Here is a 72,089-nt window from a genome sequence, read left to right on the forward strand (position 1 = left end):
TTGGAAGATGTGAGGGTACCCATGCTGATCTGCCAACTGACTTAAGTTCGGTTGTAGCCCATGCATACTTCTGAGAAGACAGAGGTGGAGGAAGTTTAAGAAACCAGACCCATTATTTAAACTGTCTCGCTGCGATGGTGATTCGGTGATTTTTGAATTGCAATTCCAGTGCGCTATGACATCACGGTAGCATCCTAAATCTCGCAAAGTGGCACCAAAATTGCTGCTCTTAGTAGCTCAAAAAGCATGTGGTTCTTTGGTACATATTATATTTCCATTTTGTCAGACGTATTGTGGTTATCCAAGCCCACTCTGCCATTACTGATAACACTGTGTAACCACTTTATTTGTTCCTGGGTAGTAAGTGTTATTTCGTAATTGCTTTTTCCTAAAAAGTATAGAAAATGACTATTATTCCCCACAAACTTTGCTTTTGTGACCACGACAGTGATATTTTGAAATGTACATATTTTCAATGAGAAAACGGGCGAATTTGTATCTTTTCGTTCACATAAAGTCAGAAAACAACATATGAATCGAAATTAACATGTATTTACTGTATACTAAAGTAATACAAAAATGACTACCCAGGAACAAAAATTGTGTTACATAGTGTGATTATTTAAAACATCTCCAAAGCATGAGTTTCATCTATTTACTTCCAAAGTAACCATTACGGCCTGACTTTCATCGACTCGCTTGGCTCACAAACTTTCTTTGAGATTCGTTTCATCTTTTTTTTCCTCAAATATGCGATCGATATCACGTCATTTTCGATATGTCCATTCGGATTTCCCGCAGAGCACGGCATTAACCCATGCCAGGGAGTTGTCCACAAAATAACATATCGCTGAACTACTAAGATCCCACAAAGTTACCTATTGCCCACACTCGGGAGATTGAACTCTCCCATCTACCCTGCTGTAGAGGTATGCATCATGGTGAGGCGGCGACACTTTGTATTTGTAATAAAGCTCGTTGAGACGACTTCTGGAATCCGTCTTTTATTCAACTTATGTTACAGTTACTTCACGCTGCTGATAGGCAGCGTGAGAGGGACAGATAGAGAGAGAGACGCACTGCCACGTGGCAACTCGGAGCCCCGCTCCCGCGTGGCCCCCTTCCTCCGTTCGTTCCCGTTCTGACCACGTGTCCTTCGTCTCCACCCCGATTTAATACCCGGGTCACGTGGTACGTTTCCGCCAATCCTCGTTAGCCTGCATCGAACCTTCCAGGCTCCCTCCTCAGCTCCCGGGACCATGCCCCTGACTCATCTCCCCATTGGCTGAGGCCAAAGCCAGCAGAACCAATCCCTATAGCTGTCACCTTTCCATCACGTCAAGGCCATGCCCCTATGCTTCCCCCCATTGGCTGTAAACCAGGACCGGCAGAGCCAATCACCATGACGAGTTGTGATACGTCAGTGAGCTGGATATATCCTCATATTACATATCTATTTTAGCAAGCATTTGAATTGGCAGTTAAGCGTGCCAAATAAGTGTAAAGCAACACTGCGTGTGATGTTGGCTACATCGACTGGTATCCTGGAGATCGTCGGTTCGATCTCGACCCTGATGCCTGTACAATTTGAGTTTGCGTGTCTCTCTCCCCGTGGTCGCATGGATCGTTCTCCGCGTCCTCCGGTTTTTCCCTCCACATTGTAAACATGCGTTTAGAGTAATTGGCTGCTATACAGTTCGACATGATAAGCCACTTCGTTGGGCTATGATTTACGGTCCATGTCTCTTCTGAAAAAATAGCTATATAGCTCAGTGGGCCTTACCTGGTATTATAAATAGTAGTTTTAATCACTGGTGTCTGGCGACATCGCTGCCACTTAGTGGTGAATGGCAGTCAGTGTTGTTATGGATAATTTGGTCTAAAAAGCCCAGGTGTTGTTAAACAGTGTTGTTGTATGCAGCGAGCACAGGTTCAACCCCCACACAGTGAACTCGCTAAGGCCGGCGCAGTGCCCGCTCACGTCTTGCATTGACATCTGCTATGTGGCGCCGTGCCATCCCTAGGTCGACTCGGCCTTAAATGGGGTGCCTGCTTTGGTCGGCATTGAAACGGGTTGATACATGTAAGCCGTCACTTTGAAGGCACGGGTGACACAGCAGTTCACGCAACTCCTGCACCGGCTAGGCAACGAGATAGGCCAGTTTACGACAGTGCAGTCAGCGGATTCGTGAAACGGCGCACGTGTGTGTGTGCGCCCGCGCTGTTCGCGTTGCTAGCATTCACATTCACCGATTTTCGTTGCTGCTCCAGTTTCCTGCCACAGTGGGCGAGATGTTCAACTGCCTCGCTCGGTACGCAGGGAGGTCGTCGGTTCGATCCCGACCATGCCGCCTGCTGTGTATTTGGAGTTTGCATGTTTTCTCTCCCCTTGGTCGCGTGGATTTTTCTCCGGGTCCCCCGGTTTTCCCCTCCGTATTAAGAATCAACATCATGCGTTTAGAGTATTTGGCTGCTACAAATTTCCACACGATAAGCCACTTCGTTGGGCTATCATTTGTGGCCAGGTCGCTTCTGAAAGAGAGCTATACAGCTCAGTGGGCCTTACCTGATAAAATAAAAATAGCTTATCGTTTTTTTTGTTTAGTTGTTTTGACTATAGTAGCACCCCTCTTGTCTATTCCTGGCCATACTGCAACGGTCAGTGCATGCTGGTGAAGGTGGGTCGCGTGGATTTTTCTATGTGTCCTCTGTTTTTTATCCCTCCACATTTCCAATCAACGTGCATTTAGAGTATTTGGCTGCTATACATTTCCATGTGATAGGCCACTTCGTTGAGGTATTATTTGTGGCCAGGCTACTTCCGAGAAACAGCCTGAAATCTCAGTGGGCCTTACCTGGGAAAAAAAGCAGCTTTTTTTAGTCTCTTAACAGCGTGCCATATGCCTCAGTGAGGCCTTTCTTTCTAGGAAACATTACCCCTTCTGAATCGCCATCATCGTTGTAATCATCATCATCAGCAGCAGCTGCACCAGAAGCGACATCATCATTGAACTGCTAGGAGATTTGAGCGGTGCCCTCTGGAAGCGTAGATTTTCCCGGTGTACTCAAGGTTCTCCTGCATGCAAAGAGATTCATGGAATGAAAGTCTCCGTAGTCGTGAGGGTGTGTTGCGATCACAATCTCTGCTGGATGTTCATTTTCCACATCGCCATCAGTATTATGCGTAACACCAGTAAGAACATTATCATCGTCGTCAACATCGTCATTAGCATGCTTATCAACATCTTCATGAAAACAATCATTATCCGCGCATCCACAGCTCTATCAGCCTCCCACTTCCCCCTGTCCAGCTTCATGTCCCTTTCCTCGCGTCCACGCAACGCTCCCCTCCCCCTCTCTTACCTATATAATCTCTTACCACGGCATCTCTCTCCCACTTCAGCAAAAATAAATCTTGCTGTGGTTTTCCCACCTGATGATGATTGCTTGTGTTGCAATCGAAACGTCGTGATTTAATTTGTTTTATACCTACGTGACTTTACCGAAAGAACCAAAGAGTACAATCATCACCCTTAGCTTCAATTTCCATCAAGAGCCCCGTGTTCTCGCGCTGCTTGCGTGCTTCCATTTGTGCACCTTTTTTGTTGTTGCTCCGTTTAAGAGTTCATAGGAGCTGGAAATGTCGTGTGAGCTCTTCAGTGCAATTTTTGGCAAAGCTGGGTTTAGACGCTCGATCGCCCCACTAGAATCATAAGTGTGTAATTGCAATTTTTTAAACGTTCCCCCAGTGTTATCCTGATCGTGTTATCAACGCAGTGCCATAAGACGTACAATCATTTCCGATGTCTCGCATGGCGGTGCAACCCTACATGCTGTGGAACAGCGGTCGGGAACCTACTGGCTCGCGAGCCATATATGGCTCTTCTGGTGACGGCATATGGCTACCAGACAATTTTGAGTTGAAAAAATAATACAAAAATCAGTTTGGAACTGATTTTAAAATACTTGTGATATTGCTTAATAATACTGTGTCATTTTAAAGTAAACAGAAATTAGTTTTGAAGATAAATTTCACGGGTCACGCCTGCATGAAGCTCAACCTCACCACGTACGAACCAGACTACAAGGCCATCAGCAAAACCACGCAGCACCAGAAGTCGCATTAAAAGTTATACATATTTAATGTATTATACGTTAAAAATACTATATGGCTCTCAATGCAATATATTTAGAAATATTTGGCTTTTATGGCTCTCCCAGTCAAAAAGGTTCCCGACCCCTGGTGTGGAAGCAGCCCCACGGAAGCGGCTATCACAGAGCTACCGCTGAGATCCCTTCAAGTCACCTCTGGGTCCACACAGTCGAAGGCACCACTTTCCCACCCGCCCTTCCGACAAATAGCAATGATTGTCGTGCGACAGTCAAAACAATACTTGAATCCCCAGAGTTTGAATGCAGACATAGAGTGAGGGAAAAAAGCATTTGATCCCCTGCTGATTTTGTACGTTTGCCCACTGACAAAGAAATGATCAGTCTATAATTTTAATGGTAGGTTTATTTGAACAGTGAGAGACAGAATAACAGCAACAACATCCAGAAAAACGCATGTCACAATTGTTATAAATTGATTTGCATTTTAATGAGGGAAATAAGTATTTGACCCCCTCTCAATCAGAAAGATTTCTGGCTCCCAGGTGTATTTTATACAGGTAAAGAGTTGAGATTAGGAGCACAGTCTTAAAGGGATTGCTCCTAATCTCAGCTTGTTACCGTATAAAAGACACCTGTTCACAGAAGTAACCAAAGATACATAAAGAAGATACACCTCTTCGTCCCATTGTCTCTACTATCAACTCCCCCACTTACAAACTGGCTCGTTTTTTGTCCGAAATCCTACGGCCTTTCACTGGAAAAACCACCTCTGCAGTACTAAACTCTACTGACCTGGTATCGACAATCAAGGGGATTGCCCTGTCCCCAGACGACCTGCTTGTCAGTTTTGATGTGGTTTCCTTGTTCACCAAGGTACCTGTGCCTGACACCATCGCAATCATTGAAGACTTGGTTCATCAAGGACTGAATGCTGGGGTACCCCCCCTGGTGAAACACTGCTTAACCAATACATACTTCACCTGGAATGGAACCTTCTACAAGCAAATTGAGGGCACCCCAATGGGCTCCCCCCTATCTCCGGTTGTAGCCAACATCTTCATGGAGAAATTTGAGACGGACGCTATCCAGACTGCCACTCTACGCCCGACCTTATGGAAGAGGTACGTAGACGACACTTTTGTCATCTGGCCACATGGCCGGCCTGCTCTAGACCAATTTCTCGACCACATCAATTCCATACACCCAGCCATCAGATTCACCATGGAAGTCGAAAATGATGGCAAGCTACCCTTTTTGGATGTCCTAATCAAAAGGAGACCTGATGGTTCAATGAGCCACTCTGTCTACAGGAAAGCCACCCACACGGATGCTTATCTAAAACCGGATTCCCACCACCATCCATCCCAGAAGAATTCCCTCATCAAGACTCTATATCATAGAGCCCAATGCATCTCCGACCATGAACACATTTCCAGTGAACTCAAACACGTACGCCAAGCTCTTAAGGCAAATGGTTACTCCGACTATACAATCCGCAAAGCCATCACTCCAACCATCAAGAAGGATCCTGTTGAGGAGCCTTTCAAGACCATCACCTTACCCTACATTGCTGGGGTCACAAAAAAGATCGCCAAAATCCTGATTAAACACAAGATCCAGGTCCGATTCAACACAGTACATAAAATCCGTGATCTGGTACCGTCTGTAAAAGATGTGGTTCCAGACATACAGTACCCTGGCGTCTACAAACTAAGTTGCCTCTGTGGTAGCAGTTACATTGGGGAAACCAAACGACATGTCTCGGACCGCATCCGTGAACATAAAGCTGACCTGAAACACGGTAGGACAAACACCTCAGCCGTGGCAGATCACTGTTACAACTCAGTGGGCTCACATGATATCGACTTCTCCAAGACAGAGGTTCTCTGCAAGCCATCTGGCTATCATGAGAGATTCGTTCATGAGGCGATCCACATATACAAACACAGAGACAATTTTAACCGAGAAGATGGATTCTGGCTCAGCAATCATTGGAAGGACGTAATAAACCATTTCGATACACATTAGGGTGTGTAGAATAATACATAGTGTTATATTAAATGTATAAGATATAGGTTGGTTTACAGCAATACAGTATATAATTTAATGTTGGGTTTATCTATGGCAGTATATAGTACGGTATATGCTCGTGTGATATAAGAGAATAAGGTTTAGATGGAAGCATATTATAGAATTTTTACGAGGTAGAATTGTAATGTATTACTTGCTGTTAGTAACTCAGCTTATTATAGAGTATAGTAAGTATACTGATGGTGCGATGCAGTTTATACTTTAGTTTTCTTGTTTCTTTCGGTAAAGTCACGTAGAAGGGAAGTAATAAAATAATAAAAATAAAACATAATAAAACAATTCTCACGACGTTTCGGCTACAACGCAAGCAGCCGTCTTCAGGTGAAGAATGAGACACTACCAAACTAGGAGCTTATATATAAGCTGCATTGGGGGTTGAAGAGCGCCTTAACAAAAAGAATGTGCATGTGAAGAGGGATTTAGCATATTCATGGAAAATGCGTAGGCGTTGGGCGGGGGGGTGTCAAAGTCATATTATGCCCATGCATTATGCAGGATCAGCAGCAACCAAGGGGGGTGCAAGGATTAGCAGTAACAAAGGAAAGGAATGTTAATGATATGTAGCTGCAGTTACTCAACAACCACGTAGAAAACTAAAGTATAAACTACATAAAAAACTAAAGTATAAACTGCATCGCACCATCAGTATACTTACTATACTCTATAATAAGCTGAGTTACTAACAGCAAGTAATACATTACAATTTTACCTCGTAAAAATTCTATAATATGCTTCCATCTAAACCTTATTCTCTTACATCACACGAGCATATACCGTACTATATACTGCCATAGATAAACCCAACATTAAATTATATACTGTATTGCTGTAAACCAACCTATATCTTATACATTTAATATCACACTATGTATTATTCTACACACCCTAATGTGTATCGAAATGGTTTATTACGTCCTTCCAATGATTGCTGAGCCAGAATCCATCTTCTCGGTTAAAGTTGTCTCTGTGTTTGTATATGTGGATCGCCTCATGAACGAATCTCTCATGATAGCCAGATGGCTTGCAGAGAACCTCTGTCTTGGAGAAGTCAATATCATGTGAGCCCACTGAGTTGTAACAGTGATCTGCCACGGCTGAGGTGTTAGTCCTACCGTGTTTCAGGTCAGCTTTATGTTCACGGATGCGGTCCGAGACATGTCGTTTGGTTTCCCCAATGTAACTGCTACCACAGAGGCAACTTAGTTTGTAGACGCCAGGGTACTGTATGTCTGGAACCACATCTTTTACAGACGGTACCAGATCACGGATTTTATGTACTGTGTTGAATCGGACCTGGATCTTGTGTTTAATCAGGATTTTGGAGATATTTTTTGTGACCCCAGCAATGTAGGGTAAGGTGATGGTCTTGAAAGGCTCCTCAACAGGATCCTTCTTGATGGTTGGAGTGATGGCTTTGCGGATTGTATAGTCGGAGTAACCATTTGCCTTAAGAGCTTGGCGTACGTGTTTGAGTTCACTGGAAATGTGTTCATGGTCGGAGATGCATTGGGCTCTATGATATAGAGTCTTGATGAGGGAATTCTTCTGAGATGGATGGTGGTGGGAATCCGGTTTTAGATAAGCATCCGTGTGGGTGGCTTTCCTGTAGACAGAGTGGCTCATTGAACCATCAGGTCTCCTTTTGATTAGGACATCCAAAAAGGGTAGCTTGCCATCATTTTCGACTTCCATGGTGAATCTGATGGCTGGGTGTATGGAATTGATGTGGTCGAGAAATTGGTCTAGAGCAGGCCGGCCATGTGGCCAGATGACAAAAGTGTCGTCTACGTACCTCTTCCATAAGGTCGGGCGTAGAGTGGCAGTCTGGATGGCGTCCGTCTCAAATTTCTCCATGAAGATGTTGGCTACAACCGGAGATAGGGGGGAGCCCATTGGGGTGCCCTCAATTTGCTTGTAGAAGGTTCCATTCCAGGTGAAGTATGTATTGGTTAAGCAGTGTCTCACCAGGGGGGGTACCCCAGCATTCAGTCCTTGATGAACCAAGTCTTCAATGATTGCGATGGTGTCAGGCACAGGTACCTTGGTGAACAAGGAAACCACATCAAAACTGACAAGCAGGTCGTCTGGGGACAGGGCAATCCCCTTGATTGTCGATACCAGGTCAGTAGAGTTTAGTACTGCAGATGTGGTTTTTCCAGTGAAAGGCCGTAGGATTTCGGACAAAAAACGAGCCAGTTTGTAAGTGGGGGAGTTGATAGTAGAGACAATGGGACGAAGAGGTGTATCTTCTTTATGTATCTTTGGCAAGCCGTACAATCTTGGTGGTCTGGCTGCAGAAGGTTTCAACGAGAACTGTTTGGTCTGATCAATTAATGCGGTTGAAGCAGAAATGATGTTGTTGGTTTTGGAGACGAGGCTGTTGGTGGGGTCTCTTTTTATTTTTGTATAGCTGCCATCGTTTAGTAGTTCTTGAATTTTGTTGTTGTATTCTATTTTGTCCATGATGACAGTGGCATTGCCTTTGTCGGCTGAGAGGATGACAATGTCATCCCTCTTTTTTAATTGAGCTAATTCAAAACGCTCCTCTTTGCTGATGTTGCTAGCTGGCATCTTAGCGTTTTTGAGGGTTACAGAGATTTCGGATCTTGCTACGTCTGCAGCGATGTGACTCAAGCCCTTGAGAGCTACATCTACTCGAGCAATTATATCATTAACTGGTATGTGTCTAGGTGTGACTGCAAAGTTTAGTCCTTTAGCTAAAACGGATTTCAAACCTTCAGAAATAGGACTGTTACTGCGATTAATTACGACTTTGTTAATATCTAGCTTTTCAATGTTTGGGTCCGGTTTCTTGTTTGAGAGGCGATTGAATTTGGAAATCAAGTTGTCCTTACATTTAGTCGACATAGCGGCAGCTGAAGAGGCAGTCATTTTTTCCACATGTTCCCAATCCGATGTGGACATTGTTACACTCAAAGATAAGTGTGATTTGTAGAGTGTCTTGTCTAACTGATCTAGTTCGGTGCGCGTAAGTCTGATTTTCTCTGAGATAAGAGCTAAGCTAGTTCTAGACAGAATTCGTTTCGCATTAGAAGAAGTTACAGCAGCAGATGTTAGTGTAAATGCGTTTGGTATTACCTTAGAGTCGCGGCATCTCTTCAGAAAGGTGAGAGACTCGATTAGCTGAGCCTTCTTATCCCGGAGCTTGTTGAAGGATCTCAAAGTTATGTGGAAACCCTCCCCGTAGAGGCGGTTAAATTTCGATTTAAAGCTTTCGTGACTGCAGGGATTCATCTTCTTGTTTCTTTCGGTAAAGTCACGTAGAAGGGAAGTAATAAAATAATAAAAATAAAACATAATAAAACAATTCTCACGACGTTTCGGCTACAACGCAAGCAGCCGTCTTCAGGTGAAGAATGAGACACTACCAAACTAGGAGCTTATATATAAGCTGCATTGGGGGTTGAAGAGCGCCTTAACAAAAAGAATGTGCATGTGAAGAGGGATTTAGCATATTCATGGAAAATGCGTAGGCGTTGGGCGGGGGGGTGTCAAAGTCATATTATGCCCATGCATTATGCAGGATCAGCAGCAACCAAGGGGGGTGCAAGGATTAGCAGTAACAAAGGAAAGGAATGTTAATGATATGTAGCTGCAGTTACTCAACAACCACGTAGAAAACTAAAGTATAAACTACATAAAAAACTAAAGTATAAACTGCATCGCACCATCAGTATACTTACTATACTCTATAATAAGCTGAGTTACTAACAGCAAGTAATACATTACAATTTTACCTCGTAAAAATTCTATAATATGCTTCCATCTAAACCTTATTCTCTTACATCACACGAGCATATACCGTACTATATACTGCCATAGATAAACCCAACATTAAATTATATACTGTATTGCTGTAAACCAACCTATATCTTATACATTTAATATCACACTATGTATTATTCTACACACCCTAATGTGTATCGAAATGGTTTATTACGTCCTTCCAATGATTGCTGAGCCAGAATCCATCTTCTCGGTTAAAGTTGTCTCTGTGTTTGTATATGTGGATCGCCTCATGAACGAATCTCTCATGATAGCCAGATGGCTTGCAGAGAACCTCTGTCTTGGAGAAGTCAATATCATGTGAGCCCACTGAGTTGTAACAGTGATCTGCCACGGCTGAGGTGTTAGTCCTACCGTGTTTCAGGTCAGCTTTATGTTCACGGATGCGGTCCGAGACATGTCGTTTGGTTTCCCCAATGTAACTGCTACCACAGAGGCAACTTAGTTTGTAGACGCCAGGGTACTGTATGTCTGGAACCACATCTTTTACAGACGGTACCAGATCACGGATTTTATGTACTGTGTTGAATCGGACCTGGATCTTGTGTTTAATCAGGATTTTGGAGATCTTTTTTGTGACCCCAGCAATGTAGGGTAAGGTGATGGTCTTGAAAGGCTCCTCAACAGGATCCTTCTTGATGGTTGGAGTGATGGCTTTGCGGATTGTATAGTCGGAGTAACCATTTGCCTTAAGAGCTTGGCGTACGTGTTTGAGTTCACTGGAAATGTGTTCATGGTCGGAGATGCATTGGGCTCTATGATATAGAGTCTTGATGAGGGAATTCTTCTGAGATGGATGGTGGTGGGAATCCGGTTTTAGATAAGCATCCGTGTGGGTGGCTTTCCTGTAGACAGAGTGGCTCATTGAACCATCAGGTCTCCTTTTGATTAGGACATCCAAAAAGGGTAGCTTGCCATCATTTTCGACTTCCATGGTGAATCTGATGGCTGGGTGTATGGAATTGATGTGGTCGAGAAATTGGTCTAGAGCAGGCCGGCCATGTGGCCAGATGACAAAAGTGTCGTCTACGTACCTCTTCCATAAGGTCGGGCGTAGAGTGGCAGTCTGGATGGCGTCCGTCTCAAATTTCTCCATGAAGATGTTGGCTACAACCGGAGATAGGGGGGAGCCCATTGGGGTGCCCTCAATTTGCTTGTAGAAGGTTCCATTCCAGGTGAAGTATGTATTGGTTAAGCAGTGTCTCACCAGGGGGGGTACCCCAGCATTCAGTCCTTGATGAACCAAGTCTTCAATGATTGCGATGGTGTCAGGCACAGGTACCTTGGTGAACAAGGAAACCACATCAAAACTGACAAGCAGGTCGTCTGGGGACAGGGCAATCCCCTTGATTGTCGATACCAGGTCAGTAGAGTTTAGTACTGCAGATGTGGTTTTTCCAGTGAAAGGCCGTAGGATTTCGGACAAAAAACGAGCCAGTTTGTAAGTGGGGGAGTTGATAGTAGAGACAATGGGACGAAGAGGTGTATCTTCTTTATGTATCTTTGGCAAGCCGTACAATCTTGGTGGTCTGGCTGCAGAAGGTTTCAACGAGAACTGTTTGGTCTGATCAATTAATGCGGTTGAAGCAGAAATGATGTTGTTGGTTTTGGAGACGAGGCTGTTGGTGGGGTCTCTTTTTATTTTTGTATAGCTGCCATCGTTTAGTAGTTCTTGAATTTTGTTGTTGTATTCTATTTTGTCCATGATGACAGTGGCATTGCCTTTGTCGGCTGAGAGGATGACAATGTCATCCCTCTTTTTTAATTGAGCTAATTCAAAACGCTCCTCTTTGCTGATGTTGCTAGCTGGCATCTTAGCGTTTTTGAGGGTTACAGAGATTTCGGATCTTGCTACGTCTGCAGCGATGTGACTCAAGCCCTTGAGAGCTACATCTACTCGAGCAATTATATCATTAACTGGTATGTGTCTAGGTGTGACTGCAAAGTTTAGTCCTTTAGCTAAAACGGATTTCAAACCTTCAGAAATAGGACTGTTACTGCGATTAATTACGACTTTGTTAATATCTAGCTTTTCAATGTTTGGGTCCGGTTTCTTGTTTGAGAGGCGATTGAATTTGGAAATCAAGTTGTCCTTACATTTAGTCGACATAGCGGCAGCTGAAGAGGCAGTCATTTTTTCCACATGTTCCCAATCCGATGTGGACATTGTTACACTCAAAGATAAGTGTGATTTGTAGAGTGTCTTGTCTAACTGATCTAGTTCGGTGCGCGTAAGTCTGATTTTCTCTGAGATAAGAGCTAAGCTAGTTCTAGACAGAATTCGTTTCGCATTAGAAGAAGTTACAGCAGCAGATGTTAGTGTAAATGCGTTTGGTATTACCTTAGAGTCGCGGCATCTCTTCAGAAAGGTGAGAGACTCGATTAGCTGAGCCTTCTTATCCCGGAGCTTGTTGAAGGATCTCAAAGTTATGTGGAAACCCTCCCCGTAGAGGCGGTTAAATTTCGATTTAAAGCTTTCGTGACTGCAGGGATTCATCTTCTTGTTTCTTTCGGTAAAGTCACGTAGAAGGGAAGTAATAAAATAATAAAAATAAAACATAATAAAACAATTCTCACGACGTTTCGGCTACAACGCAAGCAGCCGTCTTCAGGTGAAGAATGAGACACTACCAAACTAGGAGCTTATATATAAGCTGCATTGGGGGTTGAAGAGCGCCTTAACAAAAAGAATGTGCATGTGAAGAGGGATTTAGCATATTCATGGAAAATGCGTAGGCGTTGGGCGGGGGGGTGTCAAAGTCATATTATGCCCATGCATTATGCAGGATCAGCAGCAACCAAGGGGGGTGCAAGGATTAGCAGTAACAAAGGAAAGGAATGTTAATGATATGTAGCTGCAGTTACTCAACAACCACGTAGAAAACTAAAGTATAAACTACATAAAAAACTAAAGTATAAACTGCATCGCACCATCAGTATACTTACTATACTCTATAATAAGCTGAGTTACTAACAGCAAGTAATACATTACAATTTTACCTCGTAAAAATTCTATAATATGCTTCCATCTAAACCTTATTCTCTTACATCACACGAGCATATACCGTACTATATACTGCCATAGATAAACCCAACATTAAATTATATACTGTATTGCTGTAAACCAACCTATATCTTATACATTTAATATCACACTATGTATTATTCTACACACCCTAATGTGTATCGAAATGGTTTATTACGTCCTTCCAATGATTGCTGAGCCAGAATCCATCTTCTCGGTTAAAGTTGTCTCTGTGTTTGTATATGTGGATCGCCTCATGAACGAATCTCTCATGATAGCCAGATGGCTTGCAGAGAACCTCTGTCTTGGAGAAGTCAATATCATGTGAGCCCACTGAGTTGTAACAGTGATCTGCCACGGCTGAGGTGTTAGTCCTACCGTGTTTCAGGTCAGCTTTATGTTCACGGATGCGGTCCGAGACATGTCGTTTGGTTTCCCCAATGTAACTGCTACCACAGAGGCAACTTAGTTTGTAGACGCCAGGGTACTGTATGTCTGGAACCACATCTTTTACAGACGGTACCAGATCACGGATTTTATGTACTGTGTTGAATCGGACCTGGATCTTGTGTTTAATCAGGATTTTGGAGATCTTTTTTGTGACCCCAGCAATGTAGGGTAAGGTGATGGTCTTGAAAGGCTCCTCAACAGGATCCTTCTTGATGGTTGGAGTGATGGCTTTGCGGATTGTATAGTCGGAGTAACCATTTGCCTTAAGAGCTTGGCGTACGTGTTTGAGTTCACTGGAAATGTGTTCATGGTCGGAGATGCATTGGGCTCTATGATATAGAGTCTTGATGAGGGAATTCTTCTGAGATGGATGGTGGTGGGAATCCGGTTTTAGATAAGCATCCGTGTGGGTGGCTTTCCTGTAGACAGAGTGGCTCATTGAACCATCAGGTCTCCTTTTGATTAGGACATCCAAAAAGGGTAGCTTGCCATCATTTTCGACTTCCATGGTGAATCTGATGGCTGGGTGTATGGAATTGATGTGGTCGAGAAATTGGTCTAGAGCAGGCCGGCCATGTGGCCAGATGACAAAAGTGTCGTCTACGTACCTCTTCCATAAGGTCGGGCGTAGAGTGGCAGTCTGGATGGCGTCCGTCTCAAATTTCTCCATGAAGATGTTGGCTACAACCGGAGATAGGGGGGAGCCCATTGGGGTGCCCTCAATTTGCTTGTAGAAGGTTCCATTCCAGGTGAAGTATGTATTGGTTAAGCAGTGTCTCACCAGGGGGGGTACCCCAGCATTCAGTCCTTGATGAACCAAGTCTTCAATGATTGCGATGGTGTCAGGCACAGGTACCTTGGTGAACAAGGAAACCACATCAAAACTGACAAGCAGGTCGTCTGGGGACAGGGCAATCCCCTTGATTGTCGATACCAGGTCAGTAGAGTTTAGTACTGCAGATGTGGTTTTTCCAGTGAAAGGCCGTAGGATTTCGGACAAAAAACGAGCCAGTTTGTAAGTGGGGGAGTTGATAGTAGAGACAATGGGACGAAGAGGTGTATCTTCTTTATGTATCTTTGGCAAGCCGTACAATCTTGGTGGTCTGGCTGCAGAAGGTTTCAACGAGAACTGTTTGGTCTGATCAATTAATGCGGTTGAAGCAGAAATGATGTTGTTGGTTTTGGAGACGAGGCTGTTGGTGGGGTCTCTTTTTATTTTTGTATAGCTGCCATCGTTTAGTAGTTCTTGAATTTTGTTGTTGTATTCTATTTTGTCCATGATGACAGTGGCATTGCCTTTGTCGGCTGAGAGGATGACAATGTCATCCCTCTTTTTTAATTGAGCTAATTCAAAACGCTCCTCTTTGCTGATGTTGCTAGCTGGCATCTTAGCGTTTTTGAGGGTTACAGAGATTTCGGATCTTGCTACGTCTGCAGCGATGTGACTCAAGCCCTTGAGAGCTACATCTACTCGAGCAATTATATCATTAACTGGTATGTGTCTAGGTGTGACTGCAAAGTTTAGTCCTTTAGCTAAAACGGATTTCAAACCTTCAGAAATAGGACTGTTACTGCGATTAATTACGACTTTGTTAATATCTAGCTTTTCAATGTTTGGGTCCGGTTTCTTGTTTGAGAGGCGATTGAATTTGGAAATCAAGTTGTCCTTACATTTAGTCGACATAGCGGCAGCTGAAGAGGCAGTCATTTTTTCCACATGTTCCCAATCCGATGTGGACATTGTTAAAAAGAGACCCCACCAACAGCCTCGTCTCCAAAACCAACAACATCATTTCTGCTTCAACCGCATTAATTGATCAGACCAAACAGTTCTCGTTGAAACCTTCTGCAGCCAGACCACCAAGATTGTACGGCTTGCCAAAGATACATAAAGAAGATACACCTCTTCGTCCCATTGTCTCTACTATCAACTCCCCCACTTACAAACTGGCTCGTTTTTTGTCCGAAATCCTACGGCCTTTCACTGGAAAAACCACATCTGCAGTACTAAACTCTACTGACCTGGTATCGACAATCAAGGGGATTGCCCTGTCCCCAGACGACCTGCTTGTCAGTTTTGATGTGGTTTCCTTGTTCACCAAGGTACCTGTGCCTGACACCATCGCAATCATTGAAGACTTGGTTCATCAAGGACTGAATGCTGGGGTACCCCCCCTGGTGAGACACTGCTTAACCAATACATACTTCACCTGGAATGGAACCTTCTACAAGCAAATTGAGGGCACCCCAATGGGCTCCCCCCTATCTCCGGTTGTAGCCAACATCTTCATGGAGAAATTTGAGACGGACGCCATCCAGACTGCCACTCTACGCCCGACCTTATGGAAGAGGTACGTAGACGACACTTTTGTCATCTGGCCACATGGCCGGCCTGCTCTAGACCAATTTCTCGACCACATCAATTCCATACACCCAGCCATCAGATTCACCATGGAAGTCGAAAATGATGGCAAGCTACCCTTTTTGGATGTCCTAATCAAAAGGAGACCTGATGGTTCAATGAGCCACTCTGTCTACAGGAAAGCCACCCACACGGATGCTTATCTAAAACCGGATTCCCACCACCATCCATCTCAGAAGAATTCCCTCATCAAGACTCTATATCATAGAGCCCAATGCATCTCCGACCATGAACACATTTCCAGTGAACTCAAACACGTACGCCAAGCTCTTAAGGCAAATGGTTACTCCGACTATACAATCCGCAAAGCCATCACTCCAACCATCAAGAAGGATCCTGTTGAGGAGCCTTTCAAGACCATCACCTTACCCTACATTGCTGGGGTCACAAAAAAGATCTCCAAAATCCTGATTAAACACAAGATCCAGGTCCGATTCAACACAGTACATAAAATCCGTGATCTGGTACCGTCTGTAAAAGATGTGGTTCCAGACATACAGTACCCTGGCGTCTACAAACTAAGTTGCCTCTGTGGTAGCAGTTACATTGGGGAAACCAAACGACATGTCTCGGACCGCATCCGTGAACATAAAGCTGACCTGAAACACGGTAGGACTAACACCTCAGCCGTGGCAGATCACTGTTACAACTCAGTGGGCTCACATGATATTGACTTCTCCAAGACAGAGGTTCTCTGCAAGCCATCTGGCTATCATGAGAGATTCGTTCATGAGGCGATCCACATATACAAACACAGAGACAACTTTAACCGAGAAGATGGATTCTGGCTCAGCAATCATTGGAAGGACGTAATAAACCATTTCGATACACATTAGGGTGTGTAGAATAATACATAGTGTGATATTAAATGTATAAGATATAGGTTGGTTTACAGCAATACAGTATATAATTTAATGTTGGGTTTATCTATGGCAGTATATAGTACGGTATATGCTCGTGTGATGTAAGAGAATAAGGTTTAGATGGAAGCATATTATAGAATTTTTACGAGGTAAAATTGTAATGTATTACTTGCTGTTAGTAACTCAGCTTATTATAGAGTATAGTAAGTATACTGATGGTGCGATGCAGTTTATACTTTAGTTTTTTATGTAGTTTATACTTTAGTTTTCTACGTGGTTGTTGAGTAACTGCAGCTACATATCATTAACATTCCTTTCCTTGGTTACTGCTAATCCTTGCACCCCCCTTGGTTGCTGCTGATCCTGCATAATGCATGGGCATAATATGACTTTGACACCCCCCCGCCCAACGCCTACGCATTTTCCATGAATATGCTAAATCCCTCTTCACATGCACATTCTTTTTGTTAAGGCGCTCTTCAACCCCCAATGCAGCTTATATATAAGCTCCTAGTTTGGTAGTGTCTCATTCTTCACCTGAAGACGGCTGCTTGCGTTGTAGCCGAAACGTCGTGAGAATTGTTTTATTATGTTTTATTTTTATTATTTTATTAATTCCCTTCTACGTGACTTTACCGAAAGAAACAAGAAGATGAATCCCTGCAGTCACGAAAGCTTTAAATCGAAATATACTTTAGTTTTTTATGTAGTTTATACTTTAGTTTTCTACGTGGTTGTTGAGTAACTGCAGCTACATATCATTAACATTCCTTTCCTTTGTTACTGCTAATCCCTGCACCCCCCTTGGTTGCTGCTGATCCTGCATAATGCATGGGCATAATATGACTTTGACACCCCCCCGCCCAACGCCTACGCATTTTCCATGAATATGCTAAATTCCTCTTCACATGCACATTCTTTTTGTTAAGGCGCTCTTCAACCCCCAATGCAGCTTATATATAAGCTCCTAGTTTGGTAGTGTCTCATTCTTCACCTGAAGACGGCTGCTTGCGTTGTAGCCGAAACGTCGTGAGAATTGTTTTATTATGTTTTATTTTTATTATTTTATTACTTCCCTTCTACGTGACTTTACCGAAAGAAACAAGAAGAGTAATCAATCAATCAATCAAATTCCAAACTCTTAACCATGGCCAAGACCAAAGAGCTCTCCAAGGATGTCAGGGACAATATTGTAGATCTACACAAGGCTGGAATGGGCTACAAGATCATCGCCAAGCAGCTTGGTGAGAAGGTGACAACAGTTGGTGCGATTATTCGCAAATGGAAGAAACACAAAAGAACTGTCAATCTCCCTCGGCCTGAGGCTCCATGCAAGATCTCACCTTGTGGAGTTGCAATGATCATGAGAACGGTGAGGAATCAGCCCAGAACTACACGGGAGGATCTTGTCAATGATCTCAATGCAGCTGGGAACATAGTCACCAAAAAAACAGTTGATAACATACTACGCCGTGAAGGACTGAAATCCTGCAGCACCCGCAAGGTCCCCCTGCTCAAGAAAGCACATATACATGCCCGTCTGAAGTTTGCCAATGAACATCTGAATGATTCAGAGGACAACTGGGTGAAAGTGTTGTGGTTAGATGAGACCAAAATGGAGCTCTTTGGCATCAACTCAACTCGCCGTGTTTGGAGGAGAAGGAATGCTGCCTATGACCCCAAGAACACGACCCCCACCGTCAAACATGGAGGTGGAAACATTATGCTTTGGGGGTGTTTTTCTACTAAGGGGACAGGACAACTTCACAGCATCAAAGGGACTATGGACGGGGCCATGTACCGTCAAATCTTGGGTGAGAACCTCCTTCCCTCAGCCAGGGCATTGAAAATGGGTCGTGGATGGGTATTCCAGCATGACAATGACCCAAAACACACGGCCAAGGCAACAAAGGAGTGGCTCAAGAAGAAGCACATTAAGGTCCTGGAGTGGCCTAGCCAGTCTCCAGACCTTAATCCCATAGAAAATTTGTGGAGGGAGCTGAAGGTTCGAGTTGCCAAACGTCAGCCTCGGAACCTTAATGACTTGGAGAAGATCTGCAAAGAGGAGTGGGACAAAATCCCTCCTGAGATGTGTGCAAACCTGGTGACCAACTACAAGAAACGTCTGACCTCTGTGATTGCCAACAAGGGTTTTGCCACCAAGTACTAAGTCATGTTTTGCAGAGGGGTCAAATCTTATTTCCCTAATTAAAATGCAAATCAGTTTATAACATTTTTGACATGTGTTTTTCTGGATTTTGTTGTTGTAATTCTGTCGCTCACTGTTCAAATAAACCTACCATAAAAATTATAGACTTACCATTTCTTTGTCAGTGGGCAAACGTACAAAATCAGCACGGGATCAAATAAATTTTTCCCTCACTGTATTACGTGCAGATCAACATTTCACGTGTGTGTGTATTTATGACAAAGATCCCCCGTATAGCCTGAACAGACTGTAGGGGCAAGTGCTATTAGCGAGCACCTATGAAGGCCGGCACGTCACAGGAAGAGGGTGGGTGGCCAGCATCACGCCCGACCGCCTTTGTCTCCCTAGTGGCAATGTTTACACATCGTGGTTTTGGGAGCGGTCGTGCAGCGGTTAGGGCGCTGCGCTACGAACCCGGCCACCCGGGTTCGACTCTCGCTCACGGCCAACATCAGTGACGATAATCTGAACCAGTCCCGGGAATCCCCTAGGTCGACTCAGCCTCAAATGAGTTCCTGGTACGGTGAGTAAACATCGCCACGGGGGAGACAAATGCGGTCGGGCGTGGTGCTGGTCACCCACCCGCTCGTGTGCCGTTCCGGCCTTCATAGGTGCTCTCTAACAGCACTTGCCCCTACAATCTGTTAAGGCTATACGGGGGATCTTTGTCTTTGCGCATTTATGTCCGGTCTGGGACCATCAACCCAATTAGACTTTGGAACACAGCTTGTATTCAAGGGCGCCTGCCTGGATTCCAACTGAGGCTCTCGACGGTGCCAGCTTGCGCGCCGATAACCTCGAACTCCTGCGCCAACCCGGCCGACCTCATCGTGGGTGTCATTTCTAAGCTCACGGCTCTGCGGTGGCGAGAGCCGAGCGCCTTCCACGGGTTCACAGGCCAGTGAGTGCGGCTTATGGAGAGATGCCGTTTTCTGCTGCTGTCTGCGTGATTTTTTTTACTCTCCCCATGTGTCACGTACCCCCCACCTCTACCCCCTGCCCCCACCTCCACCCCCCCGCCCCCACCTCCACCCCCCCGCCCCCACCTCCACCCCACCGCCCTCACCCCCCGCTCCCCCCCGCGCCTCCACCACCCCGCCCCCACCTACACCCCCCCGCCCCCACCTCCACCCCCCCCGACCCCACCTCCATCCCCCTCGCCCCCACCCCGGCTCCACCTCCACCCCCCTGCCCCCACCTCCACCCGCCTGCCCGCCCGCCCCCACCTCCACCCTCCCCCGCTCCCACCTCCACCCCCCCGCCCATACCTCCACCGCCCCCACCTCCACCCTCCCCCGCCCCCACCTCCACCCCCCCGCCCATACCTCCACCGCCCCCACCCCCACCTCCACCCCCCCGCCCCCACCCCACCTGGCCCCGCCCACCACGAACCCCTTCCTGCCCCATTAATTTTGTCGGGACGTTTAACAGGCTGGGGCGCAACTCAGAGGTTATAACCGCTGTTGTGGCTTCAATTGTTAAAATATATATATAAATGTCAGGACGCAAAGCCAGCGGCGTACCATGCCCTAGCGGTAACGTATAGATTTTGCATCAATTACAGAGAGAGAGAGAAAAAAAAACTACCGATGCAATAACGTCAGTACGGAATACCACTTGTGCAGCACCGTGTGTTTTTTTGCATATCAGCATTGAACACACGAACTGTACAATATGCACTGCATGTATATACTCGACACATGAATTAATAAGCACGAATATAATTCGTGTGTCACGAGGAAGGCTGCCACAGTGGTATAATTGTGAGCACACCGGACTTGCAATCCGGAGGTCACTGGTTCTTATTGATCGCCTGACGCGGCAACTTTATTAAATCCCCCCCTGCATCCTGTCCAGCCGGCAGTATAAATGGGTATTCCATGGTTAGTCAATCGCCAGGTCATGTGTGGTGAGTTAAAGTGTGGGTAAATTCTACCTCTTCCAGCATGGTTTGCCCAGCGTGGTACGCGTAGCTTTCTCTCGTTCAGATTCAGGATCAAAATATTTCTTCTGGAGGAATCCGATGAGTTACGATGTCCAGTCGATGTCCTTCCACCAGCAGCGGTGAAAGCAAGCAATTGCGACGCTGCACATTTAACTTGTGTTTTAACCTCTCGTGAGAAGTGCATGTAATTATCATCAATAGAGTAGTGGGCTTGCACTGCATGGGAAACGCAGCGAAAGCTAATGAATGCATATGTAGCTGTGAACACACTGGCCTATGGCCATTCGTGAGGAAGGTGCAATGGATTTTGTGAGTAAATGCACGGTCCTCAATTGGCAATGGACTTGAACACTTCAATCCTGGCCCTCGGGCTGATCTTCGATGCTATGGAGTATATGATGTAACTGCGTTTAGAAGTTCGACCTTGAATAGACAACGAACGTTCGATGGGGGTAAACATAATCGACATTGCATAGCAGGGGACTGTTTGACGAAATTACGGCTTGCAGTTTTGTCACAGTTTCAGTTAAGCGCGATTCACATGTATACCCCTCGTCAATCAGCGGCTGGATGAAAGCCTGCCTGTGCTGTGCGAGTTGTCACCGCAGTGGCGAGATGTGACTACCTCGCCTGGTATACAGGAGGTTGTGGGTTCGGTCCGGACACTGATGCCTGCTGCATATTTGGAGTTTGCGTGTCTCTCTCCCCTTGGTCGCGTGGATTTTTCTCCGGGTCCCGCGGTTTTTTCCTCCGTATTAAGAATCAACATCATGCGTTTAGAGTAATTGGCTGCCACAAATGTACACACGATAAGCCACTTCGTTGGGCTATCATTTGTGGCCAGGTCGCTTTTGAAAGAGAGCTGTACAGCTCAGTGGACCTTACCTGGTAAAATAAAAATAGCGTATCGGTGTTTTTGTTTAGTTGTTATATATATTAGATTATCGCCATACTGCAACGGTCAGTGCATGCTGGTGAAGGTGGGGAGCTCCTATTAGCACGGTTGACTACGTGACAAAGTTCAATATACATACAGTTTAGAAGTAAAGCATAACAAGAGGTTTTGCTGCACTGTCCTTCGGTGAACAAAACGTTGCCCCACCGCAAGCCTATAACACCTGTTATGCACGAAGATTGCCCATCCCGCCACATCCCAGGCTCAACATCTGCTTAGCTTCTGAGATCTGACCGGGGGCATTCTGGGTGATTTGGTGATAGGCGCCAGTTAATTACAACGGTGTAACCTTTGCATTGCTGAAGGACATCTACAGTAACCCAGGCGACCCTTGATAAAGAGACTTCTGGTCTTCATTGGCTCCCAACTATCAATGAAAGTCATCAAGGTATTGTTCTTTAACAACAACAACAAAAAATCGCTGTGGATGTCCCACTAAGATGGGCTTCACCCTGTGGTCGGATTTTAATTCGTGAGCACCCCTAACCACTGTGCAATATGGCCGAATAGAAAATACTTTGAAAAATGTGAACACCCCCATTCGCTTGGAACCTAACTGTATGGATTACAACATGTGGCATTATTTGTGGAAACTGGAATCTATCGGAAAAGTCACCAGGATGAAATGGTGACCGGCTGCAGAGGATGTTGATGGAGAGAGAGAACACTAGAAGGTAATGGGGGCACAACGAAGGCGAGTTGTTAACTATCTTGCCTGGTATACAGGAGGACGTGGGTTCGATCCACACCCTGATGCACGTATATTTGGAGTTTGCATAGTCTCGTGGTCACGTGGATTTTTCTCCGGGTCCTCCGGTTTTCCCCTCCACATTTAGAATCAACATCACGCGTTTAGAGTATTTGGCTGCTATAAATTTCTACGTTAACTATTGTTTGTGGCCAGGTCATTTCTGACAAAGAGCTAAATAGCTCAGTGGGCCTTACCTCAAAATATATTTTTTTATAGATTGTTTAAGAGGAAGACCACGGATCTGATTGGATATCAAAATATGAAACACCGGATGAGATGGAAGCTCTCTCCATTGAAAGACGCAGCAACAGACAGAGCAACATGGAGAGAGACATTGCGAAGAGATATCGACAACGCCCCGATGGCCCAATAGACCAAGAGACTTTGGAGAAGTGCAGGACTCAAACTTTATACGAAAATGGCACGATGCTTAAAAAGGCTAAATTGGGAAGTTTTTGCTTCATAATGGGAGTCAGTGTGCACAATCGCGAGTGGTCTGCCCCACACTCTCTCCCGAATGCCAGAAAGTGGCCAGCAGTGTGGAGCGAGCAGTTTCATAATAAGCACTGTTCTGAGCCTCGTCCTTCGGGAGGGATGATCGTTCCAAGGTGCCGTTTTCATTACGGAAATGCATCAATTTCGGAGGCAAACTGTGCGGTGAATTGTGATTTTGCACGCGCGCGCGTGATATCCAGCACCCCTCTGTCCATCGGGGTGGAGGGAAAATTGTGCCACGTTGGTTTTTGTTTGTTTGTTCGCGCACAGCTGTGTTCTTGTGATCATTCTGGAATCCGTGTGTAAGTACGCGCAGACGTACAATGAATTTCTTTCACGCCGTACGTAGCCAACCGTGGTAATCGGAGGTGCGATAGGTAGGACAACACATCGGAGGTGCGGTAGGAAGGATAACAAGGCACTTACAGGGGCTTCACTCTGCCCCGTCGTTGTCCTGCACAACAGAGCTGTGTAGCAACCGGGGGCTGCGGCAATTAAATTTCGCGACCGATGATACGATATCAAATCTCCACCGCATGACGATTATCGCAATATCGGTTTCCCATAAGTTTGTAATTGTATTTTGAAAAATTCGATTTTATGGCGCCTTGCTGTGCTTTTTGTACAAATGAAGATCACACGAAACAATAATTACCCACAGTGCACTCAACTTGAGCCTGCTGCATGTCTGATGAATGTTGCAGAATACGAAATCATGCTGCAACACACACACATAATTTTTTTCATAATCACGAAATTGATGACAGCCTATAATCGGCATGCCATAAATTACTCTGGCAACATATTTTTCAAAGCAATAATTCAATGGATAATAGCTATCTTTACAACGTTACGTCACAAATGTTTTGTCAGGAAAATGTAATGTGTAAGATAAATAACATAATCAACTAAAATCACGATGCGTCCAGATTTTGTAAAAAGGACATTGTTATCATGGATATTATGTTGTCCAATGTACCTCATGTTGCATGAATAATCATAATTATTTAATTTAATGTTGTGTCATTCATGAAATTGAATCCCACAACGCTGCACCTCAATTGGCCAGTCCCTTACACAGTTGATACAAAAACAAACAGCATATAAATCTGGTTATGTTGACATGGTTGGCTGTGTACGGTGCAATAAAAGTCCAACATACATACTATTATGCATGCATTGCATGTGATTATACCACATGCCTGTATATGGTAAAGTATGCATTTGGATATATATCTTTTTTAAATAACCAAATAAAATGAAAATAACTTATTTTAGTTATTTTAATTCTTATTATTGTTTTTATTTTTCATCTACGTGACTTTACCGAAAGAATCAAAGCGTATGAAACTATTTTTTTCCAGGTTAGGCCCACTGAACTAAATAGCACTTTCTCAGAAGCGATCTGGCCACAAATAATAGCTCAACGAAGTGGTTTGTCACGTGGAAATGTATAGCAGCCAAATACTCGAGCTGCATGTTAATTCTAAATGTGGAGGGAAAAACCGGTGGACCCGGAGAAAAATCCACAGGACCACGGAGAAAACACGCAAACTCCAAATATGCAGGCATCAGGGTTGGGATCGCACCCACGAACTCCTTGATACTAGGCAAGGTAGTTAACATCTCACCACCGAGAGATATTAATTTACATGACAATGCGACAATATCAATTCATCATTAATTGACCAATAATACCTTAATGTATAGTGGATGGCAGAGCTTGGACAATTGTTGGCAGCAGTTCATCAGGTGGCTGCCGTCCTGCTTGTCTGTGGTTCCTCGTCTATCTGAGTCACTCTATGATAATGACTGAATGCTGTGTGCATTACAATTTAAAATTGTGAAAACTCAGTGAAGAACCCGTTAAGATCAGAAGTCTCTCTTCAAGGTTAAAACTAAAGTAATATGCAAATAATAAGACGGAATATGATAAAACATGCAAAGATTACAGGAAATTCGCTCAAAAATAGTGCACAGTTCAAAGTTACTTACAGGATGGAAATCGAAAGCTACGAAAACATGTATTTAGTTCCGACAAATGTACGCATTCGACAATGTACTTAAATTTCACCCTGAGTAGCATCCGTCAGTGTTCAGACCGTGCTTCATTAAAACGGGACACTGGTCCAAAGTGGCTTTCTATTCCCTTGTTAGATTTTTTTTTGTTTAACGACGCTTCATATTAAATAAGCTGACTCGAGTAAAAAAAAAGTGTGTTGTTGAACGCGACATTCAAAGTGACGTGTGGCTTTCAAAACGCGATAACGAGCTCGAGAGAAGCTCATAATATATATATATAAAACTGCAGCACCAAGTGATTCCAAAGTAATAACTTTTCATTCACATTAAATTCACGGAAGAAAAAAAACATTGATTATGTTGTTTAGTGACAATACAAGCCACGCGTACGCTTCTGGCCAAAGATGAACTAGTAATTGGACACGCGTTGTGTATTTGGGTTTTGGTGATTTTTAAACATCGCACTGCCATTGGTTTTATAATTCTGGAGTCCTTTTTTAGAGCTGTGACGATTAGTCAAGTCAGTTAATTTACTAGAGTTACGTACAAATTATACGTATATTTTTTCGTTACATACTCTTTGGTTCTTTCGGTAAAGTCACGTAGGTATAAAATAAAATTAATTAAATCACCACCTTTCTGGCGCAACACAAGCGTCCGTCATCAGGTGGGACAACCACAGCAAGAAACAATTGCCCACTTTAGCAATTGTCCACTTCAGCAATTGTTTCTTGCTGTGGTTGTCCCACCTGATGACGGACGCTTGTGTTGCGCCAGAAAGGTGGTGATTTAATTAATTGTTATTTATACCTACGTGACTTTACCGAAATAACCAAAGAGTACGGATCCCTGCAGTCACGAAAACTTCAAATCTATATTTTTTCGTCACTTACCCCTTTAAAATGGTGGCTGTCCCCGCATGCAGGTTTCTGAAGCCACGTACACGTGGCCAAACATAAAATAAAACATTTTTCACACGCCGTGAATTTGTTTCAGAATGTGTATTTGGGTTTCATTGTTTTTAAACATCGCACTACCATCGGTGTAATAACTCTGCAGTCCTTTTTAGAGCTGCGACGATTAGTCAAGCCAGTTAATTGACTAAACATGATGTAGCCATTCCACTTCTTATTTAAAATTTTTGCCAGTTACCCCTTTAAAAATGGTGGCTGTTCCCACATGCTTCCTCCTGAAGGCAGGAAACTCCCATACAAGCCACGCCCACCGTGACGCGGCTGATCATGCCGACGGCGTCACCAAACTCGGTCCAGCACCTCCCGTCCAGCAGCACACTTGGGATATAATTGACATTTTACAACTTTTTTCGTATGACCCAATGAGTCGAGTAATCTCACTGATGATAATCAGTAGATCCATATATTACTTGGATAAGTGGATTGCTAGGTGATATTATTTTTTATTGCTGAAAAACTCTTGCATGCTCAAACAAAGTGTAAAAGCTGGATGTTGTGACAACTACCAAACAGGAAGTGGCACAAACGCAAATTACTTCATCTTATGAAAAATAAGATTAGGATTTACCCTTTCTAGCAATACAACAGGTGCTCAGATGTAAAAATAACAAATAAACCAAATTGCAAGGAATCAAGCCTACATTAACCACACATACTTGCCATTCCTTGGAAAAGGTATCGAATTGATTTTTGAAAATCTTACCACCTGTTTTTATTGCCAGAAAGGTTAAAATCAATTATTATTTGTCATATTTTGATACTGGCAAAAACGTCCCACGATTGATATATTAGCACGATGAGTAATTCGAATCACGTACAATGTATCCATCACCAAAGTCCTGCGGTCTCTGTCATCACGTGCAATGATGTCATCACACTTCACAAAACAAACCACTCGACTCGCAGACGCGTGGCTCGGCAGTGCATTGTGGGCTGTCAGACATGATGAGTCGGAGGAATCGTGAATAATTTTTAACAAAACACCTTTGGGGATATCGCTCTCAAGCATTGCAGTGCAATGTCAAATAGTCAATACAAAACGGTGACAGCGCGAGATGACTACAGGAGGGCACCTGACGGTAACTTCAAACTCAACGTGTCCGACACCCTAGAACACACAGCCAAGGTGCGAACCACCTTCTCCAACCATTATATAAACGGAGTGGTAGCTCCTGCAATCTCTCATTTACTTGATACAGCTGTCGTGGCTGTGACGGTACCACCTGAAGACGGAAGCTTGTGTTGCCTCCGAAACGTCGTGATTTTTATTTTATTTTTTTATGTTTTTACCTACGTGACTTTACCGAAAAAAAACTAAGAATATTTCGCACTGTAGTTATGCTATCGTTCAATGGGAATGTAACAATTCCTGTTATCGAGCAGGATACGAGGAGCTGTAAATAAAAAATGAAAAATTATTATTAAGTATATCGAAGGAGACTTTGGAAGTCGTGAAATCATTTTATACGGTCCTCTTACAGTTTACTGTGGCAGTTCCCGAATTTAAATGTCTCACTTTCATGCCTTGATACTAATAACGCATTTGGAATATAAGGTAAATTGGGGGATGATGCAAATTAATGTTCTTGTATGACTGGAACGATGGATCCGTTAAGTAACTAATACACACACAAAATTAAGCAGTTAGCCCGTCACTATCCTTCATTTAACCAGTAGATGAAATAAATGTATTGGGAGGGGTGAAAGATCGTCTCTTCTACATTTCGATTTAAAGCTTTCGTGACTGCAGGGATTCATCTTCTTGGTTCTTTCGGTAAAGTCACGTAGAAGGGAAGTAATAAAATAATAAAAATAAAACATAATAAAATAATTAAATTTCGATATAAAGCTTTCGTGACTGCAGGGATTCATCTTCTTGGTTCTTTCGGTAAAGTCACGTAGAAGGGAAGTAATAAAATAATAAAAATAAAACATAATAAAATAATTTTATTAAAATAATAAAAATAATTTTATTATGTTTCATTTTTATTATTTTATTAATTCCCTTCTACGTGACTTTACCGAAAGAACCAAGATGATCGCCTCTTCTGGCAAAGGCAACCTGGGTTGACACAGTGACCTGTGTTAACTGACTGTCCAGTTCGACCTAACACACACGCACGTGCCTGCCTGCCTGCCCTTTTTTTCCTTTCTTCATTATTTATTACACATCGTTCCCAGCCCAGTGTTGTTTTCCTATCTCATTAGCGCCCTTATTATTAATTAACAACCTCGTAGGTGGAGAGACAGAATGGCTCACCAAATTTGCCCACAGAACCCAGCGATCAATGAGCTACTCCTACCTTGGGGGAGTCGTAAAAACCCCTTTACGTTATCAGGGAAGCAGCTGAAGCCAAGTGGGTCAACAGCACCTGAGAGAGACGCACACCCATTGATCGCCCGCGAATAAGTCAGGTGAAGGAGCAGCCCTGCAACTACTTGCTCACGCCCTGCTGGCAGAATGGTCTCCACGAGAGTTGCATACACATATACAGCACCTCCAGAGGGGAAGGTGGCCGACTCATTAATGCCGGCCAGAGGCCTTGGAAGACGTTGTGTGTATGTCAACATACTGGTTCAGACCGTTACAGCAGCTTTGCCCCATCCACACGCAACCTACCGATTGTCAAACTATGGCTCGTGCATATGTGCTGCATGGGTGGACAGTGAAAGGCGATTTAAGAAACGTGCACCACGAATTTAACTGCTGCGCCGGGAGAACAAACCAAACTGACGCCCTCCAGTAATGCAGGGTTGGAGTGAGGACACGTGCAAGGGAATGTTTGTCTCAGAACTTTGGCTTTGCGTAACGTGGTAGCGTTACGCGATCTCCTCTGCCTCTTGCAATCGTTTGCCTTCTTCTCCGTTGTTGTTATTGCTGGGCCCCCCATTGTGCCCAGTCTCTGTCTACTGCGTCTCACCATCTCATCCGAGGCCTCATCTGCTCTTGTTGTTCGACCCCATTGTGCCAAGTCACTGTCTATTACTCTATCGCTTTCCGTTGGATACATTTTTTTTGTCGCGAAGTTTCTTTTTTTTTCTTCCGGGATCCATACACGAGACGCTGTCCCGAGGCATTGACAATAAGACTGACAGCCTCAAACAAACAAATAAACGACTTATTTACTTTTGAGGAGGCCCTCATCCAGCAGTAGAATGACAAAGGGGCTGTACATGTGTATAGGTGATAGCTACTCATTATTCGGGGACCTACGGGTACAGTGTTGCCTCCCTCGGTAAACGATCGGGGTCAGGGAGAGGTGAGAGCAGATCATAATCACAGATTCCCGCCAGACAAACGGCCAAGGGTCAGATAAGGTCAAAGAGGATCAAAACGATAGATTGGGAAGAACCAATCAGAAGGGTCCACAAAGTGGCGTGTGATTGGACAAGCCCAGCCACGAACCGGTATAAAAGGCAGAGCGCTGAGAGCTCTGGCTCAGTTCTCCACACACGAAGACCGAAGCCCGGGCTGAAGAAGATAGGACCCTGGACCAGAGGTCGCAACCGGGTACCCGATACCCGTACCCTACCCGATACCCGGCTACCCGTACCCGGCCGGGTGCGGTACGGGTACCCGTTTGCGACCCTGGTGCGGCCGGGTACGGGTAGACCGTGAGTCACTGGTGAGTAACCGTTTGTCACTCATTTCCCAACGTCTTGTCTCTTCTCACAATTCAAGTTCCTAGAATCAACCCACCCGCGCCTGCAACATGGCTTCATCCCAGAGGTCGCAATCCGGTACCCGATTGTGCGGCCGGGTACGGGTAGACCGTGAGTCACTGGTGAGTAACCGTTTGTCACTCATTTCCCAACGTCTTGTCTCTTCTCACAATTCAAGTTCCTAGAATCAACCCACCCGCGCCTGCAACATGGCTTCATCCCAGAGGTCGCAATCGGGTACCCGATACCCGTACCCTACCCGTACCCGGCCGGATACGGGTAGGGTACGGGTACCCGTTTGCGACCCTGGTGCGGCTGGGTACGGATAAGGAATCAAAACCGGTTTGCGACCTCTGCCCTGGGTCCCAGCCTTCCAGCCCTTCTAAGGGCTGAGGCTCTGCGTGACCAGAGGTCGGGGACCCACCGAGTCAGCGGTGGGTCAGGTAGCCTCCCCTAGGTCCCAGCCGGAGGATGCTAGGTTATGCGGGTAGACTCGTGTGTAGTTCCCACCAAGTCCGGGGGCTCTACCTCCTTAGGTTAGCAGGTAGGCTGTGTGTAGGTTCCGCCAAGCCCGGAGGCTGTACCTCCTCAGGTTAACGGGTAAGGGGACCGTATACCCCTTGTGTGTTAGGGACCGTGTCGAAAGAAAGACAATAAGCAGTGTGTGCCTAAAAGGAGTTTATTCGTCCGTGATTCAAGACACTACACATGTACAAAATTACACAAGGGACCCTAATGACCCTACTTCAGGAGTGTGACTAATGAAGTGAATTTGGCAATGTCAGACAGAAGTAAATTACTCCTTCATTGGCTGCGTATTGCCTGCATGAGCTTTAAATATCAAGCACTCTAACACCGGCAACAATTGACATTGACCCAATGATACAGAATAACATATGAAGCTGCAGGGGGAATTGACATTGTGGGTCACTGTTTCAAACGCCATGAAGCGCCACAATAAATTAAAGATCTATCATTGGACTGAAGTGTGTGTGTGGAAATAAGCAGGTATGCACACCTCAAACAATTGCCCGCGCAATGTACCCACACACAGGTTAATCACACATACATTACCGGCAAAGGCGGTCACCACTTGAATCCAGTGCAAACTATGTTTATTATATTCTTAGGTTTTTTTTCCGGTAAAGTCACGTAGGTAAAAACATTAAAAAGTAAAATAAAATAGAAAATCACAACGTTTCGGAGGCAACACAGGCCTCACCTTACCATATTAATAATAAGTATGCTGGCCCTTGCCCCACCACCTTCTCCAACCATTATATAAACGGAGTGGTAGCTCCTGCAATCTCTCATTTACTTGATACATCTGTCGTGGCTGTGACGGTACCACCTGAAGATGGAAGCTTGTGTTGCCTCCGAAACGTCGTGATTTTTGTTTAATTTTACTTTTTAATGTTTTTACCTACGTGACTTTACCGAAAAAACCTAAGAATATGAATCCTTGCAGTCACGAAAGCTTCAAATCTGTGTTTATTATGTCAAATTAAATTAAATCTTATCAACAGTGCATAAGTCGCCAGGTAGCTCTATCCCCGAGCAACTCATCCTGAAGGGGCCTCCCCCCCCCCCCCCCCGTCATCCTTCACTTCAAATTGGAAACGAGCAAAAGACTTACGCAGTTATTCGTATTTGCTCATGTATAGGACTGCAGGATACTGCAGGTTCGCTGGGTCGGGGAGTTGGAGGGTGGAGTGTTTAAATGTTGACTTAAAACTTTCGTAACTGCAGGAATTCATATTCTTGGTTCTTTCGGTAAAGTCACGTAGATAGAAAATAAAATAAAATATAAATTAAACATAAATGTAAATTATTTGTAATATTTTTTTTTATTTAAAATTATTTTCATTTTATTTCATTTTCTATCTACCTGACTTTACCGATAGAACCAAGAATATAGGTGGAGTGTTTCTCCAAAGAGTAAACATACAGGCTAAATTTGCAGTGGTGTACATATTCCGGTGGTGTAATGGTCAGCAGCACACTGAACTTGTAATCCACAGGTCACTGGTTCAACCCGATCCCCCAAATGACAGTGGAAAGGATAGGCACGTTGCTGTTGTTATTGTGAACCCCCTTCCTCCACCTCTGCCTGTCGAGCAGTGTGAGTTAGAACACAGTCGATGTTTGCAGGTCATGTGTGCTGCCATATACGTATAGGCACTCTCACTTCCTACAAGAAGTCTGGCCAATATGGAAGAGTAGGCCTTTTTTGAGCTCCCTTTAGTGCAGTGGTTCTTAACCTTTACGGCAGCCTTATTTTCTGTTTGATGAAACAAAGTAGTTGTACTTATGTGCCTGTGTTTCATTTGTCTTTCAATGATTTGCCTTCGAACAAAAACACATTCCAGCGGAGGGAGCTGGTAGGAACGTTGGGTTGCTCGGTCAATGGCCAGGGTCAACGGCGGCGTGGTGTATTCCACAAATATGCCCGGCTGTGAGGGCGGGCACAAGCCGGCGTGAGTAGGTTAAACGTTGAGTTTTATAAGGGACACCATGGGGTGACCAGCCCCTCCCCACCCTCCCCTCCCCACCCAGCCCCTCCCCACCCTCCCCACCCAGCCCCTCCCCACCCAGCCCCTCCCAACCCTCCCCTCTCCACCCAGCCCCACCCCTCCCATTTTTGGATGCACGACGGACGGACGGACACAATTATCCCCTGTGGGCTGGTGGAACCAGGTGGTTCCTACCAGTAACATGGTATGTCTCACACCCCCAGAAAGGTAATCTCGCCCCCCTAGGGGGTGCGTGCAACCCTGGTTAAGAACGACTGCTTTCGTGTTTTTGCAAGGCTGCACCTTTGTCTTTTTAAATCCTTTATATTAAGTTCGCTTGCGTGCTTGCTTGCTTGCCTACGACCGTGCAAACCTTTCGGTCGTTTTTTAACCCACTTCCCGTGATCCAATCGAGCTGACATTTTCCACACAGACTCGTTGTGCGTGACAATTAATGTTCGTGAATAAATTTTCCCAAAATTGTACACTTTTTAGGACAAAAATATTATATTTAATTACCAATTGCTTAATGGTGCAATGCAATCATCTGATCCCATAGGTGGCAGCCATCTCAAGCCAGAGGACGAGAGGACTCTAGCCGCCACGCATATAAAGGATTTATAGTGAAAAACTTTGTTTTTACTGGTTATACTTATTGCTAAAATGGACAGCATTGTAGGCGGTGTCATACTGCACGACCATTTTGACACGTGGGCTTTTGCGACCAATATGTAACCATGATGGAGGTCTTTGGGTTAGATCGCTGTAAGTATAAATGTGCCATTAAACCAGCCACCGCCCTACATTTACAATTCGAGTACGACGTTTCGACAGTAATTCAAACTTATCATCATCAGGCTGATAGTCAGATTTGTGGATAAATCCTCCTGTTTAGTTCTTAATTATAGGGATAGATGAGATGTCGTACACTTGTGAGCCAATTAGGTGTGCAGGCCAGAGGGGGGGGGGGGGTTAATGAATGCATTTAAATAACAATGAGTTTCCATTACCAGTTGGGTTACTCGTATTGTTTGTTGCGCACGGCAAATCACAGTATCTGTTGTTGTCTGCTCACAGATAATCACCATCGACACATGGTAGCCTGTATAGACATGCAGTTAAAAATGTGTAATAATCCTTCTGAGACGGCTTCGGAATCGGTCCTCTTTATTTCCACTTCTACAATACACTTTACTCACACACTCTCCGTTGTTGGCAGACAACAGAGAGCGGGCAGACTTCACACCAAGTCCCACCGCGCACGTGGCACCCAGAGCCCCCGTACGCGCGTGGCTCTTGCTCTCCTCGTTCCCCAGTCTGCTCTCGATCGTTCCCTCTCTCTCTCTCTTAATCCCTTCGTCACGTGGTACCCCCCAGCCAATCCTCCGTAGACAGCATTCACCGTTCTCGATGGTTCCCTGTCAATCCCGGGACCACGCCTCTGATCCGGCTCCCCATTAGCTGGGGCCCCGAATGGCCAGGCCACTCCCCCCTGCTAACACGCCGCGATCACGCAGAGGCCATGCTCCCTGTCTCAACCCTTATTGGCTGCAAAGCAGGACCGGCAAGCCAATCCCCACGTGAACCCTCTATGGCTGTTATTACAAATGTATTACGTGATGATTCGCTTCCAAGCAGCACTAAGTGTTTAGCTATCCAAATGGTTAAAATTGTTTCCAATTTCTCTAAATTTCGAGAGATTATTTGATTAGTCTTGGCCAGTAATGACTAGTTTTCCATAGAACTTCAACATTAGCCAAATCAATTGAGTGGCCTTGTTGGCACGCGTGTTCTGCTACTGCCGACAGTTGTGTTTGGGAGTGTTTAATGTTTATTTGGTGTCATTTTAGTCCTCAATGTAATCATTCGTCCAGTCTGACCAACATAACATTTTCCACAAGATCAATTGATCTGGTACACACCTTCTGTTGATAGTTTCGATAATATATCTTTCCTACCAGATATTAGTTTCTGTATTTTATGTACTGTGGCAAATCTGACTCGGATGTTTTTTTCTTTCAAAAATCTGGCCGGTTCATCAGCTACTCCCACAAATTACGGTATTTTTTTTATTATAAAGCAATTAAAGAGTATGAAAAATATTATAGAGACAATAGATGCGCATTTGAAGCACCTCCGATTAGCACGGTTGGCTACGTACGCTGCAAACTAAGTTCAGCATACACTAAAATAAGTTCAGCATACACTAACACTGCCCATAGACTCAACACTGCCCATAGACTCAACACTGCACCTCCAATAATTATAATTAGCATGGTTGTCTTCGTACGGCGTGAAACAAGCTCAACCTACATGCAACCACCTACGCGCTGCATAGGAAAATAAAAATCACGTTTATTTCACAAAATAAAATAAATAGTTCGATCCGATCATGAAACATCTTCCGTCTTCCGCATTGCATGGTGACGGGTAAGCGACTTGGATCGCACTGTGCGGAAGTTATTTTGTTAAAGTGTTATTGCATTTTTAAACATTACAAATATGCAGTTAATTGTTATTACATAATTTGAGTATGCCAGACATTCCGCATAACCCAAAAGACTCTTCCACAAATTATCCATGCTGCAAAGCGTTTTACTCTACTCACTAACAATATCGCTTACCACAATAGGATGTTCATGCTAAATGTGAAACCCGTTTAATCTTTTAAGCACGGGACGTATAGGCAATGTTTACAATGTGTTGTCCAATTTAGATGATGGAAGATAATGTTATCTCGCATAGCAATTTTAACGTGCGTACTTGTACATGGCTAATTTTGTTTTATTCTTTAGCACGTGAAAAAAAACTAATTCAGATGTTTAAAGACGTAATCTTATTTATCCGTATTGCTGTTCACGACTTTTTTTTCTTCGTGAGCATTTTTATAATTGCTTTTATATTTAAGACTTATAGACTTGTTCTTTGCAAGCTGACTTCAGCTGTAACTGTGCAAGACTCTGTAAATATAATTTAGCACATCAATAAATAATGCATGGAGCAAATATTGTTGAGGCGGTCGCATTTAATACATCCTTAAAGATCATAAAAGGTTGAACAAAAATCATAAAGAACTTATCTTCATATTCTATTACATATATGATGTAAATATATATGTATATAACTCTGTCATTAGACTGCTGGATGAAGGAAACCCATGCTGTTTCAGTCATGGCGGTTGTTTCACCATACTTCACCACACTGGTCATTACCGGTTGCTGAAGGACAGCCCCGAACCAATTCCGAGACCGCTCACCACATATGTTTAGCCATGATCAGGAATCAAAATTAGGTAACAGGGTTTTAATAGCCCAGTGCTCTAACCACTGCACCACTGGCCCACCCCAAAATTAGCAAATATCATAGAAATTCACATAAATTGGCTACAATCGAATCTGACACTCACGATGATATGCATCAATGGATGAAGCATAAGCATAAATCGTCATTGATGAATTGCAATCGATGAATAAAACGATAGACACGTTCCACACCTTTTCTGCAAGAGCGTGGATTTCAAGTAAGACGTGCCTTGGAATGCAATGTATGATTTAAAGGGCACAATAAGGACGTGTTTTATTCAACATCATTATTACATGTCCTGTAAATCCTACAAATTCGCCGTGTAGGAATTCACCTTGCAGCACATCGCAGGACATCTCAGAAGCACGATAGAGTCACTTTAATGGGAATTTAGTTAAGCCGTTAGCTGACCATCCTAACCTCATTGCTTTGGGGTCAAAGGCTATACCGGCTGATAGCCTAGACTACACAGTGTACACATGAGCAGATATTTATTTTCCCAGGCTCATGGCACACAGAGATGGTCCTGCTAGAATGGGCTTAGGTGAAGGATATGTCACGTTCTTTGAGCAACACAACTCAACATTTAATCTAGGCTTCCCTAAGCTCTTGCCCCACGCTTTAATTGAGTTTTGTTCTCACATTGTGATGGCATGATGGAAAAGTAAATACAATTTGGACTTTTCTAATAATGACGCTCTGTATTTATGGTATCGATTTACAAAATATATATGAGAACAGGAAAAAAATCGGAAAATCTTTAATACTGTAATTACTTAGCCTGCTATTGCCATCAGAGTATACAATCAGGGGGAGCGGTGGTGTAGCGATTAGGGCACTGTGCTATGGAACCCAGCAACCCACATTAGTGACGAGTGACATCTGAAGCGGTCCTTGGCTCCACTTAATCAACTACTCTGACCAGCGTGGTGAAGTATCATCAGACAACCTTTATAACTGAAATACATCAGGGGGCCTTCATCCAATAGTGGGATATATGTATGTCACACTGCTTTCCCACCGTATGAAGCCAACCGTGCTAATCGGAGGTGAAGGGTGAATGACAACAATCTATAGGTCTCTGTGTGAGTCTATGGGTCTCTGTGTGAATCTATGGGTCTCTATGTATGTGTCGTATGTTGGATTTCTTTTGCAATGTACGTAGCAAACCATGCTAATCGGATGTGCGGGTTGACACAGGGCTGTTCCTAAACTTAAAAGTTTTAATTTAAAAAAATATTATTTGAAAATACATTTGTAAAAAAGAATGGCTGTATATAGCTGGAAGAAATGAGTAAACCCATTTACTCATGAACTAGTAACTAATTGGCCCGTTTTGTTTGACTTGACACACATTACTAATCGGCTGTGTCGGATGGTGGCGGATTTAACGACACATTTATATTTACGCGATCTAACCCCCCCAAAAAAACTTTATTATGGATAATATTGGTCGCAAAAGCCAACATATTCTTGTTTCTTTCGGTAAAGTCACGTAGATGGTAAAATGTTGTATTATTTTAATATTTCCCTTCTACGTGACTTTACCGAAAGAACGAAGAACATGAATCCCTGCAGTCACGAAAGCTTTAAATCAAAATAAAAGCCTACATGTTAAGTTATCCATATTCTTAAAAAAAAAAACAGGCACACAATTGTATTTCAATAGGCTCAAAATAACGAACGTTGAATTGGGTTGAATCGACAGCACCAGATAATGCGCTCGCATAGGGAACAAGACATTTCCGTTCATTACAGATGATTATGGCGCTGGCGACAGGCACATTTACGTTTTTTTTTTCCCTCGGCTTAGCAGGCAGACAAGTGGTTGTTGCTGGAGTGCCTAACGCAGAGTGACGCACACATGCGTCAAACAATGGTCTCATTTATATGGGCCTCTATGAAGCCAATTATGGTGGCCGCTCGTTTGTCAAGGGTGTCTCGTGTGCGTCGCTTTTGCGAGGACATAGCAGCAGTGTGGCAGCGCACCCCTCGCCCGAGCATGAGATGGTTCTCTATTTGCTTCAGCGTTTTAATGGGACAGCTGTCCCAGTGAGGCCAGAACCTTGAGATGGACTGCAACGATTTAAGGTCTTGAATTGGTGTGCAAGTGTGCAAGTACAATACTGATGCGGCACGTTGGTCGGAATTGCGTCAGAATGTTTCTGGCATGCGATTCAGGGCAAGTGGCATGCTATTATTTAGCTATTATTATTTTACCAGATAAGGCCCATTGAGCTACGTAGCTCTTGTTCAGAAGCGACTTGGCCACAAATGATAGCTCAATGAATGGCTTATATTTCGATTTAAAGCTTTCGTGACTGCAGGGATTCATATTCTTGGTTCTTTCGGTAAAGTCACGTAGAAGGGAAATAATAAAATAATAAAAATGAAATATAATATAATAAAATTCTCACGACGTTTCGGCCACGGCTGCTTGCGTTGTGGCTTATCATGTGGAAATGTGCAGAAGCCAAATGCTTGAAATGCATCTCTCTAAATGTGGAGGAAAAAAGTGGAGGAACCGGAGAAAATCCAAACGACCACTGGGAGTTCAAAAGAACGGAGTCCAAAAGAACTCACGAACACCTCGTGAAAGACTCAACGCAGAAGATCCCTGGGTTTGATTTTCCACAAAGCTCATGGTCCACGCTAAATCGCACCCGCACAAACCATGGCAGATGCAGACACCTGATGCACAAATAGAGAATTTAAAACTCTCCACTGTTCGACTGTGGTCATCCAGAACAGACCGTACTACGTATAACGAAGCAATGCCCGCTTCTCAAATACGAAGGAGACATACTTTTAGTTTTTTTCGGTAAAATAATTTTTAACCTACGTGACTTTACAGAAAAAACTAAAAGTATGGATCCTTGCAGTTACGAAAACTTGAAATATAGAATACGAAGAAGACATCACGGCGATGCACTCCGCTGCTCCTCATGCGGTTATCTGGGCTTGAAATTGTATTTCTTGCTCTGCATCTACATCAGCAGCCGTACGAAAGCGAGACTGCAAACCACCGTTATCTTCCTGCAAAGTACTGAGCTAAATCTCACTGACCCAAGAGGGATGATACACCGAGTTGATCCTTGGCCGGGGAATTGAACATGTAAGCCTTCAAATCGCTGCTCACATGCTCTATCCACTACACCACTCAGGAGGCTATATCTGCGTTCGCTCACTGTGAACAACATTTCAGAAAATCGAGGCCAGGTTATGTAAGTTTAGTCCTAAGAGGCGGGTGCAAATGGTGTACATTTAAATTTTAATGCAAAAAATCTGACTGGGACGCATTTGGGATCGTGATGTAAATAGGTAGATCGGAACAGAATATGTATAAATGTATATATTTATATATTAAAAACATGTTTAATATGCATCGACCTTGACAGCTAGCTCTCCGTATGGCCTAAGGGAAACTCATGTACACAATTATCTGCGCGCATACAAATCAGCCGAGTGTAAGCGTGCATTTCTTATAGATATGCGGGCTACAAATATACACATGGCTGATAATAACCCTGATAGTCATTACGATCATCGTGTAAACTCCGATGATGATGATGACGAGATGATGATGGATAGGCTGATGATGTGTCGGTGCCGAGTCTATTGATGTTTTCTAAAGGAGAGTATGGAGACAATGAGGAAATTGACGGCAATAATGACATCGATAGCTGCTCTTTCAGGGTTTAATAATACGATTGAAGGATGAAGACTTGACATCAGTTGCTATTTTCATCGATATTTGCAACACTTAAACGTACACATGCGTAGATAGATATATATTTGCATTAGTATCTCTTCAACTGCTGACAGAATACATTATCACCTGCAACAACAACAACAGCAGCAGCCGTAGTCTATCAAACGTTGGATGACGCCTTCCCCATACACTCACTATCCCTCATGGTGCTGCGATGCTCAAATCTATCTCACTCCCACGCGTGAAGAGTGATCTCATCGCTTGCTCTCTGCGGCAATAACCCTCTCAGGAGTATGATGCTCTCCTTAGGCTGCCATTCCATCGCCAGTCTTGCCTGTCGGCCTTCAGTGCGTTTCAGCCCGGCCAAGCCCGGCTTTAACGTCCATTGTAAGTAAGTAATATTCAAACATATTTTTTTTTAAACACGCTTTAATGAAATGTACCGTACTAGTAATGGCAGAACTCCACGACTCCAGGAAGTTTGGCATAACGTAAGGGAGCGTGGTGATTTACGGCCAACGTGAGTTGAGCGTGGATAATTAGACCCAAGCCGAAACATAACATATAAAAAAAATGTTTCAAAATATGTTTTTTTTTTTTACAAATTTATTGTAGAATATACTATTGTCATCAGTATGACATAAGTATACCAAGTTTGCAGTCGATACCACATTGGGAAGTGGTTAAAAATTGAGTTACAAGATTTGAGGATACGACAACAACGACAACAGAGTGAGTTAATCAAAAGCGTGTAATAAAAAACAATGATATTAACTTGGATTCTCTTGAATTTATTTCGCGGCACGAGTTGTTACAATTGTTATGTTTTCATTTAGACCTTCAGTACATCAGCATTGCCTCTTAATCAAGGGCTCCGTATTACACCACAAATATCACGGGTAACCTTACACAATCTTCAATGAATCATTGATGCACGGTACTTATTACACTACGTTATGGTGTCGCTGTCAACGTCAATCTCAATACTTCAACGGATGTGTTTATTTGCCTGTGTAATTTGCAGCATCGTTTGCCTGTGGTACGTCGTTGTAAAATCTACAATTACATTCCGTGTGATCATCCGCATTAGTGCAAGGCTGTAATTGTCACACCACGACGTGCGATTGATGTTACGGTCGTGCGATGCTCAGCAGGATACACAATGCAGGGGGAGATCAATAACTTCCTCGATGGGGGTGAGGTGGTGGGAGGTAATTTGGCCCTTTGTCAATAATAGAAAACTAAATTCAACGTAATTTCTCCAGTACGTATCAAAATAATACGGGAAAAGTTTGCCCATCGCGGCTTTATCGAACGCGTGTTTTGACTATACACGTGTATTGTGACAGGGAATGAGTCACTGGAGCGCGTGCCGCTGGGAGATTGGTAGAAAATAGAATTCGGGGTAACAGCACGTTCTACCACTTGGACCTGTGGGCAAGGCTCGGTGTCCTCTGGGGGATCCAGAGGCGTGCCGAGGGGGGGCGTTGGCGGAGCCTGGCCACGCTGGGCAGGATTAAAGGCGAGCTCCGACTCACAGTCGGGGCTGTTGCGATCTGGAGTGGAACTCGTCGTGCCGTCACCGTCGTGATCTTTGACCCCTTCAAGCTGTGGGTCTGGCAGCATGTTGGCTGTCCCGAACCAGTATGTGGTCATCCCCTAAGGCTGTGAAGGCCGGAATAAAGGAGAGAGAGTATCTCCTACTGGTGTCTGTGAATTAAAACACTGCACACGGGTTACCTGTTTTTCGGGATATGGGGGTAATGTTTTGACTGTACTCACTCGGTTTGACACTGTGAATATTCTCATATCCACGTCAACAAGCGGTGACGTGGGAGTGCTGCATCGTTTGGGAGGTGTGAATGAATCGACTGTGAGAAGTAGTTGTTTACCATGAGTGAGTGTTTTTTTTTGCTTGATAATGTAACACATACGCAACACGCCACAACGCAAACGTTCACTTAACATTGCCGCATGCATCTCGCCGTGGAGAGGAGCGGTAGTTTAGCGGTTAGCGCACTGCGCTACGAACCCGACGACCCGAGTTCGATTATTTTTATGGCTATCACCAGCAATAACTATTTGAACCGATCCTGGGCCTCTCGTATCGGTCGACTCGGCCTTAAATGATTACCTGGTGAGATGTGTAAAAACTTTCGCCACTAGGGAGACAAAGGCAGCCGGGCGTGGTGCTGGCCAACCACCCTTTCGTGTGCCATGCGAGCTTTCATAGGTGCTCGCTAACGGCACTTGTTAAGGCCATGGGGGGGGGGGGGTATTTGTATTTGTCTCTGGGGTAAATACAAGGTTGGGGAGGGGAGTGGAGGAGGCGACTTAAACTGTGAAATGTCACGGGCTATTACAGCACGGTGAACGCGCATTCGCAATGGACTGACGACCGTTCCCCCTGAGTTGAGGTGGCACGCGTGAAAGCCGCGTGTTATGAGATTCATCAATCGCAAAAGCTCCTCCCGTCGCACCACGGGTTGTTGTGCGCAACGTCCAATGTTTCCTCGCCATCCGCTGGGAGCTTCTTCAGCAAATGAATATTCTGAAGCGCTTGGCGCGTGGAGTGGAGACGCCGGACTGCTGCTGCTGCTGCCGAATCCGTGGGGAGGTAGATATTGGGGGGGGGGGATAAGCCCCCCCCCCCAATATATATATTATAATTACGGCCTTGGCATGAATGTTTACTGTTAAAATAATACCGAGTGTGGCTGTAAACATCGGTAATGTGGAGAGAAAGGTAGCCGGCCATGGTGCAATGGCAGCCTTAAATCTTCCCGGTTCCGAGACGTCTGCAAGTTGCAGGGTGGGGGGGGGGGGGGGTCCCGTTCAACACTGAATCTCGGAACGCACGAGTGGTTAGCATTAATCTTATTTAGAGATGCTTAGCGCCGCAGTTCTTAAAGACATTGTACTCACTGCAGAGAACTGTAGCGACACGACCACACTCTACCATAGCTGGCGCCAAATTGTGCCATACGCCCTCCCGCATGGCTTTGTGGGAGCCTCGGTATGTCTTCCTACCTGAAGACGTAGCGATAAAGTTATTTTATTTTTAAATCCTTTATATTAAGTTCGCTTGCGTGCTTGCTTGCTTGCTTACGACCGTGCAAATCTTTCGGTCGTTTTTTAACCCCCTTCCCGTGATCCAATCGAGCTGACATTTTCCACACAGACTCGTTGTGCGTGACAATTAATTTTCGTGAAAATTTTTTTCCAAAATTTTACACTGTTTAGGGATTTTTTTTTAAATATTTCATTACCAATTGCTTAATGGTGGCAGACAATCATCTGACCCATAGGTGGCAGCCATCTCAAGCCAGAGGACGAGAGGACTCTAGCCGCCACGCATATAAAGGATTTATAGTGAAAAACTTTGTTTTTACGGGTTAATTTTTAGTGCTTCCGATTCCGTTCCGATAACTAACATAACATTTACGACGTACGTGGGAACGTGTTAATAGGTTCCCTAAAACGCCACCTATTCCAGCCTGCACAGTGTAAGCGGTGTGACCAGCAGCAGACTCGGCATGCAGCATTTTCACTTCCGATTTTGACACACTGCACGAGATGTATAAGCACCCACACTTTACCCCACGACGATGAGTGTTTGCTAGGGTTTCCACCTTTTCTGCAAAAAATAATCCAGAAAAATTCTCAGACCGGGCATATCAAAATGCATGCAGTATACTGTCATAAACATTCAATTCAATACCTGAACTAGATCTCGGTAGAAATGAATTACTGCCACCCCAGCACAGACACCAATTCCCCGACTGTGCTGGTCAAACTCGGACAGGTGGAAAACCTTGTTGTTTACCTCGTATCACAGTGTAAGCTGTAGAGTGTGGATCCTATCAACTATATTGACAATCAGCTTTTTCTAGTCCTCAGACTTAGCCTTGGTTTGTTGGATATATATTTAAGGACATTATCCGAAGGTAAAGCCCAGGCAGCTGAATCAGGATAATAATCTTTATTCATTCCTAGAGAAATCCGATGAGCTTTGAAGCTCTTTTTCCACAGATGTCCAGTAATGGAGGGTCAGAAAATGACAGCAACAAAGAATACAAACGAAAACCGATAGGAGTGCAAAGTATAGGAAAGGCAAGCAAATCACCAACATGAAATAACTCCTTGGTTCTTTCGGTAAAGTCACGTAGAAAGAAAATAAATTAAATAATAGAGTACGACGTTTCGATTGCAACACAAGCAACCGTCATCAGGTAGAACTACATTTGAGAGAGAGACAAAACACAGACACGGAGACACACAGACAGACACACAAGCACAGGCCTGTGTATCTATGTTGTGTGTCTCTTTCTCTGTGTCTGTGTTGTCTCTCTCTCTCTGCTTGTGTGTCTGTCTGTGTGTCTCCGTGTCTGTGTTTTGTCTCTCTCTCAAATGTAGTTCTACCTGATGACGGTTGCTTGTGTTGCAATCGAAACGTCGTACTCTATTATTTAATTTATTTTCTATCTACGTGACTTTACCGAAATAACCAAAGAGTAATTCCGGCAGTCACGAAAGCTTCAAATCAAAAATGAAATAACTAAATATCCTTTCAAATTACTTTTTTTTCTTTTAGCAGGTAAGGCCCACTGAGCGATTAGTTATTTTTCAGAAGCGACCTGGCCACAAATTATAGCTCATCATGTGGGAATGTTTCGCAGCCAAATACTCGAAGCGCTTCTTTCTAAATGTGGAGGGAAAAAAACCGGAGGACCCTGAGAAAAAAAATCCACGTGACTACGAGGAGAGAGATACGCACACTCCAAATATACAGCAGGCGTCGGGATCGAACCCACGAATTCCTGCACGCCAGGCGAGGAAGATGACATCACCATCGTAAAGCCGCCTCTTAATTCTCTTCTGTCGTTTGTGGAAGAGTGCACTTGTTGTCAAATTAAGTTAGCGTTCACAACGATTTGCTTTGGGGGGGGGGGGGGGCTTCGTTTATCATTGGCACTTTAGCAAACGCGGACGTGCAGAGAGACATAGAGAAAGCCCGAGCGAGGCTACACAATAGAGAAACGGACAATAAGAGAATGCGTGGAACCCACTGCAAAGACACTAATGGTGCTCTCTGAAGGTTGCAAAGATGGGAGACTAATGGAATCAATTGATTAAGCTAGTTGTGCTATTGTTGTAGCCACCCAGACACCGAATGCGTGTGTGGGGTGGGAGGGTGGCTGTTTGTTCACTACCTAATTTCAAGTTACCCGCGATGGACTGACCCCCCCCCTCCACCCTGCATGCTGCCCATGGCTATCCATAGACGCCTGCGTCTGTACGTTGCCTTTGTAAACATGGTATATTGATGTTCTGGGCTGCGCTATTGCGCATGCCTCTGTGTACAAATAGGACCTGCTTAATGCGTGTGTAGTTCTGAGATCGGAATGTTATGAACTCAGTGCTAAACTCTGTGCCCATCTGACCACCTTAGATTATTTTTTTTTAATGTAGATTTTATTAAACAGATTTCCCTCCCTTTGGTTGCACCCTCTTTATTAATGTTGGCCATTGCCCTTCATCCCTTTCAGCGGTGACACACTCTGCCCAAGCCGACTCGTGTCTTTAACCTGGATATGTTTTCTGATTCACGTGTTTCTCTCTCTTTGTATCTCAATGTAATTCCATACTTGCATCTTTTCATACGCTTCTGCATGCACTTTTGCGTTCTGTTGTTGTTTCATTTTCGTTGTTATGAGCCCATATTTCTAAACAGCCGTAAATGTGCACTGATTAAAACAATTCAATAAGTAGGCACACGAGAGTGGGTTGGAGTGCTTGATCATAAAAAACAAACTTGCTGATGTGGGCTAAGGAACAAACTGTTTTGTTTGATCAGCAAAAGCCACGATGAATCTACTGCTGAACGAAGGCCTTCCCAAGCAAGCCACCACCTCTCACAAACCCTGCGATTTGATAATCCACCTTGCACTCTTCACACGAACTGGTGAACATGTTCTCGGACACGTTCTATTACGTGGCTGTAACGCATGATTAACATAATGATAACAACGACCATTATTATAATTATCGTTGCAATGGTTTGATTTGGTACCAGTTGCAGTATTGATCTGACGTTAATACGAGTTACTGTGGAAAGTGGGGGTAAATCAATGCGACTGCAGGCTACCTCTTGGCCCCCCACATTGAGTAAGTTACAGCACCCTTGGGTTTCCCATCAGCACGCCCTATTAAACGCCGAGTGATCTTATCGCTGCACGCCGATAATTAGTGGGACTGCAATTTTTTTTTTGCTCAAGAGGTCTTATTTACTTACCTGCATATTTATTAGGATTTGGTAGTTCGTTAAACAGCGGAGCTTTCGATGAGAAGCTTACAGATTGCCGCGCCTGATCTCTTTGATGACTCTGCATGCCGACGCCGACGGGGCCCATTTTCATTTCACCGTTTGTATGGCGGACGTCAGTGAACCCCGCAGGGACACCAAGTACCTGGGTTTGTTGTATGTGTCAGAGGAACGTGCACTCAATTAACAACGCGGATATTCACGAGGGGCAGTAGCACAGCAATCGAGTGTTGCGGGCGGCGCCGATGCATCGGCCAGAGATGGGTAGGCGCCAGCCTTCAAATAGGGGCGAAATTGGACAAGGGGAAGGCACATGCATATATATGTTGAACTTCTTTCGCACCGTACGTAGCCATCCGTGCTGATCGGAGGTTTTGGGGGGAAGGCCAGCAAACTGAACACAAAAAGCAGTTCTAAATAAATGAGTTTTAAATCTAGATTTTTTTTTATATACTTTAATAAGAGGCACAACTGTAACAGGGGGGAGCAGGGGGGTGTGTGTTTACAGCAATAATTTGGACCCAAAGCCCGAACTGAGTGCTCCTGTGTTCTGCGAAGGGGAGGGTGTGCTCACTGCCCCCCACTCACGTTGGGACTGCGAGCAGGGACGTGAGTTATTTCGTGGGTGAATGGAGGGCATTTTATGGGATTTCAATCTAGATTTTCAAAGTGCATTTCATCCCTTGTGCCAAGGGCCAACGCCCACCGCTGTGATCCCGTAGACGGTTGCTCACATTCACCCCGCGCCTTCATTTTCCCAATAGAATTTTCAGGAAATATTCACTTGAATTGCTGGTGAATGGCAAGGAGTTCTGTACCTCCCTGCCTGACTCTTCTCCTAATCTGTCTGCTGTTACTTTGTGTTTGTTTATGACATTTTACCAGAGAGAATGTACTAAATATACGAAAACGAATGTCGGGGCTTTCTTTGTATACAAGAGGTCGTGGGTTCAATCCCGACCTTGACGCCTGCTGTATATTTGCATTTTATACCTTTGGTCGTGTGTGTTTTTTTCGGGTCCTCTGGTTTTCCCCTCCACATTTAGAATCAACATGCGTTCATAAAGTATTTTTGGCCGCTATACATTTCCACGCGATAAGCCACTTCGTTGAGCTGTCATTTGTCGCCAAGTTGCTTCTAAAAAAGAGCCTTAGCCTGTCAAAAAAATGCAGTATTTATTTATTTTAAAAGCTCCACATTGCAAAACTGCAGCCCGGAATGATAAGTTTCGAGTTCCCACCTCCGATGCAGTCTCAGTTTAGATATTCAAAAAAAAAAGTCATATCTATATGTTTTTGTCAAAGGTTACAAGTTTTGAGCGTGTGGATGACTGCATCGGTTTCTTATGACTCAGATGCCTTTGTTGAGACTCAAAAAGGGAGGCGGAGGGGGGAGAAGGGGGGGCTGGGAGGAAGATACTTGGCACAGGTAAATGGGCCTAATACGCATGCATTCCATTTATCATGCTAGGTGTATAACGCACGGCCTGCTATCATCATGGTCCCTGGAGATTGCAGTCCCTGACTGGTTGCACCGCTGGGATGTTGCAATTATCTCAGCAATTGATGAAAATCCATAGCCACAGCTATCATTGTTTCCCACTGATTCATCCTCAAGTTTCTACTCTTAACCTTACCCTCCCCTCTACCCGCCAGATTCTTCAAAAGGGTTTCCAAATGTAACAATATTTTGACAAACCATTGTGGTTTTGCATCAATGCTATACCCATTGATATGAAGACAAACATCCCCCGTATAGCCTTAACACACTGTTGGGGCAAGTCTTAAATTCACGATAAACTATGAAGACCGGCACGGCACACGAGGGCGTGGGTCGCCAAAACCATGCCCGGCCGCCTTTGTCTCCCCCGTGGTGATGTTTACGCATCATACCAGGTGTCTCATTTGAGGCTGAGTCGACCTAGGGGAGGCCCAGCACCGGCTCAGATAATCGTCATTGGTGTTGGCCATGAGCGGGAATCGAACTCGGGTCGTCGGGTTGGTAGCGGCACCATGCTAACCCTTGCACTACCGTTCCTTATCCATGGATACCCATTGATGCAAAACACTTATGCATTCTTACAAAGGCAAAGTTCCCCGTATAGGAACTAATACTGTTGAGGCAAGTGCCATTAATCCATCTCTCCGTTCTTTCATGCAGCATTTGAAAAGGCATCGGACCAAATCTATAACTGTACGTTGAATATATATATTTTGGCAAACTATCCTGCGGTGTCCGGGGACGCTGCCAGATGGATGCCGTTTGCCTTGGGCAACGACGGGCTATGTGCGAGCGATGCATTGTACTAAGCCGCAGACACAATCAGGTGACTCATTATCTCCCCATCGTATGGACAAGATAGCTGTACCCACACACGTGGCTTTACTGCAGCTTAACTGCAAGTGCCATGTCTATGAGAGAACGGGATCTCATGTAGTTCATAAGCGTCTTACTTAGGGACATTGCAAGCTGACCCACGTATCTTACCACCTGCTATCATCGATGTCTTTCCCGGCTGACAAAAAAAGAACATTGTGGCAAGGGGTTCACAGAGCTTTTATAGATTATATGTGGATGGGTGGGTGGCAGCGATGTGATTTCTCTGTGTGTCTGATGAGTCCGGGTCGGCTGTGAACGAATTGTACCACGTCTCGTTTGTGCTCTTTGAGTACTTGATGTTCAACAGCAGCCCTATTGGAGAGTACTGGCAGCTGTGGTGGTGCCGTAGATGGAGGTGCCGCCACTGCCCGGTTTGCTGGTGACTTTGTGCATTTCGTATCGGAATCGCCTCCAGTGCTGTTGCTGCTGGCGGCAATAAAAGTTGTTTAAAAGTCAAGTCTAGAGTGGTTGTTGATTTGCGTGTCGACAAACCTCACGTTGCCGGGCTGTTTTTGCACCGGACCGACGAGCAATACTCAGCCATCGATAAAACCAGCCATCGATAAGACCGATACTTGCAACGATGGCCCATAGGGTACAACGATGAATGGCAGACCTCAGAGGGTGCCTGCAAGTTTCGGGGTAAATGTTGACCTCCACGATTTTATCTTGTTGCTGAGATTTTTTAGTGGTTGATGGGATGCCGAGGATACAATTAAGGATGACTCCTAAATAGTCGTGCAGAGTATACTCTGCACCTACATAGTCGCCTTCCTCTATTAGCTCTCTTCACTTACTGCAGTGACTTTGGCTGTAACGTTTCCACCTGAAGACGGAAGCTTGTGTTGCCTCCGAAACGTCGTGATTTAATTTAGTTGTTTTCATTCATTTTAGGTCATTTTATTTTATTTTTTACCTACGTGACTTTACCGAAAGAACCAAAGAGTGTAGGTGGAGTCCACATTTCCTGTACTGCTTTCTCCTGGCACGACCAGGGTATGGCACCTCCCTCGACAGCAACGGCAAGGGAGTTTCGCAACATTTGTGTGCCGTGATCCACCAAACCCCCTCACCGCTGCCTCCACAGCGCTAGATTAGAGGCGTGCGCCAACACCACACCACCACTGCCATCGTCGTCTTCATCCATTCTCTATCCACTGCCTGATGAAGGCTTGTTTGCACTTGTGCAACAATGCTAAGTCGTGTGTGTGTTTGTGTGCGTGGAGCGGTAGTGTAGCGGTTAGCACGCTGCGCTATGAATCCGGCGACCCGAAGTTCGATTCCCGCTCACGGCCAACACAAGTAATTATTATCTGAACCGGTCATGGCCTCCCCTAGATTGGCTCAGCCTTAAATGTGCTTTTTCTGGAAGACTTTGCTGTTTTTTTCCTGGATTTTTTTGGTTTGCGTGTAGTAACTTTAAGATGTTTCTTGTTCATGTTCTTGTTTGTTGCGGTTGCACCCGATTCAAGAGCTGAATGGCTCACAGGGCTATACCAAATAAATGAAACTGAAAACTGAAAAAACTAAATGAGTCTCTGGTGTGGTGTATCAACATCGCCACTAGGGAGACAGAGGCGGCCGGCCGTGGTATTGGCCACCCACCCCCTCATGTGTCGTTCTGGCCTTCATAGGTGCTCGCTAACAGCACTCGCTCCAACAGTCTTACAGAGGCTATACGGGGGATCTTTGTCTTTGTGCGTGCGTGTTAATAACGCGTTGACTTTGCTCTGAGTGGTGCTCACAATGGACATGTCAGATACATTAAAATTGTACCTCTAATGCAACGGAATATCAGCTGATTAAATTAAGGGACTATACAAAAGTACCTTAGTCTTTTTCAATTATATTTCCTTTTTAAAAAAATAAAAAATACACAACCATAATTTCAGTTTTATATTTGCCCCTTCCCCAAATGTTTTTCGTTGGCGTCTAGATTAAGTGAACATTGCCTGCTGTCTGCCATGACATACGCTTCAGAAGCAAACAAAAGAGCATGATCATAGCTAAATCTGGAAAGCTGTTCAAGGAATTATGTAGACATGCATTCTTGGAATTGCATCAAGATACAGAAGAACACGTGTATTGAAGAACATTCGCACGTTTAATTACATCATTCAAACTAGTAATAACAGTGAGTGGGCTTGGGCAGGATGCATCAGGGCTGGAAGAGGCGATGGCAAAATCATTCATCAGTGCATCACGCATAGCCAGCCAAGGACCATTGCCACAAATGCGTGACTTATTGCGACAGCATTCACATCAACGCCTCTCGCAACCATACAGCGGCGTGCCATTCCTTGAGTGGGTCGCTCACTCCGAACGTCGACTGCCCAACTTGAAGTGGCCAATTATTTCCCTGCGCGTCAAGACGGCGTGACGCGTCCACATAGCGACGCCACAGCCATGAACCCCTCGAACTGAGCTCTCGATGGCTCGGAAAACCGCTCGCAAGTGCGACGGCGACGCTGCATCTGCAACCGGATGGCGAAATGGTCGAGATGAACGATGGAGTGGCAGTCAAGGAATGGAACGCTTCTGGGAATGTCTTTTTTTTTTCCACCGGGGAGATGGAGCAGTGAACTCGGGCCCGCGTGTGACGGCGCTTGCACAGATTGCTATGCCGCACAATCATGTGATGTGGCAGCGGCCTGGGGAGGCCTTGGTCCAGCAGTGGATTGACCATGGCTGGCGATAATGCTGAGTGACGACAAAGTGAGAAAAAAAACAATAAAACTCGACAGAAGCAATTATACTGTGCAAATGTAGCCTCCGATAAAGTCCACATACTGTACTATTCTAAAATAATAATAATAATCATAACGGTTCACATTCGTGAAGGCGCATTTCATCCGTAGTGTGGCCTTTCCAAACAAAACCCGCATCTGTGAACATTTTCCCGCACTGCGTGCGAATGCATCCTTTATTCGGAATATTTAAAAGGAGCCCTTTGTTGTGCAAATAGTCGAACGAGGTGAGTCCGTGCGGAGAGCTCGTTCGAAAGGACCACCGAGGTCGAAAACGCAAGAATTGGAGGCGTGACCGCATTCGCCGACGTGTCCTCGGCATGAATATACAACGGACGCAGAAGATCGCAAGCCGTTCGCTCAGGGCACAGGCGCACTTCGTTTCAAGGAGACATTTTAGTGGCAGCGCCAGCAGTGCGTGAACGCTCGCGCAATGTTCGAACGGCGCCTTATCGCTGTCTAGCTCTGGGAAGGCAGCGCCGAGCATGCAAATTAATTCCCCACCACCGTTCCTCTTTATGTTGCTATTCAGAAGAATGACCGTATCATCAATGGGATTGTAATCATCCTCTTTGGGTTTTCTTTGAATGCAATTTTTTTTTCATAATAATAATCGTGCCATTAGCGTCGCATCAAGAGACAAAGTTTACATTCAGAAACTACTCACGCAGGCCATCGTGTACCCTTGTGTGAGAGATAATCGCCTGCAGAAGGAGGTATCCGAGAACTACTTTTGATATCCACTCACTCGAACTTTTCTATCCGTATGAGAGGGCGCTGTAATCTTCCATACGCCCTGCACAGAAACATTTACCATTATTAATTCTCAAAGCTGGACTTTAGCCAAATTGAGATTAAAACAAAAAATGTAATAGGGTGACTTTTTTTTATGTGTGCAACCATTCGTGAACAAGGGCTTGAGACACGCCCGAGAACGCGGCCTCATCATTGGGCGACTCCAAAACTGACTTACGCACAAACTGCATGTTTGATCACACTTCAGGGTTGATCACACAGTAGGGTTGATCACATGACAGGGTTGATCACACTTCAGGGTTGATCACACGAGAGGATTGATCACACAAGAGGATTGATCACATGGCAGGGTTGATCACACGAGAGGGTTTATCACACGAGAGGGTTGATCACATGACAGGGTTGATCACATGGCAGGGTTGATCACACTCCAGGGTTGATCACACTAGAGGGTTTATCACACGAGAGGGTTGATCACATGACAGGGTTGATCACATGGCAGGGTTGATCACACTTCAGGGTTGATCACACGAGAGGTTTGATCACACAAGAGGAATGATCACATGGCAGGGTTGATCACACGAGAGGGTGTGATCACACGAGAGGGTTGATCACATGACAGGGTTGATCACATGGCAGGGTTGATCACACTCCAGGGTTGATCACACTAGAGGGTTTATCACACGAGAGGGTTGATCACATGACAGGGTTGATCACATGGCAGGGTTGATCACACTCCAGGGTTGATCACACGAGAGGTTTGATCACACAAGAGGAATGATCACATGGCAGGGTTGATCACACGAGAGGGGTGATCACACGAGAGGGTTGATCACATGACAGGGTTGATCACACGAGAGGGTTGATCACACGAGAGGGTTGATCACATGACAGGGTTGATCACACTTCAGGGTTGATCACACAGTAGGATTGATCACACAGCAGGGTTGATCACACGAGAGGGTTGATCACACGAGAGGGTAGATCACACGAGAGGGTTGACCACACGAGAGGGTTGACCACACGAGAGGGTTGATCACACGGCAGGGTTGATCACACGAGAGGGTTGATCACACAGTAGGATTGATCACACAGCAGGGTTGATCACACGAGAGGGTTGATCACACGAGAGGGTAGATCACACGAGAGGGTTGATCACACGAGAGAGTTGACCACACGAGAGGGTTGATCACACGGCAGGGTTGACCACACGAGAGGGATGATCACTCTTCAGGGATGATCACACTTCGGGGTTGAGGTTAAATTGTGGTAAAAGCAGAGTGGTGAATTCAAATCCGGGGAGAATGGTTCTGCAAGGTTAACGCTTCGTGGGGAGAGGCAAGGTGGTAATCCCCTGGCATAGGGACGTGTAAGGTGCCACCAATGTGAAGGTTAAACACAAGCCCCCGTGTTCGTTTGTAACAGGAAAGCACTCGAGTGGTTAAACACAACAACAAAAAACTAATTATTTATTCAAAGAGAAAATTACAATTCGACGAAGACAATAGGAGGAACATTAGATATTAATTTTATTTTATCGCAAACAAGTGAACACAGCGCCGCTGACATATTCCAGAAGCCAGCGCAATATAATAATCATTACAAAGCCCTATCATGTTCCGAGTTAATGTCTCCGTTTTTTTTTCGTGATTTGAAAATTCAAGTTACAGCCAATTAGGCTGCAGAACACACCGGAATGCCCACTGAATTGTTCTCTAATTTCACTGACTTTGTGCCGAGGCCACAGAGGAGATACCGCCCGCATAATAAGAAATTTCTTATCAATATCCAACAGTTGCATTCCAAGGACTACCTCACCCCCAACTTTGTTTGAACAGCATGTCCTAAACCGAGAGCTGACGTATTCCACCGGGCCTTTTCCCGTTGTTTCTTACGCAAACCCAGCGACAACTTAAAGACTCCAAAATTAATGCATTTTAGTTTTAGTTGTTTTTAACTTTGAGAATTAGACTTGCTACCGTGCGGCATGGAAGAGTGGCTCAAGTCGCCTCTGCGTACGTATGCATGTTGAATTTCTTTCTCACCGTACGTAGTCAACCTTGCTAATCAGAGGTGTGCGGGGGGGGGGGGCAAAGACAACAAACTAAACAAGGTGGGTGAATTGTGCAAGCAGCAGCCGCTGCTTTCGTAGGCAAGGCGAGTTCCGTGTCTGTCGCAACAAGTGCCGGGGCAAAAGCTGCGCTAGAAAAATCTCGACGTTGTTCGAATACGACGTTCCCTCCTAACACGCGCCGTGCTAACACACGCCCTCCTAACACGCACCCTCCTAACACTCGCCCTCCAAACACGCGCCCTCCTAACACGCGCCCTCCTAACACGCGCCCTCCTAACACGCACCCTCCTAACACTCGCCCTCCTAACACGCGCCCTCCTAACACGCCCCCTCCTAACACGCCCCCTCCTAACACGCGCCCTCCTAACACGCGCCCTCCTAACACGCGCCCTCCTAACACTCGCCCTCCTAACACGCGCCCTCCTAACACGCACCCTCCTAACACGCGCCCTCCTAACACTCGCCCTCCTAACACGCGCCCTCCTAACACGCGCCCTCCTAACACGCGCCCTCCTAACACTCGCCCTCCTAACACGCGCCCTCCTAACACGCGCCCTCCTAACACGCGCCCTCCTAACACGCGCCCTCCTAACACGCGCCCTCCTAACACGCGCCCTCCTAACACGCGCCCTCTTAACACGCGCCCTCCTAACACGCCCCCTCCTAACACGCGCCCTCCTAACACGCGCCCTCCTAACACGCGCCCTCCTAACACGCCCCCTCCTAACACGCGCCCTCCTAACACGCGCCCTCCTAACACGCGCCCTCCTAACACGCGCCCTCCTAACACGCCCCCTCCTAACACGCGCCCTCCTAACACGCGCCCTCCTAACACGCCCCCTCCTAACACGCGCCCTCCTAACACGCGCCCTCCAAACACGCCCCCTCCTAACACGCGCCATCCTAACACGCCCCCTCCTAACACGCGCCCTCCTAACACGCGCCCTCCTAACACGCCCCCTCCTAACACGCCCCCTCCTAACACGCGCCCTCCTAACACGCGCCCTCCTAACACGCCCCCTCCTAACACGCCCCCTCCTAACACGCGCCCTCCTAACACGCGCCCTCCTAACACGCGCCCTCCTAACACGCGCCCTCCTAACACGCGCCCTCCTAACACTCGCCCTCCTAACACGCGCCCTTCTAACACTCGCCCTCCTAACACGCGCCCTCCTAACACGCGCCCTCCTAACACGCGCCCTCCTAACACTCGCCCTCCTAACACGCGCCCTCCTAACACGCGCCCTCCTAACACGCGCCCTCCTAACACGCGCCCTCCTAACACGCGCCCTCCTAACACGCGCCCTCCTAACACGCGCCCTCCTAACACGCCCCCTCCTAACACGCGCCCTCCTTACACGCGCCCTCCTAACACGCCCCCTCCTAACACGCGCCCTCCTAACACGCGCCCTCCTAACACGCCCCCTCCTAACACGCACCCTCCTAACACGCACCCTCCTAACACGCCCCCTCCTAACACGCGCCCTCCTAACACGCGCCCTCCTAACACGCACCCTCCTAACACGCCCCCTCCTAACACGCGCCCTCCTAACACGCGCCCTCCTAACACGCGCCCTCCTAACACGCCCCCTCCTAACACGCGCCCTCCTAACACGCGCCCTCCTAACACGCGCCCTCCTAACACGCGCCCTCCTAACACGCGCCCCCCTAACACGCATCCTCCTAACACGCCCCCTCCTAACACGCCCCCTCCTAACACGCCCCCTCCTAACACGCCCCTCTCCTAACACGCACCCTCCTAACACGCCCCCTCCTAACACGCGCCCTCCTAACACGCACCCTCCTAACACGCCCCCTCCTACACGCCCCCTCCTAACACGCCCCCTCCTAACACGCACCCTCCTAACACGCACCCTCCTAACACGCCCCCTCCTAACACGCCCCCTCCTAACACGCCCCCTCCTTAACACGCGCCCTCCTAACACGCCCCCTCCTAACACGCCCCCTCCTAACACGCCCCCTCCTAACACGCCCCCTCCTAACACGCCCCCTCCTAACACGCACCCTCCTAACACGCACCCTCCTAACACGCACCCTCCTAACACGCCCCCTCCTAACACGCCCCCTACAAACACGCCCCCTCCTAACACGCGCCCTCCTAACACGCCCCCTCCTAACACGCGCCCTCCTAACACGCGCCCTCCTAACACGCGCCCTCCTAACACGCCCCCTCCTAACACGCGCCCTCCTAACACGCCCCCTCCTAACACGCGCCCTCCTAACACGCGCCCTCCTAACACGCGCCCTCCTAACACGCCCCCTCCTAACACGCGCCCTCCTAACACGCGCCCTCCTAACACGCCCCTCCTAACACGCGCCCTCCTAACACGCGCCCTCCTAACACGCGCCCTCCTAACACGCCCCTCCTAACACGCCCCTCCTAACACGCGCCCTCCTAACACGCGCCCTCCTAACACGCGCCCTCCTAACACGCGCCCTCCTAACACGCCCCCTCCTAACACGCGCCCTCCTAACACGCCCCCTCCTAACACGCCCCCTCCTAACACGCGCCCTCCTAACACGCGCCCTCCTAACACGCCCCCTCCTAACACGCCCCCTCCTAACACGCCCCCTCCTAACACGCCCCCTCCTAACACGCGCCCTCCTAACACGCGCCCTCCTAACACGCGCCCTCCTAACACGCCCCCTCCTAACACGCGCCCTCCTAACACGCCCCCTCCTAACACGCCCCCTCCTAACACGCACCCTCCTAACACGCCCCCTCCTAACACGCGCCCTCCTAACACGCCCCCTCCTAACACGCCCCCTCCTAACACGCCCCCTCCTAACACGCCCCCTCCTAACACGTGCCCTCCTAACACGCCCCCTTTTAACACGTGCCCTCCTAACACGCCCCCTCCTAACACGCCCCCTCCTAACACGTGCCCTCCTAACACGCCCCCTCCTAACACGTGCCCTCCTAACACGTGCCGTCCTAACACGCCCCCTCCTAACACGCCCCCTCCTAACACGTGCCCTCCTAACACGCCCCCTCCTAACACGTGCCCTCCTAACACGTGCCGTCCTAACACGCCCCCTCCTAACACGCCCCCTCCTAACACGTCCCCTCCTAACACGTGCCGTCCCCCTCGCGGCGCCAAACGCCCTCGGCGCGCCGCTTCATCATTTGTGGTTGGCAAACGGCGACGTTAAAACAACAACAACAAAAACAAAACCCCGATGAGTTAATTGCATAAGCATCAGCTTTAATATTGCACTGTGCTGCAGTGCACGTCAGATTATTTGTTTTCTATCATGTGCTTAATATGCAGAACAGAAAAAAAGGAGTGTGCAACGATTAGCGTTGTTTACATGCTCTGGTAAGGAAATTAATAAACAAAGCGAGGGCTCATTATAGTATTTTAAGGCTGCGAGGGAGAGGCTTTTTATTGCATTCTCCGTATTTATTAAAAAGAGTGTTTATCATATGCAGCCTAATGTAGCATGCATAATGGGAGCGGGTCACTGCTTGGGTCACTCACAGGTCTCTGTGTGAGCCCTAATCAGCATTCACGTGCCACCTCCTGGAATTATGGTCCCGTGTTTATCAGCTGGAGAAAGGGAGAGGTTTCCTTTTCACACGTGCACATTCAACATCTGAGATTAAAGACAGATACGTGTTTACGTTTGGTGCGTCTGTGTGTGCCTGAGTGCATAAGGATGTGTGGGGAGCGGTGGCGCAGCGGTTAGCGTTCTGAGCTGTGAACCCGACTATCCGAGTTTAAATCCCGCGCATGGCCAACACCAGTAACGCTTATCTGAACCAGTCGTGGGCCGTCCTCAGGTCAACTAAGCCTCAAATAAGTACGTGGTGTGATGCGTAAACGTGGCCACTCGGGAGACATAAGCCCCACAGTCTGCTACGGCTATCCACGGGATCTTCGTATTTGCATAAGTGTGGGAGTACATCGATGTGGCGATGTGTGCCAGGGGACTGTTGCTGTACACACAACAATGAGCAGAGCTCCGGGCATCAAACACGCCGCGATTTGGCAAATTTGGGAGCAATGGGGTTCATCCGCCAGTTATCGCGGCCAGCCAACCCACAACACCTGTGGTTATAGTAGTAGGTTTTTACCCTTTAAACTGGTACAAAACTGACACCTTTATACAGGGCATCATGTTTGCAATAACCACAACACAAGTAGTCAAAATGCAAACGAAAAAAACAACTCTGATAATGATAATAATATGCACTGTACTTGAAGTTGATTGGTCCACACCCGAGACAGCTTTCCTTAGAGCCTAGTCTCCATTGGTGTTGGACCTGATGACACCAAAAGGCGTACAACTCAAAAACAGTGCACTATCAGAGAGCTCGGGGTAAGCATTTGCAATATGAGACCTCCTTTACCAGTGGCAAAATATAGTAATAGGTAACTACTATATTTTCAATACTCTGATAGAGCACTGTTTTTGAGTTGTACGCCTTTTGGTGTCATCAGGTCCAACACCAATGGAGACTGGGCTCTAAGGAAAGCTGTCTCGGGTGTGGACCAATCAACTTCAAGGACAGTGTATATTATTATCATTATCAGAGTTGTTTCTTTTTGTTTGCATTTTGACTACTTGTGTTGTGGTTATTGCAAACATGATGCCTTGTATAGAGGTGTCAGTTTTGTACCAGTTTAAAGGGTAAAAACATACTACTATATTTTTGCCACTGGTAAAGGAGGTCTCATAGTGTACCTGTGGTCATGTCCAGTGACTTCCTGTCAGCAGCGTCACCTTCCACCCTGCGCATGCACCTAGCGTGGCACAATCCGAGTGGCGATAATCACCGTCACTTCGTGACGAATGGCAGCCGCCGTTCCTGTGGTGGGGAGTTTGGAGAGTTGGTGGTCAGAGGACTCCCGCTGTCAACCCGCTGACCTGGGTTCGTTCCCCCAGCCATGGCTAAGGGGCCGTCCATAAATGACGTCACGCGATTTTGGACGATTTTTGACCACCCCCTACCCTTCGGCACACGGCGTCACAAAAAGTCAGACCCCCCCTCAAATATGACGTCACAAAGCTCTGCCCCCCCCCCCAAAAAAATATAAAACATGCTTCAAATCGCTTTAAACTGTTGTCATTGTAGTGCGTGCATCTTTAATGTGGCGCTGCACTCTGATGTTGTAGGAGAAAACATTTATTAAAAAGTCTAGTTAATTAAGTAGAACGTGTCTATATTTAGTTATAATGTTGTGCATTTTGATGTGACGTCATATTTCCCACCCCCCGCGTCACACATCGTCACAAATGTCTGACCCCCCCCCCTAGGTGCGTGACGTCATTTATGGACGGCCCTTTTGGTCGTTAAGCGAGTTTACGAAATACCCGTTAAAGGCTTAATGCGTTCTGATAGCATCGAAAGTTGCCCATTATTCACCCAAAAAAACGTACTTTAGAATATTAAACAATGGATATTAATACATAGATAAACTAACAACATCATATACACGTAATATTAAAATAAAATAGTGAATCAATGCATTAATTAATATTTACTGTACCGACAACAGCCCGTCGTTACCGGGAAATGGTCGGTAAGCGAACACATTGGACGACACCACAATACACTACATTATACACTACACTATACACTACACTATACACTACACTACTATACACTACACTATACACTACACTATACACTACACTACTATACACTACACTATACACTACCCTATACACTACACTACTATACACTACACATTGGGCTCTATGGAGACCTGTCGTTAAGCGATTAGTCATTAAGAGGGGTTCTACTCCACACTACTATACACTAGACCACTATACACTACACTATACACTACACTACTATACACTATACTCCTATACATTACACTATACACTACTCATTGGGCTCTGTGGAGGCCCGTCGTTAAGTAATTTGTCGGCTACAGGAGTGGTCGTTGAGAGGGGTTCTACTGTAGCCATTGCAGGCGATGCATTGGGATCTTCGTAAATCTGCACAAACTAACTCCCGAAACCCTCTCGTGTCGAGCAGAGCTCAACATTCAGCTCCTGGACATCATTCCATTCGCAAGAAGAGAGAAGGGGATCCGTGTCTCTGTGTGAACCTTCCATAGGACTCGACTAAAACATGCTTAGCCTAAAAGTGGTGTATCTTTGTCGAGTCGTGTGGATATCAGCATCGGCAAAACAATGCTTGTAAGGCATCTGGCTTATGCCAGCCTTAATAGGATGTTGGCTATCAACAACAAGGCAACTCCTATGACTAATTGGGAATGGGACGCAAGCGTAGGATTGATCACCCTGTCGCTGACCGCCTTTGGGGAGGGTGTATAGTATGAAAGGCCGAAACACCCTAGGAACCAAAGGTTCACTACTGACGATGCGCTCCCCAAATTTCACCAGGCTCACTGTTCATGAACTCTTGGAAGTGCTTGCACAAAGGATAGTAACATCTCACCCTGTGTTCTTTGGAATCACGGAGGGCACGTGTCCGACACTATAGAAGACGAACAGCTTGGCGATACAAGAACAAAACAAGACACGAAGGGCACAGGCAAAGAGAAACTAAAAAAAGCCAGGAACAGCCTCGAATCGAGTCTATGTAAGCAAGATGCTGGCAGGCAGATACAGGAAGAGGATGAAACACGTTGTGTGTGTTTTCTCCTAAATGTATTTAATGCACCGTCTCATTTATGAGTGTCAACGTGAGAAAGATAGAGCGAGAAACAAAATTGCGTTGCTTGCCAAAACACGGTTCCCCCCCCCCCTTCCTCGTTCTTTCGTTGTCTGGATGGGCGTCATAAATCACCAACGTCGCAGAGTTCCTCAAAACGACAAAACGGCTCACCACGTGTCGGCACTAGGCGCGGTGTTCGCCGTGGTGGTGTAAAGACGTCTAGCCTGGCTGGGTCAAAAAGCCTCTTGGTATGTTTGTTGAGCTTATTTTCTTCGCCGTACGTAGCCAACCGTGGTGATCAGAGGTGCGGGGGGAAGGAAAAGATACCAAACACGAAAAGCACTTCTAGATAAATGAGATTTTAATCGAGATTTCAGAAAGGCATAGCTCCGGTGGCTTCCTAATATCAGAAGGAGGAGCGTTCTAGACGGCCGCACATCCTTCTGAAGCCATTGGAGCTACGCCTTTTTAAATCTAGATTAAAAACTAATTTCTTTTGAACTGCTTTCTTTGTCTTAAGTTTGTTGTCCTGTCCGCTGCACCTCCGATTAGCAAGGTTGGCTATTCTTCCGGTATCAAATGTATGCATATTGAACATACATTTGATACCGGAAGAAGGGATATCAAAATATCAATGCGCTATCTTGAATGGTTCATCATTATAACGTCACTAAAAAAACAAACTAGAACGTATTACGTCACCTAAAATACAGATTTCACAGGACAGCTGCCTGAAAAAATAAAGGCGACGATCAAGGGAAAACAAGAAAATGCGGTACAAGCCTACATGCCAACCGTACGAAGCCACTGCGTAGGATGCACGCGGCTCATGGGTCTGGCACAGCATCAGTGGTTGTCTACAGTGGGCATGACAATGAGGCACCGGGCGTCGCAGCGTCTCAGAGATTCCACTGGACGTTGAGCTATCGAGTGATTTTCTTCTTTTTGTTTCTGCAATCAACACCTCGGTTCCATTTTCTTCTTGGTTATGGATGGCATTTGTTCGTTGTAGGTTTTTTTTCCGTCTGGAGGAAGATTATGATTTACAACTTCCCTATTGAGACGTTAGACAGTGGCAACGCTTGAATATATCGGTGGATTTGGTGCCCAGAGACGTTGTGCTTGCAAAAGTAGACCTCAAATTCTGGCAAATTAGAAAATATTTAACATGTTCTGTAATGCTTCTAATGCACATTTTTAAAATATACATTTTAACATGTATATCTACCCGTCGAAGGGTAACAATACATAGATTAATGTATGACACATTATGCTTACGTTAACACATCGAACCTGTCCGTGTGAGAATCAGTTACAATAAACCTTAAATTTTACGTTATTCAGGGGACAGCAAAATATATAATCTTTCATTCAAGAAATCGTTTCCCCTCTCACCAATCCTAACCATGTGGCACGAGATAATCAAACGAGTTCTACCACTAGTACTAAACCATGACCATACCCAACTGGCCAACCAACTGCGAGTGCCATGTGGGCACCACGGTGGTGAGATGTGAACTACCTCGCCTGGTATGCAGGAGGGCGTGGGTTCTATCCCAACCCTGATGCCTGTATATTTGCAGTTTGGATGTTCTCCCCGTGGTCGTGTGGAATTTTTTTATCCGGGTCTTCCAGTTTTCCTTCCACATTTACAATTTAGCTGTGCTATATATTTCCACATGATACGCCACTTGGTTGAGCTATCATTTATGGCTAGATGGCTTCCGAAAAAGAGCTACATAGCTTAGTGGACCTTACCTGGAAAAATGAAATAAGTTTTTCGTATTTACTACACCTTCTAATTACCATAACCAGCTAAGCTACTCGTAAATACACTACCATTACGAGCCCTTGCGCTGACCCTCACCAATTATCCAACAAGCCACTAAAAACCAGCGCTAATCATAACCCTAACGAACTAATCAACCAGCCACTCGTACGCCCTCTCTCACTGATGCGAGGGTGACCCATAACCTCACCACCAACCTGTCGTCGGGGTGGGGGGAAGTGATGCACTTTTCAATTTCAGTTGACATCTTCTAGACAGACCAAACCCAATTGACCCTGTAGGTGTACAACAACAACAACAATGCAAAAGCCGTCCTGCTCAATACAACCGCAATGAAAAGTTCACCACAAACACCGCCGTATTCCGGCGCAAAACAACGCCTGCCACCCAAAATCGAGATGCCAAGTCCTTGAAATTAGTTTAACACCTAGGGAGAAGGCTTTCGCGACCAATATTATCCAGAAGAGAGGTTTCCGGGTTAGATCGCGTAAATATGTGTCGTTAAACCCGCCACCACCCGACACAGCCAATTAGCAAGGTGTGTCACGTACACAAAACGTGCCAATTCGTTACTAGCTCACCACAGCGGTTGTGTGTTGGAGAGTAAACCCACAACATTTACAATTCGAGTACCCTGACATTTCGCCCAGTAATTACAACGAGCATCATCAGGCGACGGCCAGAGTTGTGGAGAAATCCTCCTCCTGTTTCGCTCCTAAATTAGTGGAAAGGTAAATGTGACGTCGTCACTTGTGAGCCAATCACGTGCGAAGACCAGAGGTGGAGTGGAGTGGGTACGTGGATTTTATTGAAATCGTCACCGTAAACACCCCCCCCCCGCCTCCCCCGTGCTTTGGGGGTCCCGTACAGCGGTGCCAACGGCGCGACACGAGCCCTGCCTGTCCGCGCACACGGTTCCCGTTTTGTCGATTGCCCCCCTTCTCCCTCCACACCCACGCACGAGGCTGCGGCAGCAGCAGCGTCCCGAGTCGGTCCGCTGACGCCTCGCCGCAGAGGAGCCGGGACAGCGTCGCCTCGTCACCCGCTGGTGCGTCGACGCGAGCGAGCGAGCAATCGGTCACTTGGGGGGGGGGGGGGGGGGTAGAGAGTGGGCGGCCGCATTAACGAAGCGTGACAGCGTTGATCGTGGCCGTCGCTTGGACGAACACTTACGCTGACGTGCACTCGCCCTCGGGGACACATTGTGTGGGTTTATGGCTGTCTGGGTTTTTTTTTGGTTCTCCCTGTTATATTACAGTAACGCTCATACCTTTCCCCACGCCTGTATTTACACTTGCAGATCGCTTCTGAGATAGAGCTGCATATGTCAGTGGACCTTCGCTGGTTAAATAAAAAATAAAAGTTTTTTTTTTTGAATTGGGTGTGTAAACTCTGGCTGTCCGTCTGACAATACTAGTTGTAATTACTGGCGAAACGTCGTACTCGAATTGTAAATGTTGTGAGTTTTACTCTCCAACACACCGGTGTGCTGTACTAGTAACGAATTGGCATGTTTTGTTTACGTGACAAACCTTACTAATTGTCTGTGTCAGGTGGTGGCGGGTTTCACAACATATTTATAATTACGCGATCTAACCCGGAAACGCACGTTATGAGGAATGTTTAGATTCAGTGATTAACAGTGGATTCCTAAGTTTAAGCTTTCGTGACTGCAGGAATTCATACTCTTTGGCCCTTTCGGTAAAGTCAAGTAGATAGAAAAATAATAAAATAAAATAAATAAAAAAATTGTAGAAATATATATTTTATTATTTTTCTAACTACGTGACTTCACTGAAAGACCTAAAGAGTAAGAGTGGATTCACACTTCTACCAAACACTTAATGCATGTAACTTAACCCCATGGCCACTTGAACCACACTTGACTTTAAGAGCTGAGCTTGGTGCCAAGATGGGGCTTAAGGTTGTGGTAAAAAATATCGTTAAGTTTAGGTGTAAAGCTATGGTTGGGGTTACAGTTAGAATGATCATTAGAGTTCAGTTATATGTGCTATGAAGAAGGGCCATTGCCCACAACGTTGCCAAATTTATATAGTTTTTATTTCAAATTGTGGCCGTCAGCTGGTTGTTCTTCAAGTGCGAAGAATATGAGGCCCATGTAGTTGGCGGCAGGGCCCCTGGTGGCTGTGCTGGCCGATGCTTGACTTGCAGATTTTGTGACAGGTGGTGCATTTGAACTCCTGACCAGTCGAGGCCTGGGTGGGATACGTGTCCGAGGTGGTATTCTTAAATTGTGGTAGTGCACCACTGTCAACAGAGTTGCAGCGTCACCGAATAATTTGGTGAGATTTAAAGCTGTGTTCGGGATTCATGCGAGGTTTATTGTGTGCACACGTATGCCTCTGCTTGCAACATAGCATTTAGGCCATGATCTTTGTTTCCGAATGCTCTTTTCTAAGTGGGTGATTTTGACGTGGTGTTTAACGCGCCGGGGAATTTAGGGAGCTACATTCGCTCGCCCACTGGGGCTGCTGCGAAGTAACACACACCGTGCAAAGGTTCCGCGGCGAACAAAAGGCGAGTTTTTTTATCGTGTTGCATTGCTACCCGCCTCCCCCCCGATCGTGCACACGAGTCACCACCGTGGACACTCTTTTTTATAACAAGATCTGAACGAAATGGACAACCGATCGGGTTGCCCCGTGTAGAATAGCTCTCGCGAGATGCACTCAAAAGGGTATTTGAAGTTCGCGTGATCGTTCGAGACCCCTGAACGTATTTGTGGGAATTCTGAACTGCCATACGAATGCTCGGGACACACGTGGCAGAGGCAACAAACCCGGTTGACATTTAATCTATTGTGAATGACATACAGAATTCTCCTCTGCAATATCTGCTGTATAATTTATAGTGCCCCGTCAGTTGAATTCATGACATTAATTAATTATGGTTATTTATTTTTTTCCCTCTCTCTCTCTTATAATAATTGAATTGTTGTTGTCACTGAGTGAGCTCGTGATTTTGAGAACAGCAAGCCACCAACATGCTATAATTGAATTCTGAAAAGCGCCATTTCCCACATTTTTTCAATCTCATATTTGCCTCGCAGGGGAATTCACAAACTTGCATCAATAATACAATAAATGAAACGAGGGAATTAAATTAAAACAAATGAAGAAATAAATGCACATCAATATGTAAAGCAAATGTATTATTCACGTCATGAATAAATACCTCAATGAGCAGGCTTATTGATGAATAGCTACAGACAAATGTAATTAAATCAGTAGCAAAAAAAATACCTTTAATAACCCCATACATTAACGTAACGCACAAATATGCATGCATCCACAGATGTATGAATAAACGCTAATAATCAAAACCATACATAGACGAGTGACACAAGGCCACCCGCTTTGCAAACCGATGGCCCATGAGCGTTTTGAAGTCCTAGGCAAGAAGCAGACATTTGTCAATGGAGTCTCGTGTATACGTACGATGTACGCCAAACTGGCCATTAGGTCGAAAGGCGGCCCATGACTAAGTTCGACAAGAATGTGCCCAATCTGTCTCATCTCAGAAGCCAATCAGCTTCGAGTCTGGATAGTGCCAGGAAGGGCGATCGTTGTGCATAACAGGCGTTATAGACTTCGGGAATACGTGGCGGGTAGGGTTGCCACATTTTTCACAAGGCAAACCCGGACATATTTCTCAGGTAAGGCCCACTGAGATACATAGCTCTTTTTTGGAAGCGACCTGGCCACAAATAGTAGCTCAACGAAGTGGCTAATGATGTGGGTATGTATAGCATCCAAATACCATAAGCGCATGTTGTTTTTTTAATGTTGAGGGAAAAAACTGAGGACCCGGAGTAAAACATCAATGCGACGATGGGGAAAACATGAAAACGTACAAACTCAAAATATACGGCCATCGGGGTCTGGATCGGAATCCCCGCCCTCCGGTAAAAAAGTCCAACAGAATACCACCAGATCTGGGTTACAATCAATTCCCTTGTCGTGAGTTGCAGAGGGCAGTGCCAGCAAATGTGTTCTCTCTGCCTTCACCAACTGGCAGCAAACAACCTGGTAGAATAATGGTGAGATAACTCCAACGATCTTGCGTGGTGTTGAGAGAGGCCTGCATCCGTCAGTGGAATAACAAAATGGCTGCACTTGCCTTCCGGCGGTGCCACTGATAATATTCTGCAGAGATAGGTCAAGTTAACATGGGGCAGAGGTAAATAAGGATCACTAGAGTCTTGTGATAGCTGCTGTGCACTGTGCAAGCTGCAGGGGGGAAGACCCAAATGCAGACGATCCCTGGCTTCGATGTTCCACGAAGCGTATGGACAACTCTAAACCGTATTCACACGCACACAATGGCAGATGCAGATACTTGATGCACACGTGGAATATATAACAATAAAATTAATAAAAGTAAAATAAAATAAAAATCACGACGTTTCGGAGGCAACACAAGCTTCCGTCTTCAGGTGGAACCGTCACAGCCACGACAGCTGTATCAAGTAAATGAGAGATTGCAGGAGCTACCACTCCATTATATAAACCTACGTGACTTTACCAAAAAACCTAAGAATATGAATCCTTGCAGTCACGAAAGCTTCAAATCTAGAATATATAACAACTCAAGGCCTGATTCACAAATACGAAGGAGGCATGATCACAGCGATGCACTCACTTCCTCTACTCCTGACGCAATCATCTGGCTCAACCACGTCGATGTAAAATTTCAACTGTTCCTACATATCAACACGTAACTTCTTTTGCACCATACGTAGCCAACCACACTAATTGGAGGAGCGGGGAAAGGAGAACTAACTGAACACAAAACGCAGTTCTAAACAAATGAGTTTTCCATCTTGACTTAAAATTGCATAGCTCTAGTGACTTCCTCATATCGAATGAGCAGCGTTACAGACGGCCGCAGAAGCACACCTGGAAGCAGGCGTTGCAGTGACCGTCTTTGTTCAATGACCAACGAAAAGCCACTGCGAGGATGACTGCACTTACGTGATGGGCCATGCTCCTTGACGAGCTCAGCAAGGTGTTGTGGTTCATTTGTGGCAAGCACATCAGCCACGAGGGGAATAATGAGAAGTCTCCAAGCTCTGTGGTCGTTAATATATTAAGTGTGTTAGCGGCCAATTGCTGAGAGGGTTATCAACGTGCCTGCTTGCACCATCCCTACCTCCCTGCCACTTGCCGACCACGCATCCTGGACATTCGCTCATCGGACAAGTTGACCTGCTTTGCACTTTCATTGCCATTCTCACACAATCTCAACAACACAGTACGTGGTCTCACAGTGCGCACAGCACACACGCACACACGTTGGCGTGTGTGCTTTTTTGTCAGCCGTTACTTCAAGTGCCTGTGAAATATGGGTTATGCGTCGACACTCAATGCTGGAATGAATCTAACGTTGCCGCGTTGGCTTTTGTCTTTGTTTATGTTAGTGTCCCATGCACAACGCAAACAAAGTGCAGCGGTTTCAAGCGGATCAGTATGCGCGCGATGCGTCTTATTTTAGTCCTTGCGCTAATTATTTCACGTTTCATGAAGACACATCAATGCACACGGTTCCCAGACAATTCCCAAGAGATAGCGTCTGCCTGATTAACGATCCTTCCTCATTAGAAAGCTCATTTGCATATCATAATGCCCCCACTGTGGTAGACCTCGCGCTGAGAATATCCTTTGTGGGCACTCTCGCTCCGCAAGTCTCAGTTCGTTAACTGGACCGATAGGAATTGGAAAAATTTGCCAAAATAAATAACAGCGGGGGGGGGGGGGGGGGGAGAGAAAACATGCTTCGACATAAGTACAGAAATGTGACAAGAAACTCCCGCTGACATTTCTACACAACAGGAATATCTCCCGATCTATGAATTTAGATTTTTCACGTTCAAGCGCTTCATTGAATTGCACGTTTTGCCAATGTCTGACCACCTCGGGCTGGCTGCAGTCTATCCATTTCAGTGCATATAAGGCAATTGTAAAATGGGTCATGTGAAATGCACCTGCTGTGACTCCACCGGAATACCTGGTGTGCTTTATGTTGGCCGCTTTCATTGACAACAAAACCTGCAAACAACTCTGGAATTCCAGTCCTCCGGCTTCGATCAATGCCCTGATTTAGATCTCAAGTTTCCTCTAAATGCATATTGCCGATTCCTCATTCGTGACATCCTTCTTTTGGAGACAATGTAGGTCTGAAACTGGGGTTTGTAAAATGATAACCGTTCTAGGAATTGGTCAACGATTCTGTACGTCAGCAGTCAGTCATCGTTTCCAGTGGCATCGTTCAAATTTCGAATGGCTGCTGCTAATTGATCAGCAACAGCCATTCGAAGGCACTAGCAGCAGGTCTGAGTGACCGCGTGGTACATTTGCCCTTGTCTTTATTGATTAAAGATAAAGGTACAGCCCTTAAATTGCTTCCTGACCCTGCTGCTGGCAGAAGAGTTTCCACTAAAGAAAGCGATTGAGGGTGTTTGGACCAATCTTCCATGCTGGCCTCTGATTAGCGTGGTTGGCTATGTACTGTGAGAAAGAAGTGAAACATACATACATATACGCAACAATATTTATCTCCACCACACGTGAGCTGCTGATCAACCAACTGCCGGATGTTAACTACCTCGCCTCGTATACAGGTCGTGGGTTCGAACGCGACCCTGACGCCTGTATATTTAGAGTTTGCGTGTTCTCTTCCCGTGTATTTTTTCACTGGGTCCTCCGTTTTTTACCTCCACATTTAGAAACTCGAGTTTAGAGTATTTTACTGCTATAAATTTTCACGCAAAAAGCCACTTCGTTGAGCTATCATTCGTGGCCAGGTCGCTTTTAAAAAGAGCTGTCCAGCTCAGTGGGCCTTACCTGCTAAAACAATATACAGTATATGAATACAAATATCAGAGATGTGTACTGGAATGTGCAATGGTTTTAATGGAGTGCCCTGCATGAAGAACCATAGCCGTCTGGCGAGAGCTCACAATATTGCTTGAATGAATAGCCTCAGCATTAGGCACCATAATGTTGCCTGCATTGGGATCTTGAATGTTTGTGATTCCGGCATGAGCTCATCAAGGCTGAGGTGCATGACATTCTAAAGGGACGCTGGTGGTTAATTTCTAGCCCTTTGTTCTCTTGTTTAATGTACCCTCCTCCACTGCCAAGATAATTAATGTTATTCTTCACACACACACCTTTGTTTCTGCTTCTGATATAAATGACTTTGTTTTTCTGTTAACGTGTGACGTCGCTTACAAAACGACGATGACATGTGCCATGGTCATTTCTTCTCAGTCAATAAGAAAAGGAAACTTGTAGGGACAATGTACCTGTCAACCCATACGGTTTACCCCTATTCTTGTACATAGGGAATTGCGATTTGAGGTCCATACGTCGTACAGCCGTTTCAATGCGGGCTAAAATAAATTATGTTGTTGTCTATTTGTTTGTGTTTCTCCCTCGAAATTGGACTTTGTCGGATGAACGTTGAGATTTTGAAAGGGCACGGGGTGACCAATACGGTCCGAATTGGTCTGTAATAAGGTAGGGCACTGATGAGGGGTTGATAGGTATGGGGCAAGGACTTGGTTTAGTACAAGCTGCTGGACATGTGGAGTACTTGCATCTGTATAAGTACAGAGTAGGGCGGTGTTCATAATGTTTCGATCAATAAAAAAACATATATCCATAATCAAACCTAGATATGATAATATTCAGATGGTAAGAAACAAATTTGTTCTAATTTATTTGAAAATAATATATCGCGCGTAGTGACAACACGTCCATGATTAAATAAAGTATTTGTTGACAATGTGTTGACAGTGGTGAGCAAAGCACAAATAACAAAGCACTCAACATATTCGTCAATAACAACGCGGCCATTAAAGGAAAATATATTAAACTGTAGGTAATATATCGGTTAATGACCATTCTTATGTATGTTGAACTTATTTCACACCACACGTAGCCAACCGTTCAATGAAGAAGGGCCATTGCCTGAAACGTCACCTATTTTATATATTTTTATTTTTGAAGGCCACGGTGTTATTGGCAAATGTGTTGAGTTTTTTTAGTATCACTTCTATGTCATGCCCACACTTTTCCCGCCAAAAGTAGTGTCACGTGGCATTGGTTGGCATTACTTTTATTAGCACAAATACATGTCCAATCGTGACATCATGTAAATGATAAAAAAAACATAATCGGAAACGCACTTCTCGTACAGACAAACCTGACATCCTACTTGTGTTCACTGGCGGAGGGCCTTGATCATTCGTGAGAACGTGGCCTCATTTTTTTTATTTAGTTGATATACAAACACATGGATCTGTAAAAGACTCATGTGTTTTTCAAAATTTATTGCTGTGGATTTCACACCCGATGATGATTGCTTGTGTTGCAGTCGAAACGTCGTGATCATTTTTATTGTTTTATATTTTTATTATTTTATTATTTCCCTTCTGCGTGACTTTCCCGAAAGAACCAATAATATACTCGTGGATCTGTTTCTCGAAAAAAAATCGTTCAAACCCCCAACTGATCCGATTTGCAATTCTACACAGACAACCTGGAAATATACAGTGTGGAAATATATGTTTTGTATCCGTTCCTGAGAAATTGAAATTGGATTTCACAATGCATTGCATTTTAGGTGTGCTAGGAAACTGCATTACCTGGATAGAATGCACACATTTCAGTGGATAACACTACAATCTTCACATAAAATAAATATCCTACTTGCTGTGCTTTCATCCCATGGCTACCACGCATCCCAACATGTTTTGAAGGCTCTGAAATCTCCACGATATTCGCCAACCCCACACCATCATCATTTGTATGACTTGATATTGCACCTCACACAAATATGAAACAAGTCTCAAAGCGCTCGTGAACTTAGAGTGATAAAGTGTTTTCAGGACAACCATTAAGATCGTACGCACCAGTAGAGATGAAACTAATTCATGGGATAGCTCATGTACAGCCTGGCCGCCACAGCACCGCATTATACAGCAGGCAACCACCAAATCGTATCAACAATAAGAATCAATTCGCAAATCGACTCATCACATCGGCAGCTACTCTCGGTCGCACAGCCTCCCACAATACCTGAGCAATTACATCACGTTGGCCTGCAGCCTTCATTCATTCCACGTTGAAAAAAATAATAATCCTCCAAAAATTTGACTTTATCGCCATGCGACATTATTTTAGTAATTTCTAGAAAGGTTTAGTTTAGCCCGATTTTTGTATGTAGTATAGAGTTATACTTAAAATTATAATCTATATTGTATTATGATTGTTATTGTGATCTAACATCAAAATGGGATTTTTTTCTCACATTTTTGTACGCAGCATAAACAAATGGCGCTTTTTTCTGGAAGATTTCATTGTTTTCGCAGGGGATGTTTCAATTTGCGTACAGTAAATTTTAAATGCATCTTGTAATTGTATTGTTTGTTGCAGTTGCACCCGAATCAAGAGCCGAATGGCTCACAGGGTTATTCCAAATAAATGAAACTGAAACTGAAACACTGCCACCTGTGTACCTTCGGGCACGTAGCACACCTTGCCCCGCTGTCGAATTGTCGACAAGAGATTCGGAACGTGAGTGGGTCCCCCACGCTCACTGTGGTGATGCCCGTGTGTTTGCACGCGCGTATGTTGTTAAACTTCTTTCGCACACCGTACGTAGACGACCGTGCTAATCGGAGGTGCTCGCAGATAATGATAGACACTTGAAGTGGCTGTGCCTATCCAGGAGGCCTGGCTCGGGGCCATGGAACATTTTTGTACATTTCAAACTGGCTTTTGTGTTTAGCTTGTTGTCCTTCCCCACCCCTCCGCACCTCCGATTAGCACGGTTGATTACTACGGTGTGGAAAAAGTTCAAGGACATAAATGCATACAATTAGCTGAAAACATCGACGTACACACATACTGCCCATTAATGATGGAGTAGTGCCTACCGCTCTTCGGACTGCGATTAACGTGAATCATTAATGTTCTTGACTCTCTTCGTGCGCTTTCGGGTCATATTGCTCCCAGGAAG

Source organism: Lethenteron reissneri, chromosome 58 (assembly GCF_015708825.2).
Source record: "Lethenteron reissneri isolate LAM-NWPU_2019-01 chromosome 58, ASM1570882v1, whole genome shotgun sequence".
Lineage (NCBI taxonomy): Eukaryota > Metazoa > Chordata > Hyperoartia > Petromyzontiformes > Petromyzontidae > Lethenteron > Lethenteron reissneri.